Genomic DNA, 60,948 nt, shown 5'->3' on the forward strand with positions numbered 1-60,948 from the left:
CACAAGGCCTGAGTTCGAGGCTGGGGCCGACAGATAAACAAAACAAAGTACCGTGTTAATGAACAGTCCAGCAGGCATCATGTCACGACTTCCCCTGCCTGTTCGGGCAGTGCTCGTCGTCACCGGCCTACTAGCCGCCACCGATCCCTTTTTCGTTGTCTGTTTGTTTTGTTTTTTTAGTTTCACCTTTGTCCTGTTGTATGTGCTTAATGGGCTTCCTTATTTAAAGTACGTGTACCAGCCCTTGTTTTGTGCGGGATTGTATTTGTGTTACGTGTGTGCGTTAGGTAGAGGTGTTCGTGTTCTGGACCTGGCACCCTGTGTTTTGGGTGGTCCACATTACTGTCCGCGCCCTGTGTTTTGGGTGGTCCACATTATTATCCGCGCCCTGTGTTGTAGGCTTGTTGTTTTGTGCCGCATTAAAGTGCACCTTTTCCCTGTGGAACTCTCTGCGCCTGATTCCTTCCTCACCCACCTAGTCCCGCGTGACACATCAGCTGTGTAGCCGAGTGATCAAAGGGTCCAATGAGCAGCAATAGATGAAACAGGGAGATGTTCGGTAGTCGTTACTACGCTAGGCGAGCGGAAGACACGGCGTTCAGGAAGCTAGCTGGCCGGGGCTAGAAGAAGGGTCTTCACCAATATCCACGATGCAGAGGCCGGTTGAGAGCACATCGGCCAAATTAAATCAGCAGACCAGCAGACCAGTCATGATGGATCGGTGGGGCTCCGTGTCCACAAACGGTCCAGGTCAATTGGCAAGAGAGGTATTGTAGTTGGTGTACTTCGTTTGATAGCCAGGAGATGGGCCTAGCTCGAGACTGGCTCGAGGCTAACTGGTGCTTGCTTCTGGACAAGGGTGTTAGCCACAATAGCCACTCGGTAGCAGCTAGCTAGCTGCGATGATCCGGTGTAATGGTCCAGAGCTTGCGGCAGGAATCCAGTGATGTAGTGGAAAAAAGCAGTCCGATATTGGCTCAGTGTTCTGTCACTCATGGGGAAAAACTAACTCTGACTGGGAATATAAGTTTTGAATGGTCATCCAACTCAGAATGAGTCCAAAAATGTTGTGTATGCTGCTGCATAAATTGTGTAAAAGTCTAGGGAGATATGTACACTGTAGCTAAGAAATTAATACTAAGTGTATGGTGTGTGCCATAAAGAGCAGCCTGGTGACCTAGAGGCCGGAGAGGGAGCACATGTGACAGTACCCCCTCTCCGGCACGTTCGGCTCGAGCCGCAGGAAAACAACCATAGGGACGATCCCGGGGATCAGGAGCATACCGGTCGCCTCCGCTGAGATGCAGAAATCTGATGAACCGGCTGAGACCTCCCCAGTTGCCTCGATCGAGGCACGGGAACCTGTTCACCCAGCTGAGGCATGGGAGCTTATCGAGCCAGCTGAGGCATGGGAGCCTATCGATTCCGCTGAGGTATGAAAACCCGTTGAGCCAGCTGAGGCAGGGAAACCCTTCGAACCCACCAAAGCATGGAAATCCGACAAACCGGCTAAGGCTTCCCAGGTAGCTCCGGTTCTGACACCCGGACCCGACATCACCTCCAAAATAAAAGCAAAACAAAAAAAACACTCCCTGATGCTTCCCTTAGGTGAGGCATCATTCTGTAACATGTGCGCCGAGAGTCAGGAAGCAAGTTCAGGGAGTGAGTGTTTTAATAAATCAATGGAACATAATACAAACAAGAAACTCGAACAGCACACAGACATGAAACAGAAACAATATCGCCTGGGGAAGGAACCAAAGGGAGTGACATATTTAGGGAAGGTTATCAAGGAGGTGACGGAGTCCAGGTGAGTGTCATAATGCGCGCATCGATGGTGACAGGTGTGCGCCATAACGAGCAGCCTGGTGACCTAGAGGCCGAGAGGGAGCACACGTGACAGTGCTGAACAAATAGTTGTATTGACTATGTCTGTCCTAGCTCGCTCATTAATGTCTTCATCGAAATTACGGATTGCCTCTTAGGCCGGGAGAGTGGTGGAAAAAAATTCAAATACTGTGAAGAACTATTATTATTTACAAAGGGTGTAAAAAACAAAACAAACAGACTTGTTGACTTACTGTGTGAGGTGAATAAAAAAATGAATGAGAAACTCAGCTTATTAGTGGTGAAATTGGTGAGGTAAGAGAATCCAAAATCAGATATTCCAAATGGAACTTTCCTACATATGCATGCAGCAGGCCAAGTAGGACCTACTACTATGTGTGCTCAGGCTCTCTAGCTCCCTCTGTATGTTCCTAGAGAGAAACCAGACACATGCTCATTGGTCACATGGAGTGCTCTAAACAAAAGACAATGAAAAAATGGTCAAAACTCATAAGTGATGGTTGTGAAATAAAGCAAAACTTGTTTCTCACAAGCGTAGCAGGTTGTGAACTCAAAGTTTCCACTCCGATAATGAAACAGTAGGCTAAATGACTGTAATTAATACATGCATTAACAGAAATTAATGTAACCAATTAATGGATCATTAATGGTACATTTACTGGGCCTGCTGGTGACAAATGTAATGGGGAATTGATAAATAGATATACAATCAAAAGGGCAAACAATTCACAAAATGAATGTGCAAGAATTGGCGGAAAACAGCTGACTGGATTTTATTTTATTTGATTTGATTTTATTTGATTTTTGGATTCTGGGGAGCTGAGTACAGGTATTCTGGAGAGATGAGTACAGGTATTCTGGAGAGCTGAGTACAGGTATTCTGGAGAGCTGAGTACAGGTATTTTGGAGAGCTGAGTACAGGTATTCTGGAGTACAGGTATTCTGGAGAGATGAGTACAGGTATTCTGGAGAGCTGAGTACAGGTATTCTGAGAGATGAGTACAGGTATTCTGGAGAGCTGAGTACAGGTATTCTGGAGAGCTGAGTACAGGTATTCTGGAGAGCTGAGTACAGGTATTCTGGAGAGCTGAGTACAGGTATTCTGGAGAGATGAGTACAGGTATTCTGGAGAGATGAGTACAGGTATTCTGGAGAGCTGAGTACAGTTATTCTGGAGAGCTGAGTACAGGTATTCTGGAGAGATGAGTACAGGTATTCTGGAGAGATGAGTACAGGTATTCTGGAGAGATGAGTACAGGTATTCTGGAGAGATGAGTACAGGTATTCTGGAGAGCTGAGTACAGGTATTCTGGAGAGATGAGTACAGGTATTCTGGAGAGCTGAGTACAGGTATTCTGGAGAGCTGAGTACAGGTATTCTGGAGAGCCACATGCCATGTCTTCTCCACACACCCCTCCCCTTCTTCTTGTTTCAACATTTTTATATTATACTCAAGAAACATTATCTTAACACAAATTTTAGAAGCTTTTCACGGACAGCCACAACTTAATCAGCTAGGACTATTGCCACACGCTCTGCCCAAATTGTGGGCCTCCCAAATAGACATAGGCCTACAAACTTGGGATTTGAAACAATCCACAGCTATTTTTTTTAAAGAAGCTAATTATCCTTTGTCATGCTGTCTTTAGACTGGAGTAATTATATCATTTTGGCAAAACATCAATTCAGTTTAGGGGAAGCCAGCATCCGAACAATGCACTGTGCAATCGCCAACTTTCCTTTCCAATTCACAAGAGGCTGAAACCAGAGATCTGTATATAATGACGAGATGTTCATGTCTCCGCCCTAACAATAGGAGTTGTTGTCCCAAAGTCGGGAAGGCAAGCTACAAGCTTAGGTCTGCATAATATGACCATGAAAACACATTGCACGTATTCTGGACAGATTTTTGGCAAGAGTGAAACCTCTTGCTCGCTCTCTGCTGAATCTATCACTGGAGAAAGCATCCGAGCGAGCCAAACAGCGCCCATCTGTCTTACTATACAGTACCAGTCAAAAGTTTGGACACACCTACTCATTCAAGGGTTTTTCTTTTTCTCAAAACTATGAAATAACACATATAAAATCATGTAGGAACCACAAAAGGGTTAAACAAATCAAAATATATTTTCTATTTGAGATTCTTCAAAGTAGCTACCCTTTGCCTTGATGACAGCTTTGCACACTCTTGGCATTCTCTCAACCAGCCTCACAGGGTACACTTTTGTGGTTCCTACGTGATTCCATATGTGTTATTTCATAGTTTTGATGACTTCACGATTATTCTACAATGTAGAAAATAGTCAAAATAAAGAAAAACCCTTGAATGAGTAGGTGTGTCCAAACTTTTGACCTGTACTCTATGTAGCACATGTATGTATCTGATCCTGTCTGGCCAGAAAGAGTATGTCATGCCATACTCTTTTCATCCAGATACATGATCTACACATACTACCGACCGCTGTCTGGCTCACACGGACGCTTTATCTGAGATTGATGCGTCTTTCTTTAGGCGCTCATCTCGGTCAAATAAATTTGAAATATTTCTATATTTTATTTGGATGGGCAAGGAGGTACGGTAGGACCCCCTTAGGCCCGCCCATAACGTCGGCCCCGACACAGTCACACACACACATCCCTCTGCACCCTGCTCCTCATCTGCGGCTTTTTTGAGTTTATGAATGTGCCAACATCTAGCCTGTTTAGGCATATTAAAACACGTCCGTGTTATCCGATCCAATACGACTATCAACGGTCAGTCTACGGAGTACGATAACGAATTAGAGTAGCCCGTGGCCAGGTCGGCACACCCCTACTGTAGACACAGTGCCAACTGTGGCAACACAAAAGGTGGGAGGTCCTTGCTTACTGGGGTCACACAGAGGCTGTAAACTCACAAGGTCCTGTCATTGTGTTGGGAAATGTACAGGTGTTTTATAAAGCTGATCACAACTAAGTGTGTGTGCGCTTGTGCGGCCCACAGCATCAGACCTCCAGGCTTCCAACAATGCAGATAAGACGATACTCAATATCGACGTTTGACAGGGGCTCTCTGTTTGAACAAGTACTTTCCTTGTGTGTTGATCATCCCATTTCTTCACACGTAGGAATGCTCATGAATAAGTATTGTCTAATTGGTTCCATTTGTGTATTTCCGTCATTTCTGCGGTATTTGCTTTTGCCAAATGTCCATCGTTCATAGAGATTGAAGAGCCATTGAACAGTGAAAGAGGAAGAAAGGATCCTCTGTCCTCCAGCTCACGGTGTGGCTCTGCTTGAGCCTATCCTGGAGCCATGTCTCTTCGCTCCCTGGGTTATGAATTATGGATTCCTTCTAATAGGCAGTTTCTCCCTTGTTTAACTTACTGCAGCCACGGGCTTATTGTGCTGATGTCTGATTTTAATGGCACACTCACTTCACCCAAGCTGAGCACTCTCCACTTACAGATCCACTAGCACATCCCTTGCCTCCCAACGCTGTGTTATTGTCTCACTACTGCATTAAGCAGCATGGGTTCCTGTAGACTGGAGGATCTACAGGACTTCTCAGCTCCTTGCTACTCTTGCTACTGTCCAGGTTGACCTTCCCTGAGGATTTAACCCACACCATGCCAGCTAGCGGCTAGTGCATAATAGATGAAGGACAGACATCGGGAGGGAGGCAAAGTGACCAGGTCCCATTATTACCTGGGAATTCAATTTTAATGAGGTAAACAGGTTTTTCCAGGTCATCTGCACCTTCAGTGGGTGATGTGTCTGCCCCATCAGCTGCCTTATTGCTGCCTGCCTGTCTCCACTACAGTACCTCCCTGCTTGACACACAGAATTGCTGCAGGGGCTCCATCTTATAATTAGGTCTCACTGTCATTGACAGAAAGTGTCTCACTTCCCGCCGAGTCCTTTTCCTCGCCTTCAAGTCGAGTGCCACCAATTATACAGTGGCAAGAAGACCTTATTAAATATGCTCCAGGCAACCCTTGCCTTAGTTTTTCTTCTCACTCTAGCCAGATGATGTTTTCTGTCAGCTAACATTAGACGGAAGGCTAGCTAGCTGCTCCACCACAAATGAGTGACTAGAGCGATGTATTGATTTCATTCTAATTTGCTGCTTAGAAAGAAACAATTCCTTTGGCTGGCTTGTGTACTAGCAAGTTATTCAATGTCGATCTGGAGAGAGATGTACTAGCTGGCCATTTTCATGCTGTGGTCATGGCTAAAAAGGATCCAGCTTTTGTCAAATGAAAACCCAGATTTGACTTTTGTGGCAGGTTAGGAGAATTAACATAGCAGGTTCGGAGAATTAACATTAGCAGGTTAGGAGAATTAACATTAACAGGTTAGGAGAATTAACGTTAGCAGGTTAGGAAAATTAACGTTAGCAGGTTAGGAGAATTAACGTAGCAAGATCGGAGAATTAACGTAGCAGGTTAGGGGAATTAACATTAGCAGGTTAGGAGAATTAACGTAGCAAGTTCGGAGAATTAACATAGCAGGTTAGGAGAATTAATGTTAGCAGGTTAGGAGAATTAACGTAGCAGGTTAGGAGAATTAACGTAGCAGGTTAGGAGAATTAACGTTAGCAGGTTAGGAGAATTAACGTAGCAGGTTAGGAGAATTAACGTAGCAGGTTAAGAGAATTAACGTAGCAGGTTAGGAGAATTAACGTTAGCAGGTTAGGAGAATTAACGTAGCAGGTTAGGAGAGTTAACGTAGCAGGTTAGGAGAGTTAACGTAGCAGGTTAGGAGAATTAACGTTAGCAGGTTAGGAGAATTAACGTAGCAGGTTAGGAGAATTAACATAGCAGGTTCGGAGAATTAACATTAGCAGGTTAGGAGAATTAACGTTAGCAGGTTAGGAGAATTAACGTTAGCAGGTTAGGAGAGTTAACGTAGCAAGATCGGAGAATTAACGTAGCAGGTTAGGAGAATCAACATTAGCAGGTTAGGAGAATTAACGTAGCAAGTTCGGAGAATTAACATAGCAGGTTAGGAGAATTAACGTTAGCAGGTTAGGAGAATTAACGTAGCAGGTTAGGAGAATTAGCGTAGCAGGTTAGGAGAATTAACGTTAGCAGGTTAGGAGAATTAACGTTAGCAGGTTAGGAGAATTAACATAGCAGGTTCGGAGAATTAACGTAGCAGGTTAGGAGAATTAACGTAGCAGGTTAGGAGAGTTAACGTAGCAGGTTAGGAGAATTAACGTAGCAGGTTAGGAGAATTAACGTAGCAGGTTAGGAGAATTAACATAGCAGGTTAGGAGAATTAAAGTAGCAGTGATAAACATCAGACATGTACAGGACAGTACATTTAAATGACAATCTAAATCGGAACATCCTTCTGCACTTAATGAAAAAAAAACGTGTCTCCCTTGAGCGAGTGTCTGGTTCCGGATAGCTACGAGAATGGATGACAGGGAAGGATACGCTCGCACACACACACGTCAGCAGGGAAATCAAACTCTGCTCCATGCATTTTGTGAAAAGTCAGTAGACAGAGGTAGGAGTAGAAGCATGACAAAAAGGAGTAGTCAAGCTCCCACTGCAATTCCCTGCGAATCCTCCCTCTCCTCCCTGACTGCGCTGCGGTGAAAGAGAGAGAGAAGTGGAGAGTGCGACAGGAAGGTGAGAAGAGGAACAGATGGAGAGTCACAGTACGTGTTCCACAGGAACGTAGGGTCTCTCTGCGTGTACAGACATACTCATTTAAAACAGGTGCTATACTTAGACATGGCTCCACAGCTTCTTTTCATCCTATAGTTAATGACGGCGTTGATTATAACCTAAGCACTGATTGTTAACACAACTATACATCTATAGACTAGATCCTCTTTCCCTTTTACCCTCAGGGGAGCCAAAGCAAAATGAATCAGGCCACTTGAGTCATGGAATATGCTTTATTACCCAACGGCCAAGCTACATACAGTATGTGCCATTGTGTTTTGTATGGGATTAGGGGGATATTTTCTATCTGACTGGTCACTGGCTCTCAATAACACGGAGGGGATCATGTCCCCTGCTGAGAAAGCCTCTCTCTCTGTCTCCCCTCACCACACACCGCTACGTCCCTTGTCTCACACACCAGGCATACTTATCACTGTTCATGCATCCCAAACGGCGCCCTATTGCCTATATAGTGCACTTATTTTGAACAGAGACATATGGGCCCTGCTCAAAAGTAGTGCACGCCATACACACAGTGTTATTCAGCCATAGAGAGGAAGGAAGACATGGAAAGTGTTTCCATTTTCAGATTGTTTTATACAGAGAACATCCAGAAACTGGCACCATTAGAATATGCCACATTTTGACAAGGTTTTTTTCTGTCACAGCAGCTCTATTTCATGATATATTGAGGAGAAGGAAGCTAATGGGGGTTGATAAAAATGTTTGTCAAAGGGTTTCTTGAAACGTTCCACAAGGTAAGCCCCCCCCCCCCAACCCCCCCATGCACCACGGCCATTATCAGCACCATAGCCTTTGTAGCTCCCGATTAGTCTGCAGGCCGGGTCACTCCATTCTCCATGCTGGATCCTCTGGCTCTTATGAAATATCTTTGATGCACATCCCCTTTTGAAGTCCCTGGGAATTAGGGGACACTGCCTGGGAGCAGTATGGCTTTGGCTTTGGCTGGGTCCTGCCTCGTCCTCGTTGGTTGTTCCTGTGTTTATTTGAAGTGGGGCTGTCTGTTTACACTAAATGCTCAGTGCAGCACAGCTCACGGCTGGTAATTGCTACCAGCATCCACCGGGTTCTGCTCTACTGGCGTACTTGTAGTGGACCCTAAAGAAGGAAGTGTTACATTCACCCCAGACCTGGGTGTAGACCAGAGGGATGGAGGTCCCTGTGGGTCCTGGTCAAAAGTAGTGCACTATAAAGGGAATAGGGTGGCATTTGGGACGCAAGCTGTATCTAAACACACACTAATCAAGGGCTGTGTGGTTGGTGGAGCACTGTAGGGAGAGCAGGCTCGCTCTGTATGATGTCATGTACGAGGTTTCAGTCTCCTGGTATACTTGGGGAAGGTGGTCGGTGAGAAGGGATAAGAGGACAAAGATCTGATTGGCATCATCATAATCATCATTACCATCACCACCACCATTATTATCATCCTCATAAAGCAGAGGCAGTCACTAGCTGCATTTCTCTTCCATATTCAAGTCTAAAATTGTATATTAATGTGGCCCTGCATTCACTCATTTTTTCCCATTGGCTGCCTTACTTTGTGGCTAATATGCCCCCCTTCGTCTACTTCGTCTACTCCGTCCCTTTCTCTCCCTCCCTCTCTGTACCGTGAGCGAGCAGGAGCCAGCCTTGAGGCATCCCGTTTCAACTCCTCAGCTTCCCGTAAGAGGGGTGGGGGGGGGGTATTTAAGAGCGCTAGGTAGGAGTGGGGTCTGACCGCAGAGTCTACTGTTTAAGAGAAAGGGAATTCTCCCTCCGTCTCTCTTTCACTCAGTCCCTAGATCTCCTGGCTGCTCTCTCTCTCTCTCTCTCTCTCTCTCTCTCTCTCTCTCACTGGCTACAGCATCAGCAGGCTGGCTCTCTAGGTGGCAGGAATAGAGTGACTGAGAGAAAGAGAGGAAAATGACATAACTGTCATTGCTTTAGAAGGCAAAGACAGACCCACAAGAACATTTGTTTTATTTGAGCCCAACTCTACTACATTGATTTAGCTCCAGTGGAGAGATTCTGTGAATTCAGTAGAAGGTAAGCTGCTCCTGTCTTTACCTGGCTGCAACACTTTGATGCTCTGTTCGAAATAGAATGAGTGCTGATGTCTAGGTTTTGTGTAATCAGATCATTTAAGACTATTGTTAGTGTGACTGTGGATTTGTATTTGTATTCATATTAGAGAAGTATCAAATTGGAAAATACAATCAATTTCATGATTTTGGTTTCTAAATCTTCACAGGAAATGATGTATTTATTGCAAAATATGTAGATATCAATGCATATTCTATAGATACATCAGAGAAATTGCTGTTTATTGTCATAGCAACATATTTTGAAATAGTAAACTGTGGATTGTAATTAGATAGATTTCATCAATCGAAGTGGGATCTTTTATTGTTTACCTTCATTATTATTTAACAAGCAGACACTTCTGAGACCAGCTAGGTTTTGTTCCATCATTACCATTACAGTAAATTGACTTTATATGTTCAAAGGTGCCCATTACAGTTTATGAAGGATGTTGTTCACCACATTTTTGACATGCTTCTACTATTTAGCTCTTACCTAATCTCCTCCACCATCCGGCTCTCTCTCTCTAGAGCCTGAGGATGAGGTTAGCTCTTACCTGAACAGAGGAAAATGTGTAAATTGAGGGATCCAAGACATCAGCTAACTACTGAATAATTCTGCAAGGTGTTGTGTTCAGTTGCGGTCGGCTCGGGTTGTGTTAGGAGTACAGATAGGGGTATGGTTGTTTCCGTGGGTGCTGCCTGCTGCAGCCTGCCAGATCTGAGTCTGTCCAGCCCTCTGTAAATCTAGTAAATGTGTGCCAGCAGACAGCGGGCTTCTGTAGCCCGGAAGACAGACAGATGCTGTGCATTTGAGTTGCTCTCTCTACTCTCTCTACTCTCGCCCTGTTCTCTCTACTCTCTCTGCTCTCTCTGCTCTCTTTGCTTTCTCTGCTCTCTCCCTGTTCTCTCTGCTATCTTTACTCTTTCTGCTCTCTCTACTCTATCTACTCTTTCTCCTCTCTCCAGGTTCTCTCACTGTACGGTCGGTATGCAGTACTAGCTGGCAGCTCCGCCGACTCCCTCCCTACCTCTAGCCTATAGCAATGTACTGTTCACGCTGTTCAGCATGTGTGTGTGTGTGTGTGTGCACGTGGTCCTCACTCCTCACAGATGTCAAATATATCAGCACGCTCAGAGAGAAAAATTAGGGATGTAAGGAGCTTATTGGGGGGGTTGTCGATAACGTCCCACAAAGAGATTACACCCCTGTGACTGTGATGACTGAGAGTGGAGGAGAGGATGGGTATGGAGTTGTGTGTGTGCGTGTGTGCGTGTGTGTGTGTGTCTGTGTGTGTGGAGATATTTGTGTGGTGTGCTCTGTGTATTTTGAGGCGCTGTGTGTGTGTATATATATGGAGATGTGGGGTGCAGTGAAGGAGGAGACTCCCAGGATACCAGGGTTGTGTCTGTTGGATGGTAATTGCGAAATTAGGGGGAGATACAATGTAATACTTACACCTCATCTAATCTTTTAAACATTGTTGGGTAAATAACGGTTGAAACAGGCTCAACCCATGCAACACAATGATATTCAGTACCTAATTGGCCGATATTGAACTTTTTCCACACACGATTCCAATGCTTGTGGGATTATTTTTGACATGAGTTATCTTGGTTTATTTGTGTGGGTTTTATTCTATCGCCGTGAGCTAAGACATATGACGCTTCAATGTAGGTTTTCCTCTGTCAACCACTTTCTCATATACTTGACGTGTGTACAGCCAGTGTCAGATTGGTGGCGTTTGAGTGCCGACTGCTTGCCTGCGGTGGTTGCTCAGGCTTGGGGTAGGAATGTTTTATGACCCTATTGCCATGTGCAGAGGGAGGATCCATTGACAGTGACACCTAGTGCCAGAGATGAGTGGGGAAATGTCCTTTGTTTGGACAGCTGTATCCTCTAACACCCCACGCTTGATAATCAACGCACTTGGAGAAATGAACTGTTTTTACACGTGTATTCATAATGACCTGAAGAGGTCTGTCTGTACACGCCCACGAGGAGAGGGAAGGATAGCAAATGAGTTGAATTTGGATGATTCTCAGGACCAAATGGTGATTTTTTTTTTTTGCTGGACCAAACAACTGCAACCCCCCACCCCCACCCCCTTCCCTTCCGTCTCTCTCTCTCTCTCTCTCTCTCTCCCTCTCTCACTCTGTGTCTCTTTGCACAGTCATTGCTCTCACTGACCGTATGACATAATTACATTTCTGCATATGTCTCATTGATTGAATTGAATGATGTTAAGTAATTGACTAGATAATGACCTGCTGCGGTTCATTTAGACTATTCCAAGCTGGTAAATGTGTGTTGGTATTTCTGATAAGGAAGTCGTGCATATCACCTTGTATATCCCAGCCGCTGGCAGTAGGGCATGTCTGTCTGCCAGATGTTAGCTACAACACAGAGATTTAATCAGATCCTAGTACCTGGGAACACATAGCCCACAATGTGGAGCTTGACTGCAAGACCAAAACCTTTCTGGAGTGAAGAAGTAATTGTTTGTGCTTGTAGTAGTTTGAGTTCCTGTGACTCATGAAATCCCACCATTGACAATGAATGAATACCATCAATCTACCTCTTTGAGAGGACCTATTTGCTTCATGTACACACAGACTAAGCCTTCGATCCAGTAAATTGACCTCTGTAGTATCATGCTTTGTATTTGTGCTTTGTTTTCATGTTATATTTGCTGAACACATTTGAGAGTGACACATACGCATGTATTAAGCCTTATAAAAGGCCTCTTTCCTATGTCACTCCCAGAATTGGCCCCTGATGGTGACGGCCCCTCTGAGACAAAAAGCTCCTGACAGATGAGTCATCACCACGGGAACAAAGACACAAAGATTCTCTCAAAAGAATCCAATGTCTTAAAGTGCAGAAATCGCAGATGGTTTTTAATGCTCCTCTGATGCTAATGTGTGAGCTGAGTAGAGGGGAAGCACTGGCAGCCGGTTTGTGCGTCCCACATGACACCCTATTCCCTAAATAGTGCACTACTGTTGACCAGAGCCCTGGGACACAGCCTGCCTGTGTTCCGGGGCCTCTGTGTTACCAACATAGTCACTGCATTGGAGGCGTCCAAGAGATGAACACATGTGGCTAATAACACGGCTGTGACTCTTTGCCTTCACCAGTGACCCCACATATTGGAATGCACCCACCATAGCATAATGGTCCCGGGGTGGGGTTATATAGCTCATACAAGTGTGTGGATGGAAGGTAGTGCTTCCCATTAGGACACGCGACACACTTTCAGCCCTTATCGACATGCCGACAAGGACAACCAGATGTCCTCATATCACAGCCAACATTCCTGCCTCGATTTCCGAGTGGGAAAACCTCTCCTTCCTGTTAGAGAATAGGGTGGGAGAAAGTCATAAAGCCTGTCAATGCTGTGAAGAATCTCCCTCTTTTCAGTCCTGAAAAGATAAGTCTACAGTACTTTGGATGTCCTTGAATAACCTGAACATCCCTTTGATTAATTTGCAAGTGAATGAAGAGAGCATCATTTTGATTACTCTAGACCTTTTCATCAAGTTGTCTGCTGTACATTGTTAACACATTTGCCATATTGGAAATACTGGACTGCTGCCAGTGCAGCTTGCGAGGGAGGAACTAGGACCAAGGACAGAGGAAGTTGTCCTTTCCTCTGTCTGAATGTACTACTAACAGTGCAACGTCAGGGAGCAGCACCACGAGACGCACCCCAGACGACATGGTGCTCCCTCTCCAGGAAAAGGGAATTCTCTGTCCACAGTTGATAGATAGTTTCCTCTCCCATGTAAACATGAACACCCAGATTGTTCTTGCCTTGTGTCTACCACAGTCCAGGAAGTAGAAGGTTATTGGTCTATAAAGCCACTAAAGAGCCTAGCTGAGGTATCTTCTGTCTTCATGTCTGTGAAGGAATTGGATCATGCTGTCCGATTTTTTTTCCCTTCACTCGTGTGTGATCCTAGTGTCACTTTTGTATGTGTAGGCATTAAGTAATAAATCACTCTCTAGAGGTAACTATTATGAAGCCCACACAGCTCCTAGCTCTCTTGTTATAGTACTGCAATCAGATCTCGGTCGAGTTCGTCTTGCAGCTAGATTTGGTGACCTGAGACGGAAGGTGTCGGTTACTTGGAAAGTTTATCACCTAGCCTCAATAAGATACCTTTTCACCACATTACGACATAGTTGGAATACAGTTCAACACAAGCAGATTTGATTGGAATTGCTCAAACTAAGGGAAAGGAAGTGGGATAAATGAATGGAGGGTTAGGTTGTTAAGACCGTCTAGAAAAATGAGTGATTAGATGTTCTGTAAAGGCAGCAGATGAGGTTAGACTAATAAACAGGAGGTCAACAGTCCTCAACATGTAAAAAAGAGCTCATGAACAATGACTAGTATCTATCCTCTCCAGCTGGACTGGGCTATAATAGCAGCGTGAGACGGACCTACTGTACTTTGGGCCATGAAGCAGTGAAGAATATTGATGGGCTCACTGTCCAGAGATGAGCGAAATCTTGACATCATAAAATGGAATTGAGTCTTCAGATATCTGCCAAGGCATTCCCCTCCCATGTGCATTCACAGTATCACACTTTGTCTTTGTATCTCAATGTCAGATTTGGAAATGGCTTTTCTGTTAAATGAATGTGTGTTTATTTTTGTAACAGTCAGATAAGGTAGGAGGGCTCCAGGGCAACCTTGTGGTTCCGTCAGGGTGATACTGTTCACCCTTGGCAAAGTGATCTCACTGCAGTGTATTGGCTTCGTCCCAAATGGCACCCTATTCCCTATATAGTGCAGTGCTTTTGACCGGGCCCCATAGGGCTCTAGTCAAAGTAGTGGACTATATAGGGAATAGGGTGCCATTTAGGACGTAGAACAGTGCTGCGAGATAAGTGTTTGTGCTGGTATCACAGTCCTCCACCCCCGGCCTGTCTTATCAGACGTGAACACTCCAACCCCCCACTCCCGCGCTATGTGTGCCATCAGATACACCAGGGTCATGGAGGACCAATAACATGGGCCTTAATTTATATGAAACCAAACCAATTCATCCCAAGAAAAAAAAACAGACCATATTTCGATTTAATATTCATTTTGTGTAATTTTATGCTTTTCCCATAAGAGGGAAATTGATAAGCTATATGCCAAGAGGGGAAGTAATCAAAACATTGCAACACATAATTGATTTCATATTCTCGCTTCTTGGAGTGTTTTCCCCTTAGTTTTGAAAGCCAGCATATTAAAAGAGAGTCGCCTACAATTTAAAGTTTCTTAAAGTTAATCTTTTGGGATTTAATTGCATTTCTGCAATTATTCAACTAAAGTTGTCACCATGTAAATTTACACAATACGGAAATACTGTGACTTGTCCAACAGCCAGACATGATAACCAGCCAGGGTCCGTTTCTGTGTTGTGACCCACCAGGCCTTTCATCTGTACAAATGGAAGTGTATTGTGTGTTTATTATGACTGCTCAAAACAATCCAATCAGCGAACCCAAACCTGACCTGCCACGACCGACTTCCCTTTTATTAAGGGTGTCCAGGCCAGACAAAATAAACGGCTAAGGGGCGTCGGCGTCCAGTCATCCACTAGCAGACTAGACTAAGAGGGCTTGTTTGGAGGCAGTGGACTGTGTTACAGGGTGCGTTCCAAATGGCACCCTATTCCCTATGTAGTACACTACTTTTGACCAACTCCAATCGGGCTCTGTTTAAAACTAGAGCACTACATAGGGAATTGGGTGCCATTTGAGGCTCCTATAGGGTTGTAGGTCATGAGCACAGTCAGTCCCGTCAGTTAGCCTCATCCCTCTAAGGCAAGTGGGGGCAAAGTACGGCACTTTAATCCAGCACGCAAGACATTTACAAAAAAAGAAAGAAAAACAAATGTTATACCTTTTTTCTCCCAATTTCATGGTAACCAATTGGTAGTTATAGTCTTGTCCCACCGCTGCAACTCCCGTACGGACTCGGGAGAGGCGGTCGAGAGCTTTTTGACACAATGCCCACTCAACCCGGAAGCCAACTGCACCAATGTGTCGGAAGAAACACCGTACACCTGGCAACCGTGTCAGCGTGCATGTGCCTGGCCCGCCACAGGAGTCTCTAGAGCGCGATGGGACAAGGACATCTCGGCCTGCCAAACCCTCTCCTAACCCGGACGATGCTGGGCCAATTGTGCGTCGCATGGGTCTCCCAGTCACTGTCAGCTATGACACCGCCTGGGATCGAACCCAGGTCTGCGATGCAGTGCCTTAGACCACTACACCCCTTGGGAAGCCCTGGTCCCCCAAAAAATGCGTCCCTCCGTTGAATTTCAAAATCTCGAGTGAAAAAGTTTGCCCAGCCCTGCTCTACAGTATGTGGTGCCTTCCTCCCCTCCCTTTGGACAGATAAGATGAGATTGATTGACTGCTTCATCCTCTGTGTTATCAAATATTAATTCCTGGGGCATCCTGAACCCTGTGCAATATCAGCACAGGTCGTGCACTGTATGATAGGTTGAGACAGAGAGGACAGAGTCTTCCATTGTTGCAAGGTGATAACTTTAAAAACCCATTTTGAGGAGCAGCAACATCGCAACAGAGGACTGAATTTTACAATCGATCCCATGTCTCTCTCTTTGCAGTCAATCCATGTTATGAGTTGTCCTGGAAATACATTTTTGTGTTTGATGATTATAACTCGCAGCCATAGTGCTGTCCTCAGCTACTCTCTCGCTCTCTCTTGCTCTCTCGCTCTCTCTCTCGCTCTCTCTCTCTCTCTTGCTCTCTCTCTCTCTCTCTCGCTCTCTCTCTCTCTGATTGTGACCTTGGTGGTGATTGAAACAAATCAATACTTTAACTGCTCCAGAAGAGGACATAAGTAGAACCCCTTTCAACTTGCAGGCGTTTCATTATGATTTATGTACATATAAATCATTTCAATATCAGCCAGTAGGACTGCCTTATTGAGGAGCTTCTCTTCAGAGATGAATCTTGACATGTGATGAGAGAGTTACTTATTAGCCGATTTATTCTTGCCTTTGCAATGAATGGATGCTCTTAGTGTGGCAGTGTGGCATGTTTCATTTTTGTTTGACGGAGCAACATTTCCTGGTCATTGAGCCTGGTCCATCCACCCAGACATTTTGTATGGCGTCTCTCAAGGTGAAAAGATCCTCCAGACAATAACTTTTCATTCATCTCCTCACGAGCGACCCAGATTAAGGAATAGTGTGTGTGGCAAAGAAGGAAAGCTCGTTGTTGTCATGGGTGACCTACAAAACTAGGCAAGCTTGATGATTTCTACAGAAATGAGAAGAAAAGCATGCTTTTCCACATTCCCCTGTTTAACATACTGGTGATGTGTAGTCTGGGGGAGTTGGTCGGTTGAAGAAGTCATTGAATATTTACAGTTTTTACACATCAAGTGGGCCAATCTGCTTCAATATTCAGTTTGTTTGTTGTGGAGTTTATCTTACTGATACTAGATAGTAGTACGCTCCAGCCATGTGAATGCTTCCCATATACTCCATCCCACAGGCGTATCTTCTATTTATCATTAGCAAACTATCATGATCTGTATTAGCTTGCATTTAAGTCATAAAACACATGCCTGCTGTGCAGAAGGATGGTTGCCTTCCTTCCTGCTCTATCGATAGCCAGCATCTTTCACCAAACGGGCTACACAGTGACAGCCTGCACTGTGCATGGTGAACAGTGGTGTTTTCTGGTGATTTATCTTGGCTGCACCATATGGCACAGTGGGTATTAGTAAAGGTAGACTACAGTGATGATTAAGTTTGCCAGCATGGGGGCCAGGCTGGGCTGAGTTTGAAAGAAATCCTGGCTTCTGCATAGGACGTCTGAAATCCTTGACGGGATTGAATTCAAAATTCAAAACTTCCAGTGTCTGCAAGGCCGGCCCTGGGCATATTTTGTTTTGGAACTCAGTCAGGGTCTCAACTTACTTTCTCTCTGTCCCATGGCAAAACGAGAGTAGAATTGCATGAAATTAGTTATAAAATTTCTAAATGTTCTGTCCTTCCCATAGCAAAATGGGGGGAGGGGGCTCCCAACCAAATCTCACCTAGGGCCCCCAACCAAATCTCACCTAGGGCCCCCAAAAGGATAGGGCCGGCCCTGAGTGTCTGAAAGACGGGAGAAGGAAAGAAAAAAAGACATGGTACCACTGGAAAAACAATCATTGACAAAATATTTCTGTGTTTATTTCCCCTGAAACTAGAGGTGAACGTGAGAAATGGTAGCAGCGATGCTAAGCGATTGAACATTTACAGTGCAAATCTTAACACAAGTCAAAACTTGGGCCTATTCCCTATATAGTGCACTTCTTTTGACCTGAGGCCCTGGTCAAAAGTAGCACACTATAAAGGGAATAGAGTGCCATTTGGAATGAAATCTAATATTGGTATACACCACTGTAGCTTATATGGATTTAAATGGGCTGTAGAAGTGTCCGGGTTTTCCCTCTTGCTAACTCCCTATATTCCACCCTGATCCTCTTCCTTCTGCTTTGTGTTAAATAAGTGCATTCACTTGATTTACTGAAGGATTAAGATCCTCCAAGACTCCAAATGCAACACACAGCGGAGAGACGAAAGGAGTATTTATCAGAGAAAGAAAGAACGTTTGGTACTGTAATGGTAAGGGGGGGGGGGGGGGGATCTTCGCTTACATTGTTTGGAGATGGATAACACAGCGCCGTGGTTTTTACATGACACTAATGAGAAAGTCAGGAAGGTACCGTATGGGAAGGAGATGTACCGAACCTGCCCGTTTCCATCACAGCTGTCGCGTTGTATTTTTTATACGGTGTGATTCTACTCGCATGACAACTGTGGATGGAAACGTGGTTTATACAGAGGAAATAACACCACGTTACAAACAGAGTAGGCTTTAATCTCCGCAGGGTCTCAATTCTGTCTCGTACAGTCTCTTCTTTTCCATGCAACAGGAAGAAGCATGCCTATTGTATTCACACCCACATGGCAAAACCGTTCGTCAGTTTGATATGGATTTCTAGATTCTCGTCATGTAGATTTGTGCAGGATCATCCTGATTTGATCAGTCAAAATCATGTCAATTTAGTTAGCACTGTCACACTTGACACTATTTCTTATTACTGTGATCCCCATCACCGATACTGTATGATCAGAGACCAATGCTGACTTCATTGTTTTGCGATTTACTGTGTCTCATTCATTTATCTAACCAATCCAAACGTTTGCATACGTATGTTGGGGGAAACCTTGTTCTATAATCTATGACAGGGCCTCTGTTGCCTCAGAGGAACGGTACATACAGCAAAGTTTTAAATTAGAATTGGTTTTGAATTAGAAGCTTAGGAAGAAAGGACTTTGTTTGAAACCATTCCCAGCTATCCTCTGTGTGTGGTGGATATAAAACTGAAGTGTTGCCGGCTCAGCAGCACTCTTACAATACTGGGCTAATTTAGATCACTTGCACTAAATATGTGTGCCAGCCAACAGGTTCTTGTTCCCCTGGTAAAATCCCCCACACATTGGCCACATGGAAGCCAACTGGCTTTGTTGCCGTCTGAGAAGCTAACAATAGAGTAAAATAAAAGTGAGAGAATTAGAAAGTAGCAGCAGTCAAATTGTGTCAAGTCCGAGTGAGTGTGCCAGCAACCAACTGCATTAGCATAGTGCCATGGCCACAGGGGTCGGCTGACGGAAGTCCAGGAGGGGAGGTTGTTTTCTCTGTTCCCATGGTGGGAAAAAGGCTAGAACTGTCTGGTGTATTTCAATGATCATCTAATAATAACCGTTGCAGCATATCAAATTATGGTTGCAAGTAGTTGATATATTAGACTACTGTCTATGGATATTTGAGAAATACACGTTTGGTTCCTTTCCACTTGTTTCGCCAAAGCCACAGATTTGCTAAATAATGCCTCGCACAAAGACTAGTTTGCTCTCTCAGAGAGGGTTGGTTCCCTAAGTGTTCCATGTGGAGAGAAGCCAGCCAGCCTCCAAAGTGAGAAAGCCAACCATCCGCCCAGAACTAAAACCCTAGCAGCAACTCAAAGCAATTTTCTGGCTATTTTGTTGATTTAATCCCTGGTTTGCGATGCTCAGGCACAGCGGAGCAAGTGTGTGTGGTGTGTGTGTGTGTGTGTGTGTGTGTGCCTGCATGTATGCCTGTGAGGTGGGGAGTAGCTTTTTCATGCCCCCGAGGGCCCAGATCTCAGCGCTCCCATCAGCAGGCTACATTAGTGCTCTTACTGTGCGTCCATCACGGAGGCACTCATCCCTGTCTGTCTAATCAGGGGCTGGCTGCTGAAGCTGAGATCAGCCGTGGGATCCCGTTCGCTCTATCCCTGGGACTGGAGCTCATCTGTCAGACAGCCTAATCACACGTCAGCGCAGGTTCAGGAGACTGAGCAGAGAGCAGCAGAGCAGTGGCTCCTCACATCACAGGAGCTACTGCTCATGACCTCCCTGTGCCAGTGGCTGTCTTGGCTGTCAGGCTCCCGCTCTCTGTGTGTAGAGAAGATTTATGATTCGCTGCACACCGTTAGTATATTCTGTGTCACTCTGACCCTGTCTGCGGCAAGGCGGTAACCCCCTTTTCATCACCCCACGATAATGGAACTCCCTCCATTATATATCCATTGCTGAGTCCGAAAGGGCACCCTATTCCCTATACAGTGCACTACTTTTGACCAGGTCAGAAGAAGTGCACTATACAGGGAATAGGGTGCCCTTTGGGACGTACCCGTATGGAACATGTCTAGGGGCTCATGTCTAGTTAATGTTGAATTGGTGTTGAGTCGCAACAATTGTCTCTTTTTGGAACATATGGAGAACATTTTATTTTGACTGCTGAAAGCAATCCTACTTTTAGAGCAACCTGTGTATCTGTTCTTACTGAAGGTGAGAAACACCAAAAAGATGGTGGCAGCGTAGCCTAGTGGTTAGAGCGTTGGACTAATAACCGAAAGGTTGCAAGTTCCAATCCATGAGCTGACACAGTACAAATCTGTCGTTCTGCCCCTGAACAAGGCAGTTAACCCACTGTTCCTAGGCCGTCATTGAATATAAGAATTTGTTCTTAACTGACTTGCCTAGTTAAATAAAATAAAAATAAAAAGTTACTGTGTAATTAGCTAGGGGGAAACACCTCTTTTTTGAAGGCAGGAAATCCATTGTTAAATGTGTATTTACCCTCCCCCTTATACTGACCAATAATGAGAAGGTAAAAAAACATGTTGAATTGTATGTCACTCTTAACTTACACAAAGTTACTTAATAGTTACTTAATTCCTGATTGTTCAGCATTGTCTTTACAAACCCCTTCCATATGTCCAGATTTGTTCCGTTGTTGATAAAGAACATGTAATGTACGCTCCACGTTCAAGCTCTGTTGCCCACAGAGGGGCATATTTTCACTAACATGTATTTTTTATGTAACAACAAGATCAAAGGACAGACCACAAGGTTTTACTGCCAGCCTCCAAACCATAACTCAATCTCAGCACATTTTCCAGCAGACCGTTACTCTTAAAAGAAGCAACATGTCTCGGGAGCCTAGAGAAACAGCCCAGTAACTTTTGGTGTGGAAAGAATCATGTTACCAAATTGAACTGAATGTTCGTCTGGAGAGCATCCCAAATGGCACCCTATTCCCTTTACAGCCCAGGGCTCTGGTCAAAAGTAATGCACTATAAAGGGAATAGGGTGCCATTTGGGATGCAAGCCCTGAACACTCGGCCAACCCTGCGCGGTGTGCTGCAAGGCTAGCCGGAACCCTGCAGATGGTCTCCCCCTCACCGGTTTTAATCTGTCAGCTTGGGTTGTGGTCTGGGGCGTCGGGAAGGGGAGGGAGAAGGTTAGTTCCATTTTCCCCACATGCAGGTGTTGCCTGCTGTTCATGGCAGCCTGTCATGAGAAACCCGGACAGAGAATAAAATCCCGCAGCACTCAAGGTCACAACTCGCCACCCCTGCAGTAATTGCCCCTGCAGTGTTGGTCCTCAGAGAAAATGTCTGTCTCCTCCACTGTGAGCAGGGGGGTTGAGATGGGGTGCAGGCAGGCAAGGAGATAACTAGGCAGAAAGGCAGGGCAGACAGACAGGCAGACAGACAGGCAGCAACAGGATCATGTATTGGAGGAGGTATTCTGTTAAATGAGACTGTGGAATGTTAATTGCTTTTAGTAGGATACTTTGACATTTCACTGTAGCCACATGATCTGAAGTGAATCAGGCTGTTGTGTGTTGGTCCCTGCCAGATCCATACTGGCTAGTAAGGGCAAACTAGAAATGTCAAGATGAACAATGAGTTTCATAACTTGAGAATTGAGAGTGGGTTGAGATTGTGCATTCAATATTTTATAAATAAATAAAGTAGCTACTGTTCTCCAATCTTTCTCCGATTATTTTCCCTACTCTCTCTTACATACTGTACAGTTTATCTGAACCTTCGGCTTCGATTCACACTAGGCTTTCTTTTTTTCTTTGATTCTAGGATACAAGGGCATCTTCGCCATCTCACAGATAGAACGACTCCATTCTCCTGACAGATCACAAGCTCTCCCAGCTGGACTTGACAGGACCTGGTCATCATGGTGATGAAAGGCCTACTCCTAGGCTGTGTGACCGTGACCGTGTTGCTCCAGCTCTCCAGCGCTGGCCTGGTCAAGAAGATCATCCGCCACCGCAGAGAGACCCTGAGAGACCCCTCTGAGAACATGACCCTGCCCCACCCTGACCAGCCAGTGGTCTTCAACCACATCTACAACATCAACGTCCCCTCCAGCTCCCTGTGTTCCGTAGACGTGGAGAGCCCCGGAGGAACCGAGATCAAGCCCAAAGGAAGTCCAGTCCAGTCGGACATGCAGACCACAGAGCACCTGGAGCACACGGTGGACGGGGAGAACCAGATCGTGTTCACCCACCGCATCAACATTCCCAAGCAGGCGTGCGGCTGTGACAACCCCATGCACGACATGAAGGACATCCTGAGCAGGTTGGAGATGCTGGAGTCTGAGCTGTCCAGCCTCAGAGAACAGTGTGGCAGTGGAGCCAGCTGCTGTGGAGCTCAGATTACAGGTACAGTATAGCACAGTTGGTCTACAGACACTCTAGGCCAGTGTTTCCCAATCTTGGTCCTGACACACCTGATTCAATGAAAGGTTTGATAATGAGTTGATTAATTGAATAACATATGTTAGTGCTATGACAAAAACAAAAGGACCAGGATGTGGAAACACTGCTCTCGGGGCAGTTAGTTGTAGTTTCGATTTAGATAACATTTTTAGATTGGTCTTAATTCTTCTAAAGATCAATAACCCCTATTCAGACTTGCCTTTGTCTTTTTGCATAATATTTGTGGTAGGACTTTTACTATTATAATCACCTAAATTGAATTTTGTGTTAATCCCTCCATGTTTCCTCAGGTGAGGTGGCCACCAAGCCTTACTGCAACGGCCGTGGTAACTTCAGCACTGAGACCTGCAGCTGTGTGTGTGAGCCCGGCTGGAAGGGACCCAACTGCACCGAGTCTGAGTGCCCCAACTTCTGCCAGGACCAGGGGCGCTGCATCGACGGCAAGTGTGTCTGCTTCGAGGGCTTCTATGGAGATGACTGCAGTATGGAGCTGTGTCAGGTGGACTGTGGGGACAACGGGGAGTGCATCGACGCCATGTGTATCTGTGAGGAAGGCTTCACAGGGAACGACTGCTCCCAGACCAACTGCCTGAACAACTGCCTGGGGCGTGGCCGCTGCGTGGACGATGAGTGTGTGTGTGACGAGCCGTGGACGGGCTATGACTGCTCCGAGCTCATCTGTCCCAACGACTGCTACGACCGCGGCCGCTGCGTCAACGGAACCTGCTTCTGCGAAGAGGGCTTTACAGGAGTGGACTGTGGGGAGCCTATCTGCCCCAGCAACTGTAACAACCGAGGGGTGTGCGTCAACGGCCAGTGTGTGTGTCACTCCGGCTATAGCGGGGAAGACTGCTCCAAGCTCACCTGCCCCAACGATTGTACTGAGAGAGGCCACTGTTTCAACGGGAGGTGCATCTGCGACCCAGGCTTCGAGGGAGTGGACTGTTCCATTTTGTCCTGCCCAGACAACTGCAGCAACAGAGGCCAGTGTGTCAATGGAGAGTGTGTCTGCAATGCAGGATTTGAGGGCGAGGACTGTTCTGAAATCTCCTGCCCTATGAAGTGTCTGAACCAAGGGAGCTGTGTGAACGGAGAGTGTGTGTGCAATAAAGGCTTTGCGGGGGATGACTGCAGCATCAAGACCTGCCCCAAAGACTGCCTGGGACACGGCGAGTGTGTTGATGGCAAGTGTGTGTGCTTTGTGGGCTTCACAGGCATAGAATGCAGCGAGCTGACTTGTCCCAACAACTGTCTGAACCGTGGCCACTGTGTCAATGGCCAGTGTGTGTGCAACCAGGGCTTTGCTGGGGAGGACTGCAATGAGAAGACGTGTCCCAATAACTGCCTGGAGAGGGGTTACTGCGTGGACGGGAAGTGTGTGTGCTTCGAGGGATTCCAGGGCCTGGACTGTTCTCTGCTGACCTGTCCAGGAGACTGCGAGGACCAGGGGAAATGTATGAACGGAGTGTGTCTGTGTAACGAAGGCTTCATCGGAGAAGACTGCTCTGAGGGTAAGAGACACAGGTTGCGTCCCAAATGGCACCCTATTCCCTTTATAGTGCACTATGTTCAGGGATATAAAAAACTTAAGCAAAAATACTTGAAAGTACTACTTAAGTCATTTTTGGGGTATCTGTACTTTACTATTTATATTTTTGAAAACTTTTTCTTTTACTCCACTACATTACTCCATACATTTTCCCTGACACCCAAAAGTACCTGTTACATTTTGAATGCTTAACAGGACAGGAAAATTGTCAAATTCACACACTTATCAAGAGAACATCCATGGTCATCACTACTGCCTCTGATTTGGCGGACTCATTAAACACAAATGCTTAATTTGTAAATGAGTGTTGGAGTGTGCCCAACTATCTGTAAATAAAATTTTAAAAAGAAAATCGTGCCGTCTGGTTTGCATTCATAAGGAATATTCCTTATGAGCTTCCATGATATAAACAACAAAAAACAATTATCACTTCTAAAAAGATGAATATGTCCCCCAACATGTTGTTGTTTTGTGTCTCTCCAGTGTCTCCACCCAAGGACCTGACAGTGCTAGAGGTCACCCCGGAGACAGTGGACCTCTCCTGGGTTAACGAGATGCAGGTGTCAGAGTACCTGGTCACCTATGTGCCAACCGGCCTTGGGGGCCTGGAGCTGGACATGCGTGTGCCTGGGGACAAGAAGACTGCCACCATCAGTGAGCTGGAGCCTGGTGTGGAGTACCTGATCAGTGTCTTCGCTGTTCTCAACAACAAGAGGAGTGTCCCTGTCAGTGCCAGGGTGGCAACACGTAAGTCAGGAGTAGCGTAACTTTGACCCAGGATGCTGACCTTGGGTCAGTTTAGCATTTTTCCCACTAATGGTTAAGGTTAGGATTTGGGTAGGGGAAGCCGTTCCTAGATCTGTACCGAGGATAAAAATTCACCCCGGAGCCACCAGGCACCTCTGCGGTGCCCACTTTCGGACATTCTCTATCTCAGCAGGCACTCATGATAAGGCTGACTAGAGACTGTCCTAATATGGACACTGTACAACCTTAACCATTGATGCCTGACTCCTATGGGTAATGCAAAAAAATGCCATTCATTAAGGGCAGTCAATAAAAATCCAATGTAACTTTTAATATCAACAAATTGATTACAGGGCTAATGTGAAAATCTGTTGCCAATGTAATTTCATTCAATCACTCATTTGTACCTGGGATGGTGCAGTTTTTCAATGTTGCCCTTGATCTACCCGTCATTGGAACCAGCTGCCCGTGAGTCCATGTCTGGGTCTCAATGGCGCCCTATTCCTTATAGTGGACTACCTTGACCAGAGCCCATAGGGCTGGCTCTGGTCTAATCAGTGTACTGTATAGGGAATAGGGTGCCATTTGAGATGTAGCCATGTACTGGGTGTCCTGAGGGTTAAGTAAACAGAACATCAAATATGGTCTTATTTGTCCGTCTCATCCCCTTAGATCTTCCTGCGCCTGAGGGTCTCAAGTTCACATCAGTGAGGGAGACTGCAGTGGAGGTTCAGTGGGACCCTTTGGACATCCCCTTTGATGGCTGGAACCTCATCTTCAGAAACACTGTGAGTTAGCAACAGTAGACCCCTCATCTTCAGAAACACTGTGAGTTAGCAACAGTAGACCCCTCATCTTCAGAAACACTGTGAGTTAGCAACAGTAGATCCCTCATCTTCAGAAACACTGTGAGTTAGCAACAGTAGACCCCTCATCTTCAGAAACACTGTGAGTTAGCAACAGTAGATCCCTCATCTTCAGAAACACTGTGAGTTAGCAACAGTAGATCCCTCATCTTCAGAAACACTGTGAGTTAGCAACAGTAGACCCCTCATCTTCAGAAACACTGTGAGTTAGCAACAGTAGATCCCTCATCTTCAGAAACACTGTGAGTTAGCAACAGTAGATCCCTCATCTTCAGAAACACTGTGAATTAGCAACAGTAGATCCCTCATCTTCAGAAACACTGTGAGTTAGCAACAGTAGATCCCTCATCTTCAGAAACACTGTGAGTTAGCAACAGTAGACCCCTCATCTTCAGAAACACTGTGAGTTAGCAACAGTAGATCCCTCATCTTCAGAAACACTGTGAGTTAGCAACAGTAGACCCCTCATCTTCAGAAACACTGTGAGTTAGCAACAGTAGATCCCTCATCTTCAGAAACACTGTGAGTTAGCAACAGTAGATCCCTCATCTTCAGAAACACTGTGAATTAGCAACAGTGGATCCCTCATCTTCAGAAACACTGTGAATTAGCAACAGTGGATCCCTCATCTTCAGGAACACTGTGAGCTAGCAACAGTAGACCATTCATCTTCAGAAACAGTGTGAGTGGGCAGCACGCCCCTCTCCTGTCTCCCATGGTGCATTGCATGTTGTTAATGGAGCTCTCTCTACCTATTCCACAAGGAGGAGGTTGAGATCTTCAGAAGCCCACAGCCTATCATTATCCCTGTTTCCCTGTTGAAGAAACCATATACGCCCCATAACAGGAAAGACACCCACTTCAAGCTTCAGTAATTGCCCTAGCTATGTGTCTGCGTCCCAAATGGCACATCATTCTCTATATAGTGCACTACTTTTGACCAGAGCCCTATAGGTCTATGGGTCCTGGTCAGAAGTAGTGCACTATATTGGGAATAGGGTGTAGGGTGCCATTTGAGAGGGAGATTATGCGAAACAGGGTTAGTATTTCATGGAAAATAGTTTAGCCGAGACAGTATCCAAAGACTGTTTTCTTTAAGTCTCTAAGTTTAAATGTGACTGAATGTTCTGCGAGGCTTCTATTGACAGCTCTAATGGCCATGTACTGCAGCCACGAGGCACAGAATGATTATTGTTTCTAAAAGCTTTTTTTCTTTTCAAGAGCCTATGAGAAATAGTCCTAGGACATGAAAGCCACAGTTAATTACATTCAGTTCCCCCCACACACCCTACTATAGTTCCACCATCACAGACTGGACCCCTGAGTATGATGTGACTGACCTATTCCCACACCAAGGGATTGTCCCAAATGGCTCCCTAATCTCTATATAGTGCACTACTTTTGACCTGAGCCCAGTTGGCAGTGGTCAAAAGTAGTGCACTGTAAAGTGAATAGGGTTTGGGAAGCTGCTCAAGCCTAAGCTTGCCTTTGAGGTGGGTAATGATAGATACACTCGATAGATAGGTACTTAATTAATCCCCAAGGGGAACTGTGCCATTATGAAACATGCCATATCATTTTAATGATTGGCGTTGTTTGGTGTCGGCAGAAAGAGGAGAACGGAGAGATTCTGAACTCCCTGGGCAGCCCTGACACCATGTTCGAGCAGTCTGGGCTGGGACCTGGTCAGGAGTACGAGGTCAAACTGGAGGTGGTGAAGAACAACACCAGCGGACCCCCGGCACGCAAAAACGTTTTCACAAGTGAGTGTATATCCATTTGTTTACAGGACAACAATTTACTCCTCCAGGCAAATAACTTGTACCTGAAAATAACTTGTACCTGAAAAATGTACCTGAATGTTGTGCCTGAGTAGATGGTAGCTTATAGGACGACCCCCCTCCAAGTACATCCACCTGGTCGCACTGTGATACCCAAGGTTTACAGAATCATATATACAGTAGGCCTTTGATTTAATGCCTCAAGGCTTGAATGTCTTATCTCTGAAGAAGCTTTGAATTAAATGTTCAGAATTCATTCAGAATTAGATTTTTTTTCATGCCTGCCAATGCTGGCTACACACAATTACAGGTAAATAACTAATTCAAAATATGGAGAGCTTCACACAGAGACCTGCCAGCATCAAGTCTACTGTAATCCTTGTATTCATGACATATTTGCATGGGAATAAGCCATAAACCCCCCTTACGCCATTCTGACCTCCTGCATACATTTTTAAATATGATTTCCATCAATACAGACAGACTCAGAAGCAGCTTTCAGCTGTCAAAGTTACACACAGAAACACATTGTCACATTGATCCAATAGATTTCTTGAATATCCCCTCTCCTGCAGCTCTGAGATTCTGTTCTAAATGCCACCTTATTTCCTATGTAGTGCGCTACTTTTGACCAGGGTCCTATGGGACTAGTAGTGTACTATGTAGGCAACAGGGTACAATTTAAGAGGATGCAGTCGGACAGTCGGTCCAAGGCATCCTGAAGTTCCAACGTTGAGTGATTAGCTCATTACTTTTCATATCATCGTCTTGATTTACTAGAGGCAGTAAAAAGCCATCACTACCCCTTGGAAGGTTTAACAGTTATGAGGAAATAATATCTCCATCAGGGTGCTGCTATCAAGGCTAATGGCTTGTATCAGTGAGAAGTACTTTGGGTTTTGGATCAATAGAACTACAGGTTTTGGGGTTGAAACTATACTCCAACTGCCAGCTTGGTTCCCACCAACCCTCTCACCAGCCAAGCTATTTTTAGGTGGCTCACCACCAACACATTCAATACTAGTAGTCTTCTGGAATGGTGTTTTATTATATATATATATATATATATATATATTATTATTATTTTAAAGATTTGTGGAACATTTCAGCACTGAAATGGGATCTGAACAGAGTGTGAGCTTTTGACGCTGCCCCAGAGAGTTCTGTAACAACCAATCAGAATAAGGCAATTTCAATATGCTCAAGAAAATGTTTCACAAGGTTCTCCACTAACCTTTATGGCCTCACCTCCATCCCAAAGCAAGGTCAGGCTCTCTCTGCTTATTTATGGTTTGAAAACAGCCCCCAATTTGCCAGAGTAAACGGAGCAAGGCAAGGAGAAGCCATTAGCTGACGTTCTCCTCTTATAGACCTCCTCTTTAAGATCGGATGGGTAGTTTATAAGTTAACACATTGACTGTCACTACTATAGGACTAGTTTTTACAACGTGTGTGAAGTCTATGGAGCTGTTGAACAATGGAACCTGAGCACCACACACACACACACACACACACACACACACACACACACACACACACACACACACACACACACACACACACACACACACACACACAGCAGCACAGGGATGGGGTTTCCTATATCTCCATGTCACTCAGGGCTTCTTTATGTCTGCCATTAACACACATTGACATACTGTAGTGGGATTTGCATTCTGGGGGTCTAATTGCATGGAGTGATCCCGTCCCCCCCTCACTCTCCCCCTCCCCTCCCCCCATGGTGTGTATGTGTGTGGGATGGAGGCACCACTTAGGAGACAATCACAACCCTGGAACCGCACACATGCACGCACACACACGCGCACAAGCACACAGCCAGTCTCATTGGGGGTTAAATCTGTGTTAAGCTCCAATGCAGGTTCCATGTCTTATCTCCCTTTTGCAGAAGGTTTGACTTTCCTGAAGTTGCTGAATGTGACAAATCAATTCCATCACACTGTAGGGAAAGTGCCTTTCATGCTCCAGGTTTTGATGTGTACTTACATGAACAACCGCATGCATGGATGCATACTAGAAATTGCAGTGTTTTCAAACTATTATTGGTAGTACATGCTCTCACTATTCATATTCAACCCTACAGCAAAGGTTCTGATGAGAGCTCACACTCTCTAACCTGGATTCCAAGTCTCTCTGCCCGATCCTTGGCGTCTTACCTGGGCACCTGCACCCAGTACCACTTCCTCCCTTGCCCAGTTCATTCCTAAATAGGCAACCTGCCTTAATTTAACAACCAAACCCCCTTCTCTGGCCTACGGACCTTATGAATGCTTACTAAATGCTTATTAAATGGGATTCGACCCAAATAGCACCCTATTCCCTATATAGTGGACTACTTTTGACCCGGTACCATAGTGCTCTAGTCAAAAGTACTGCTCTATATAGGGAATAGCACCCTGTATTCACCCCACCCCCTTTTCTGGCCTCCTCTCTCTACAGAGATCGATTCGCCCAGAGAGGTGGATGTGCGTGACGTAACGGACACCACAGCGCTGGTGACCTGGTTTCTGCCGGTGGCTGTGGTGGACGGGGTGAGCGTGACCTACGGGCCCAACGACAACCCCTCAGACAGGAACACAGTGGAGCTGTCCTCCAGCGACACACAGTACCACCTGGGCAGCCTGAACCCTGACACAGAGTATGAGGTGTCTCTCATGGCCAAGAGGGGAGAGATGACTAGTGTGCCTGTGTCTGAGAACTTCCTAACAGGTAAGACATGAGCAATGTCCCAATTGGCACCCTATTCCCTTTACAGTGCACTACTTTTTCATCAAGGCCCATTATTGCTCTGGTCAAAAGTATTGCACTATATAGCAGGGTTGGGGTCAATTCCAATTTAATTTGAAATTCCATTTACATATTTGATTTCACTCATGAAGTGGAGAATGTACATTGAATTCAATTTGAATTTCAACAATCGTCAATTTACACAATTGGAATTGAATTGTAATTAGACTGTTTGAATTAGAATTGTAAAAACATTTAATCTTTGTAATTTCATTTAATTGATATTTGTATATGTCCCAGTTAATATAATTAATGCAGTATCAAAAGTTGACTACATGATTTGTTTAAGTCATTTCAACTTGTATTTCTATATTTCCAGTACAGCTAGGCTGTCTGAACAGATCAGCCTGAAAGCCTGAGGGAATTCATTTGAATTTGTAGAAGTTCTGGGGATAACATTGAATCGGGGATTGAATTATTGGAATTACCTAACATTGGAATTGAAAGGAAATTAATTATCTCAGAATTCAAATAATTTAATTAAATGGAATTTACAGGGATAGAATAGAATTACAATTTAATTTGTGGAATTGACCCCAATCCTGCTATATAGGGAATATTTGGTTCCAGGTTCCATTTGGGATGCAGCCAAGGAACCTGGAACAAGCCTTTCATATAGCACTAGGGTTGCAAAATTCTGTTACATGGTACTGTATTTACATAAGGATCATACCATTCCCACTCCGACTGATCTGTGACTGGATGTGTTCCAGACCTGGATGCCCCGCAGGATCTGCAGGCGGTAGAGCTGACTGACGAGAGCATCACTCTGGAGTGGAAGAACAGCCTGGCTAAAGTAGACAACTACCGCATCAAATACGGCCCCCTCTCTGGAGGAGACCACGGGGAGCTGCTGTTCCCTACAGGACCCATGGACACCACCCAGGCCAAGATCAGTGGTAAGTGATCTCATTTGAATATCTGTAAAACCCTGGCGAAGGCAGAGGGCTCAAATGCGTTAGTTATATCAAATAAAGATGTTATTTTGATCTACTTCAACTGCCCTCCAAGAGTTTCTCTTCCAGACAACTTCCTCTTCACTTCAGTTAGCTCCTCAGTTCAATCGGCTTTGTTGGAGAGCGAAGTTGTGGCGGTGTTCCTTTCCCTTTGGTAAGACAGAACCCCTCCCACTAGTCCAGAGTTACAGGATGCTGTGGTGGTGCTAGTCTCGTTCCCCACTCTACAGGAATTGAGGAAGTGAACTGTGCTTCTGGTACAGTTTCAGTTTTTTAGATACTTTTGTTTTCTTTGAGTTTACATTAACTCATTAACTCTTTAAAAAAAGGATTGAAAAGGATTTCTTTCAATGTGATAACAGCTTTAAAACAACCATGCTATCTTTGTGTAAATTAATAGATATTGTTTTTCAATGTAAACGGCGGCGGCGCTCTGCCAACTATTCAGCCTCCAAGCATTTGTGGTCCTCTTTCAAAAATGTTCTGCATTATATTCAATGCACTTACAGTATTTCCAAATGGCCTGCTTTGTTTTTGTCTCGTGAAACGTTTGCCCGGTCACAAAAGCCCCCCAATTTATTGGAAAACAGCTAAAAGGAGAGTGCATTCAGGCTTTAAATTGAAACAAGCAACAGTGTTATTCCATGTGAGCTCCATCCTGGTCAAACAAGAAAAGCAGGGAGGGCCTTTTTTCATCCACATGCAAAGGCTCCCAGAATGCACCATGCTTTGAGGTGGGCGGACGGACGTGTTTTTCTAAACCATGTGCCACTGCATTGAAGGATTAGGCTCCTTACCTGAGAAAAAAAGAAAAAAGATTCCAAACCAGTAATTGTGTCTTTGTCTGAGGCCCATTCTTTGTCCTTGGGAGGCCCATCCCCTGTATATAAGGCAGTGCGTGCATTCCAAATGGCATTCCATTATCTACATAGTGTTTTACTCCCTACATAGTGCACTACTCAAAATAAAAGTGCACTCTGTAGGGAATAGGTTGCCATTTGGGACACAGCCAGTGTTTCTATTTAGCTGACTGACGTCCCCCTCCGCTCCTCTCTGATCCTCACACACCTCAGCACTTTTTTTCACACAGTTATTATCTGTAATTGCCTTCACGCTTGTGATTTTATTGATAATGAGTTTCCTCTGCATTAGGTGTAATTTCATGCTGCAAGACTCCTGGTGCTTGGCTGCCTAGTGACCTCTGTGGGAGTTAATAAAGGAAATAAGGGCAGTTGGACTGAGGGCTGTTAATTGCACCGCACACAGCGATCTCAAAAGCCTCTTATATCACAGCAAATGTTGTTTCTGGCCCATAGAGAGCCTCATCTAGAGCCATCAGTGCAAATAGAGGTTCCAAATACAGGTTCCAGGATGAAGAGGCTGAAACCCAATTATGCTTGAATCTCTTTTAGGCAATTAAGACCTTGAAGTGCTTGAGTCTTTTTCATTGTTGTCGAAGCTATTAGCTGCAAACAGCTGAGTGTTTTTCTATTACACTATTTTCAGAGATCAAAACCTGATTATTGGTCAATACAACAAAAAGATGTTCCTCATACTCTGTTTGCACACATCCGGTACAATAGGTGTTGTTTGTCTGTGTGTTGTGTAGGCCTGAGACCTGGGACAGAGTATGGGATGGGAGTGACTGCCGTGAAGAGCGAGCGCGAGAGCCTTCCTTCCACCACCAATGCCGTTACAGGTGAGATCTATTCACTTTTACTGTATTGTAAATAAATACATTGTGTTGTTTACTGTCATGGATAGTAGTAGGAATCTACTAATTATAATTCCCATTCAACTATTTACCTCCTACAATCCACAAATAGTTTTCTCCACTTGTCTTGCACTACAGTCAGACATCCTAGTCTTGTTAGCCTGAAATACTCCTTCTATATTTCCTATTCTATATTCTATATTCTCCTTCTATATTATGTATTCTATATTCTTTGTCTATTTCATAGTCTTTGTTCTATATTATCATTCTATGTTCTATATTCTTTTTCTGTATTTCATATTATTTGTTCTATATTATCCTTCTATGTTCTATATTCTCTTTCTATATTTCATATTATTTGTTCTATATTCTCCTTCTTTATTCTAATCTTCAGCATTGGATGCGCCTAAAAACCTTGAGGTGGAGTCTTCCACTGAGAGTGAGTTGGTGCTGGTGTGGCAGAAGCCGGTGGCTAAGATCGACAAGTACAAGTTGCTATATGTGTCGGCCGACGGGTACAGGGCTGAGTTGACCCCCTTCTCCAATGACATCAAGTACACCCTGAGGAACCTGACGCCTGGCATGCTGTACACTATAACCCTGACCGCTGAGAGGGGACACAAGCAGAGTGGCACCGCAACCATCTCAGCAGCGACAGGTCAGTGAAGTCTCTAGCCTTGGTCCCATACATAGAGTTAGAATGAATAAAGCAGGTATCCCCATTCGGGTCAGTTATGCCATAATGGGAGGACTGGCGGCCATATTGAGTGTCCCCATATTCTATTTACAGTATATGGTTCCATACTGCAGTAGCCACAGGTCAGTAATTGTAATTGTCAACTGTAATTGACAACTGTAATTGTCAAGCCAAAACTTCAATTTAATTGACAATAACTGTCTTGACAATGACGAGTTGGCAAGAGCACAAGCTAATCTGGAACCAGGCTAACAGTACACCTCTCCTAGCCTGGTTCCAGACTGTATGTACAGTGTCTGACCTAACTCTATCTTCATTGGCTAAAGCACAAACAGACTGGACGACTAGGCTACATCTCTTCACATGATGAGTTTTAGAAAATAATTATGTTAGGCTATACCTTAGCACTACCCCTATTCATCTTCCAGGTATATTAACTATCAACAATCTCTTACTGTATCTTAAAAAGCTATAGGAGGGATTTACACTGTCCATCATTCATGTTGATGCTACCCGTAGGGGTATGGAAGAAAGTTATTTTTTTTATTCTGTGAGAATGAGTTTGGGCTGTGTTTTGTGAGGTTTGGTGCTGTAGGGTTTTTTATTATATGGTTTTGTACTGCAGGCTTTCGTACTGTAGGACCCCAGCCCTTTTCTCATTAACCAAAGATTCCGTTTTGCTCTCGAGGCCTGCAGCCAAACCTAGGCAATGAATTGAATTCATTGTTACCACTTTTCTGTCTGTCTCTGTTTCCCCCCTCAAGCCTTTAATTTAACTGAATGTGGGTTTATTTAACTTATTTTACTGAAACTAAGGAAAGAAAAAGAAAAGATGATTGTGATTTTTTTGTTGTTGCTAGCCCCAGTGGTCAGGGTGCTTCCAAACCAAACATTTGAGAAGAAAGTCCTCCAGTTATGTAGCAGGGTAGCCAGTAATGTGTATGGCTATGGGCAAAATTGAAAACGCTGGGATGGAAAACGCTGGGATGGTTCAGAATAACTTTATTTTGTTGAATCTGTGTCCCATGCTGCCAAGGTGCAGAATGGAGGCAGTGTGTGTGTGTGCTCCATACAAAGCTCATTCATGTGATAATTGTTAGAGTGAGCCCATTCCCCTGTGTTTTTTGTGTGTGATTTGACTACGATGAACTGTGGGTCTGTCAGATAAAAGGACACATGCGGGAGCCCCTGCAAAAACATTGTGTCTCCAAAATTAACACTCCTCTAATCCGCATACAGCATTCGTTCCTCCGACTGTTTTATCGTCTCCAGACGGGTAATGCAAACACTAAGCATGCTGCATGTTAGCAGGGATATAAAGGGAACCCCCCCAGGTCTGGGCCTTACTTGTACTTGTGTTTGACAATCATCAGGCATTGAAAGGATTACAAGAATCTGAGTTCAAGTGTTTGGAGACCCACTGGAGTGAGCAAATAAGAGACACATACCTCTGGCGGGAAAAAACGCTCAGGAACAGCGGTTCTGAATTTTGAGGCTATTTCAAATGCTGAGCCAGTATTATAATAAATGTCCCGGTAAATTGAAAGTACCAGATCAGAAAGCAGTCAGAAATGTACAGGAAGATCAGGAGACAATAAACCTGCAGTTTAACCATCATTTAGGCTAATCTGCAAATTCAGGGACTCACCGAGTTGTGGGGAGCCTTTGTGTAAATGGAAGACTCAGGCACAATGAGAGAGAACTGTTTGATTGATCATATCTTGAGCAATAGTCAAAGGAGCCAATAACCATATTGGAATAATAGAATAAACACATCAGCATGTATTGGCTTTAGTGCCCTGCACACACCATACAGACTATGACGTATAACCCTAGAGTGTAAACTCTGCTGTACAGAACCCTCTCTATTCCGTTCACCCAGCTCAATGTAACATTGACAGGTTTAGGCCAGGGTTTCTTAAACTATGGTTTGGGACCCAAGGTGGGACCTGAGCATGTGAGCCAGTGGAGGCTCCTCAGAGGAGGAAGGGGAGGATCATCCTCCTCAGTGAATACATATTTTTTTTAAAATTGTAAACAGATAAAACTATACAAAATATACAAAAACACATATAAATATATATTTAAACTCAGCAAAAAAAGAAAGGACCTTCAGGACCTTCAGGACCTTGTCTTTCAAAGATAATTTGTAAAAATCCAAATAACTTCACAGATCTTCACTGTAAAGGGTTAAACACTGTTTCCCATGCTTGTTCAATGAACCATAAACAATTAATGAACATGCACCTGTGGAACGGTCGTTAAGACACTAACAGCTTACAGACGGTAGGCAATTAAGGTCAAAGTTATGAAAACTTAGGACACTAAAGAGGCCTTTCTACGGACTCTGAAAAACACAAAAAGAACGATGCCCAGGGTCCCTGCTCATCTGTGTGAACATGCCTTAGGCATGTTGCAAGGAGGCATGAGGACTGCAGATGTGGCCAGGGCAATAAATTGCAATGTCCGTACTGTAGGACGCCTAAGACAGCATTACAGGGAGACAGGACGAACAGCTGATCGACCTCACAGTGGCAGACCACGTGTAACAACACCTGCACAGGATCGGTACATCCGAACATCACACCTGCGGGACAGGTACAGGATGGCAACAACAACTGCCCGAGTTACACCAGGAACACACAATCCCTCCATCAGTGCTCAGACTGTCCGTCTCAGTTGTTGCTATGCTACAACGCTGTGTACTACTCCATTCACAGAACAGGGCAAACTGTTTCTAACCAGATTAGAAAGAGGAGTGGGAGGCCCCGGTGCACAACTGAGCAAGAGGACAAGTACATTAGTGTCTAGTTTGAGAAACAGACGCCTCACAAGTCCTCTACTGGAATCTTCATTAAATAGTACCCGCAAAACACTCATCTCAATGTCAACAGTGAAGAGGCGACTCCGGGATGCTTTGACGTCCTCTAACCTATCAGAGCTCTTGCAGCATGAACTCACATTTTGTCCACCCAATCAAAGGATCAGAGAATTAATCTAGTACTGAAAGCATAAAATACAGCTAGATAGCACTGCAGTGTATAAAATGTGGTGAGTTGTTGATTCAAAGAGAGATAGAAGCAATAGTCGAATAGTTTTGAACAAATTAATTTCTTCCAAAATGAAGGAGAGACAAGAGAAAAATAGAGAGAGAGAGTTCTTCATTTTTATTTTATTTGTATTTTTATTACTTTCTATTTCACTTATTTAGCTAGCAAATGCAGCTAGCCTACTGAAACACCCTGCGCAAACAGAGGAATTATATGTTAGCTAGCAGGCTATGACTTTCCAACACAACACTGGAACTCTTCCAATTAAAGGTAAGCTTTTGGTTTACTAATATATTGCCTCCGGGGCCCGCCGGTGTAACTGCTTAATGACTGTACACTGTAACGTTACTGCATGATTGTAGCGGGTTTACTAATGCGTTAGTTCTATCAGCTATGCTGACTATGATGCTACCGCAGATAGAACAGTGAGTTTAGTTATACATATCTTTGTTGTTACTTTAGCAAATATGGTGACAACGATGTAGGCTGTGTGTAGCGGTTTGGCTTGGAAAGGTTTTTTCGCCTGGTCACATACAGCTAACGTGTTGTGCATGGAAGTCCACAAGTGAAGGGAAGAGGTGAGAGGAGGAGAGCGCATGAGAAGAAATACAACATGGCTGCTATGAAAGTGAACTGTATTTACACGTGATCAGGGGTGTATTCATTCCACCGATTCTGTTGAAAAACTATTTCTATGTCAGCTAGATGCAGGCAAGAGTGAGCAAGGCGGTATTCAATGTCACTGTCAGTCCAAGTGTCACTGTCTGTCACCTCAAATTTGTCTCTCGACCTGTGTGCACCTATAAACTTTATAAACTTAGAAACTTTCATTCATAGGCTAGGTTGTAGCAACCTCATGATGGGTACAGGGAAAAGTTGTGTATCATATAGTAGCCTAAACCTATCGCTGTTACATTCAACTGGGTGAATGGAATATGAATGAGAGTCATCCAATATGCTGTAACAGAAATAAGGCCATGCTCATGAAAAAAACAACATCCTCCCTCATCTTAAATGGCCCTGACCGCCACTGATGTGAGCGGTGGGTCGTGAGTTACGAGTAAACATTTATAATGACACACTAATTCTCTTAATTTCGGTCGTTCAAGGACAGAACATTTCTCATTTTGGGTCTCGAGCTGAAAAAGCTTAAGAATCTCTGTTTTAGGCTACTACATGATTCTAAAATTGTCCCTGTTCCCATCATGATGTTGCTTCAAATTAAATCAAAGTTTATTTGTCACGTGCACAGAATACAACAGGTACTGGTGTAACCCTTACAGTGAAATGCTTACTTACAAGCCCTAACCAACAGCGAAATGTAAGTAAAAAAATAGGTATTAGGTAAACAATAGATAAGTAAAGAAATAAAAAAAAACAGTAAAATGACAGTGAAAATAACAGTAGCGAGGCTATATACAGGTGGTACCGGTACAGAGTCAATGTGCGAAACCTAGCCTATGAATGAAAGTTTATAGCGTAGGTGCACACAGGCCGAGAGAATTTTGAGTAATCAATTGAGGAGACAGACAGTGACGCATTCAATACCGCCTTGCACAGTCTTGCCGGCATCTAGCTGATCTAGGGTGTAATCATTAGTCCAACAGTTGCAAATTAGAGTTTATTTTGGACAAATTAGGGAAAGGGGGATACCTAGTCAGTTGTACAACTGAATGCATTCAACATAAATGTGCCTTCCACATTTAACCCAACCCCTCCGAATCAGAGAGGTGCGGGGGGCTGCCTTAAGCGACATCCAAATTCCGCTATGTGTTTATCCCCTTTTCGACTCAGTTTGCTTCTGTTTAAGAAACAGACACAGTTCACTTTCATAACAGCCACATAAAAACAACATGCTCTTTGTTTATATGATTACTTCTCTCAACTATCTATGCGCTCTCCTCCTCTCATCTTTTACCTTCACTTGTGGACTTCAGTGCACAACACATCAGCTGTCTGTGACCAGGTGAAAAAACCTTTCCAAGCCAAACCTTCATATCATGACTGCTAACCACTACACACAGACTACACCTTTATCATGTCATAGTCAACATATTAGAACTAACTAGAACTAATATGTTAGTAAACCTGCTACAATCATGCAGTACAGTGTACAGTCAGAAAGAAGTTTAGCAGTTACAATAATTTAATGAACCCAAAAGCTTACCTTGAATTGGAAGAGTTCCAGTGTTGGATAGTAGTAGCCAGCTAGCTAACATAGCAACCCTCTCTTTTTGAGCCTTGTATTTGAGTAGTCTAAACTAGGTAGCTGCATTCTCTAGCTAAGTGAAAGTTTTAAAAAAATACTATCAAATCTCTTTCTCTCTCTCTTGCTTCTACTTCATTTTGTAAAAAAATGATTTGTTCAAAACTGTTCAACTATTGTCTTTCTCTCAATTTAAATCAACTACTCACCACATTTTATGCACTGCAGTGCTAGCTAGCTGTAGCTTATGCTTTCAGGACTAGATTCATTCTCTGATCCTGGACAACATGCCAGTTAATGTTGCAAGAGCTCTGATAGGTTTGAGAATGTCCTCCGGAATTTGTCATAATTACTATGTAAGTCTATGGAAGGGGGTGAGAACCATGTGCCTCCTAGGATTTGTATTGAATTCAATGTACCCAGAGCAGGAAAGAAGCTAGCTGTCCTCCGGCTAAACCATGGTGCTACCCTGCAGAGTGTTGCTGAGGCTACTGTAGACCTTCATTGTCAAGCAGTGTGTTTTAATCAATTATTTGGTGACGCAAATATTTTTAGTATAGTTTTACCTAAAATAATTTGTAGTTTTTAAAGTTTCACTATTTTTATTTTGATGAAATTCACTGAGGAGTATGGTCTTCCCCTTCCTCTTCTGAAACCAAAGTTCCAGGAACAAGACCGGAAATGTTGTTGAATTTTAAATAAGTTTTGATGTTTGATACAATTTTTTTTCTTTTACCCCGTTTTCTCCTCAATTTCGTGGTATCCAATTGGTAGTTACAGTCCTGTCTCATCGCTGCAACTCCCATAAGGACTCGGGAGAGGCGAAGGTTGAGAGCCGTGCGTCCTCCCCAACCAAGCCGTGGTGTTTCTTCACACAATGCCCACGTAACACAGAAGCCAGCCGCACCAATGTGTTGGAGGAAACACTGTGCACCTGGCGACCGTGTCAGCGTGCACTGCACCCGGCCTGCCACAGGAGTCGCTAGGGCATGAAGGGAAAAGAACGTCCCTGCCGGCCAAACCCTCCCTTAACCCGGACGACGCTGGGCCAATTTTGCGCCGGCCCATGGGTCTCCCGGTCGCAGCCGGCTGCAACAGAGCCTGGACTTGAACCCAATATCTCTAGTGGCACAGCTAGCACTGCGATACAGTGCCTTAGACCACTGCGCCACTCGGGAGGCCCTGTTGATACTATTTTGATATAAAAATGTTGCATGACAATTTCTCCTCCAAATGGAGCACAAAGTGCCTGTCCTGCATGTTTTTGAAATGATATTGTCTTGACAATAAGTTATTTTATTCATCCCATCACATATCCATCTGCATGTGCTAAAGGCCAAACCTGAGACCCTGCCACAGTTGCTTCTGATGCCAGACAATAATCCCAAATGGCACAGTAAAAGCAGTTTACATACACCTTAGCCAAATACATTTAAACTCCGTTTTTCACAATTCCTGACATTTAATCCAAGTCAAAATTCCCTGTTTTATGTCAGTTAGGATCACCACTTTATTTTAAGAATTGTGAAATGTAAGAATAATAGTAGAGAGAATGATTTATTTCAGCTTTTATTTCTTTCAACACATTCCCAGTGGGTCAGAAGTTTACATACACTCAATTAGTATTTGGTAGCATTGCCTTTAAATTGTTTAACTTGGATCAAACGTTTCAGGTAGCCTTCTACAAGCTTCCCACAATAAATTGGGTGAATTTTGGCCCATTCCTCCTGACAGAGCTGGTGTAACTGAGTCAGTTTTGTAGGCCTCCTTGCTCGCACACGCTTTTGCAGTTCTGCCCACAAATGTTCTATAGGATTGAGGTCGGGGCTTTGTGATGGCCACTCCAATACCTTGACTTTGTTGTCCTTAAGCCATTTTGCCACAACTTTGGAAGTATGCTAAGGTCATTGTCTATTTGGAAGACCCATTTTCGACCAAGCTTTAACTTCCTGACTGATGTCTTGAGATGTTGCTTCGATATATCCACATAATTTTCCTCCTCATGATGCCATCTATTTTGTGAAGTGCACCAGTCCCTACTGCAGCAAAGCACCCCCATAACATGATGCTGCCACCCCCGTGCTTCACAGTTGGGATGGTGTTCTTCGGCCTGCAAGCCTCCCCCTTTTTCCTCCAAACATAACGATGGTCATTTTGACCAAACAGTTCTATTTTTGTTTCATCAGACCAGAGGACATTTCTCCAAAAAGTACAATCTTTGTCCCCATGTGCAGTTGCAAACTGTAGGCTGGCTTTTTTATGGTGGTTTTGGAGCAGTGGCTTCTTCCTTGCTGAGAAGCCTTTCAGGGTATGTCGATATAGGACTCGTTTTACTGTGGATATAAATACTTTAGTACCTGTTTCCTCCAGCATCTTCACTAGGTCCTTTGCTGTCGTTCTGGGATTGATTTGTACCTCCAGGCATTCGGAAATTGCTCCCAAGAATGAACCAGACTTGTGGAGGTCTATCATTTTCTTTCTGAGGTCTTGGCTAATTACTTTTGATTTTTCCCATGATGTCAAGCAATGAGGCACTGAGTTTGAAGGTAGGCCTTGAAATACATCCAAATGTACACCTCCAATTGACTCACATGATGTCATTTAGCCTATCAGAAGCTTCTAAAGCCATGACATAATTTTCTGGAATTTTCCAAGCTGTTTGAAGGCACAGTCAACTTAGTGTACGTAAACAAAGTAAATGTCCTAACCAACTTGCCAAAACTATAGTTTGTTAACAAGAAATTTGTGGAGTGGTTGAAAAACTAGTTTTAATGACTCCAACCTAAGTGTATGTAAACTTACGACTTCAACTGTATATAGTGCACTACCTTTGACCAGGGCCGATAGGGTTCTGGAATAGGGTGACATTTGGGACACAGAAAATATACTACATGACCAAAAGTATTTGGAAACCCCTTCAAATTAGAGGCCTCTGCTGTTTCAGCTACACCCGTTGATGACAGATGTATAAAACCGAGCTCACATCCATGCAATCTCCATAGACAGACATTGGCAGTAGAATGGCCCGTACTGAAGAGCTCAGTGACTTTCAACGTGGAACCGTCATAGGATGCCACCTTTCCAACAAGTCAGTTCGTCAAATTTGAAGAACTTGACTGGTCTACACAGAGCCCTGACCTCAACCCCATCGAAAAAACTTTGGAATGAATTGAAAAGCCACCTGAGAGCCAGGCCTAATCACCCATCATCAGTGCCCAACCTCTCTAATGCCTGACCTCACAATACAAAAAAAACACAAGTTTTAACCTCTTACCACTCAAATCATGCCTCTCCCATAACCCATTATCACCTAACAATACCTCTTCCCACATTGTGTGTTTCCCTCACTTTGATGCACTGACTGTAAAAGATGTTTGGAAACCAATCGTCCATGGTATAGAACCACCCCTCCCAGACAAATATGATTCAGTTCACATGAGGCCTGGCATGGCCTACAGCGAATCAATCTTTGATCCACCCTTAGCACACTATCTGCCTGTCAGGACGTGCCATGAGATAAAAAGCACCTGAAGCATTTCTAAACTGTCAGTGGGCTAAGAAGCTAAGCAGTAGTTACAATAAGTAATAATAAGTATTTGTATGCAGTGGCAAAACTAGTAGAGTTGCATGAAATGAGTTCTAAATTTGCAACATTTTCTCTCCGCCCCATGGCTAAATGTATACCCATGGCAAAATGTGTAGAATTGCAAGAAATTAACTTTTCAACTTCAAAATGTTCTAGACGGGTGCCACTAAAATGTTTTGCCAGCAAGGTAGGGGGGACGCCCAACCAAATCTTTCTTAGGGCCCTCAGGGCCGGCCCAAGCCTTTTGAGTGTTGTTCAATGTAGTAATCTATTTTCAGTTGGGATTTAAGTTGGGTTTCAGTTTGGTTACAGCCATCTGTTTTACAGCATAGAGTACATGGATGAACCTGGCCTCTGCATACTTCTGCTGTTATGGAGAGAATAATAATAATGTCATGGAAAGAATAATACCTGTCATTTCAGATCAGTTAGCCTCCTGGTACCACCCACTCCACAACAACACTCACATAGAGACCCCTGGTACCACCCACTCCACAACAACACTCACATAGAGACCCCTGGTACCATCCACTCCACAACAACACTCAGATAGAGACCCCTGGTACCACCCACTCCACAACAACACTCAGATAGAGACCCCTGGTACCACCCACTCCACAACAACACTCACATAGAGACCCCTGGTACCACCCACTCCACAACAACACTCAGATAGAGACCCCTGGTACCACCCACTCCACAACAACACTCACATAGAGACCCCTGGTACCACCCACTCCACAATAACACTCACATAGAGACCCCTGGTACCACCCACTCCATAACAACACTCACATAGAGACCCCTGGTACCACCCACTCCACAACAACACTCAGATAGAGACCCCTGGTACCACCCACTCCACAACAACACTCAGATAGAGACCCCTGGTACCACCCACTCCACAACAACACTCACATAGAGACCCCTGGTACCACCCACTCCACAACAACACTCACATAGAGACCCCTGGTACCACCCACTCCACAACAACACTCAGATAGAGACCCCTGGTACCACCCACTCCACAACAACACTCAGATAGAGACCCCTGGTACCACCCACTCCACAACAACACTCACATAGAGACCCCTGGTACCACCCACTCCACAACAACACTCAGATAGAGACCCCTGGTACCACCCACTCCACAACAACACTCACATAGAGACCCCTGGTACCACCCACTCTACAACAACACTCACATAGAGACCCCTGGTACCACCCACTCTACAACAACACTCAGATAGAGACCCCTGGTACCACCCACTCCACAACAACACTCACATAGAGACCCCTGGTACCACCCACTCCACAACAACACTCAGATAAAGACCCCTGGTACCACCCACTCTACAACAACACTCACATAGAGACCCCTGGTACCACCCACTCTACAAAAACACTCACATAGAGCCCCCTGGTACCACCCACTCTACAACAACACTCAGATAGAGAGCCCCTGGTACCACCCACTCTACAACAACACTCACATAGAGACCCCTGGTACCACCCACTCTACAACAACACTCACATAGAGCCCCCTGGTACCACCCACTCCACAACAACACTCAGATAGAGACCCCTGGTACCACCCACTCCACAACAACACTCAGATAAAGACCCCTGGTACCACCCACTCTACAAAAACACTCACATAGAGCCCCCTGGTACCACCCACTCTACAAAAACACTCACATAGAGCCCCTGGTACCACCCACTCTACAAAAACACTCACATAGAGCCCCCTGGTACCACCCACTCTACAAAAACACTCACATAGAGCCCCTGGTACCACCCACTCTACAAAAACACTCACATAGAGCCCCCTGGTACCACCCACTCTACAAAAACACTCACATAGAGACCCCTGGTACCACCCACTCTACAAAACACTCACATAGAGACCCCTGGTACCACCCACTCTACAAAAACACTCGCATAGAGACCCCTGGTACCACCCACTCTACGAAAACACTCACATAGAGACCCCTGGTACCACCCACTCTACAAAAACACTCGCATAGAGACCCCTGGTACCACCCACTCTCCAGAAACACTCACATAGAGACCCCTGGTACCACCCACTCCACAAAAACACTCACATAGAGACCCCTGGTACCACCCACCCTCCAGAAACACTCACATAGAGACCAGGCTGCACACACACATAGCTTTGTTCTATTGAGGTCTCGCTTTCTGTCTTGCCTCTCACCTGCTAAAAAAAACGACGTCAAATTAGTTGTCCCTCATCTACTTATTTGGTCACTTTAAAAGGGATATATTTGAAATGATCCGTTCAAAGCTAATTTTAAATGATTCTTTATTTTGACAAAGTGAAGTTTTTCCATTGCATACTCGCAGTATAAACAATACGGGTATTGTATCATTGTTAGTAAACATCAAAAGCACATGATAGTTCAGCTGTTCCCAGATAATGATGATTCAGCAAATGGATAGATGGAGAGTCAGTGGTTTCTTCAAGTCCCTGAGGAGCTTTTGTTTCATTCTGTGAAGGCTCTGTTCTGTATGCACCCCCAGTTCTCCCTCCATCCCTCGACTCAGACCGCTCTGCTCCGCTCCCAGACCCTCTGCTCCTCATTCTCAGGCTCACATTGACACTGTGGCCAGGAGCCTGGCGCCTGGTGTTGGGGTGCCAGGGACTGTTGCGGCTTGCTGGGACCATGGCTCAATGTGGCACATATTCAAGTCTGCTCTGAAGCCCATTGTCTGCATGCTAATGATCTGAAGAGAAACCAGTCCCAACCCCAACGTTTTGTAATGGTATGTTAGTTAAAGGGAAAATATGGCTGTTTTTTTCCCCCCATTTACTGAAAAGTTTCTGTTTTGGAGCTACCATGTTTTCTTCAGACAGCGCTGATTGACATTAGCCTAAACATAATCCATTTACAACACTATGAAGTATCCATACAAACACTGTCAGTCTGTCTCCATTGATTGATTCGTTTGTGTAATGTATGTTCAACACACTTCTGAAAGAAGTCGAGAAACAAATGTTTGCACTCCTAGGTTGTGTCCCAAATGGCTATTCCCACTATTCCCTATATTTGATTTATCCTTTATTTAACCAGGCAAGTCAGTTTAGAACAAATTCTTATTTTCAATGACGGTCTAGGAACAGTGGGTTAACTGCCTTGTTCAGGGGCAGAAAGACAGATCTTTAGCTTGTCAGCTCGGGGGATTCGATCTTGCAACCTTTCGGTTACTAGTCCAACGCTCTCACCACTACGCTACCTGCCACCCCATATACAGTGGGGCAAAAAAAGTATTTAGTCAGCCACCAATTGTGCAAGTTCTCCCACTTAAAAAGATGAGAGAGGCCTGTAATTGTCATCATAGGTACACTTCAACTATGACAGACAAAATGAAGAAAAGAAATCCAGAAAATCACATTGTAGCATTTTTTTATGAATTTATTTGCAAATTATGGTGGAAAATAAGTATTTGGTCACCTACAAACAAGCAAGATTTCTGGCTCTCACAGACCTGTAACTTATTCTTTATGAGGCTTTAAGAGGCTCCTCTGTCCTCCACTCGTTACCTGTATTAATGGCACCTGTTTGAACTTGTTATCAGTATAAAAGACACCTGTCCACAACCTCCTACAGTCATACTCCAAACTCCACTATGGCCAAGACCAAAAAGCTGTCAAAGGACACCAGAAAGAAAATTGTAGACCTGCACCAAGCTGGGAAGACTGAATCTGCAATAGGTAAGCAGCTTGGTTTGAAGAAATCAACTGTGTGAGCAATTATTAGGAAATGGAAGAGATACAAGACCACTGATAATCTCCCTCGATCTGGGGCTCCAGACAAGATCTCACCCCGTGGGGTCAAAATGATCACAAGAACGGTGAGCAAAAATCCCAGAACCACACGGGAGGACCTAGTGAATGACCTGCAGAGAGCTGGGACCAAAGTAACAAAGCCTACCATCAGTAACACACTACGCCACCAGGGACTCAAATCCTGCAGTACCAGACGTGTCCCCCTGCTTAAGCCAGTACATGTCTAGGCCCGTCTGAAGTTTGCTAGAGAACATTTGGATGATCCAGAAGAAGATTGGGAGAATGTCATATGGTCAGATGAAACCAAAATATAACTTTTTGGTAAAAACTCAACTCGTCGTGTTTGGAGGACAAAGAATGCTGAGTTGCATCCAAAGAACACCATACCTACTGTGAAGCATGGGGGTGGAAACATGCTTTGGGGCTGTTTTTCTGCAAAGGGACCAGAACGACTGATCCGTGTAATGGAAAGAATGAATGGGGCCATGTATCGTGAGATTTTGAGTGAAAACCTCCTTCCATCAGCAAGGGCATTGAAGATGAAACGTGGCTGGGTCTTTCAGCATGACAATGATCCCAAACACACTGCCCGGGCAACGAAGGAGTGGCTTCGTAAGAAGCAAGGTCCTGGAGTGCCTAGCCAGTCTCCAGATCTCAACCCCATAGAAAATCTTTGGAGGGAGTTGAAAGTCTGTGTTGCCCAGCAACAGCCCCAAAACATCACTGCTCTAGAGGAGATCTGCATGGAGGAATGGACCAAAATACCAGCAACAGTGTGTGAAAACCTTGTGAAGACTTACAGAAAACGTTTGACCTCTGTCATTGCCAACAAAGGGTATATAACAAAGTATTGAGATAAACTTTTGTTATTGACCAAATACTTATTTTCCACCATAATTTGCAAATAAATTCATTAAAAGTCCTACAATGTGATTTTCTGGATTTTTTTCTCTCATTTTGTCTGTCATAGTTGAAGTGTACCTATGATGAAAATTACACTTTTTTTGCCCCACTGTATAGTACACTTCTTTTGACCAGGGCCTCCGTGTCCCTCTCTACCACCCTCCCTGCTTCCCTGACTGACTGGCTGACTACTGTATCTAAAGCAGGCCTGCTCCGCTCCTAACGAAGAGTGACAGCACCTGGGATTTGTCTACTCTGGTTTTCATTTTCCACCACTTCTTCTCACAACAAGTTCCCTCGTTTCACGTCAGCCGAATCCTCTGGGTTCACACTGGCTCAAGCCCTTGCGACCCTAACGTTTGGTGTAGTGTTCTAATGAGTTATGTCCCTGTATCTAGCCAAGTGGCACTCAGGCGGCACTGAGTCCACTTCGAGGTCTACGGCAGTCCGTCTCTCACATACAGCAGAGATACTTTAAAACCACCGTGGGCCACCTTCTATCCATCTGTAACTCTGTTTCTCCAGGAAGCAGCTTTAGTTTAATGAGCTGCTGTCTGTATGCTGCATTGCAGGCAGTCGGTCTAACCTCTCTCTCTCTCTCTGACTTCTGCCGAGCACTTCCTCTAACAGCGGTAGACTCCTGCTGGCTCAGCTCCTCTACTCTTCCTTGGCCATTATTAGCTACTGCTAATGACTAGTTAACACCGTTGGCTTTTACAACACTGCATCTGACAAACCCTTCTGCCCTGACGTCACCCAAGCTCTTAAAACTCTAGTAAAACTCTGGCTGAGTCTGTCTAATGTTCCTTTTCTTCTGAATGTAGATTACTTTTCGTATCAGTGTATTTATGGAACTGATGCACAAATCCCATGTATGTTCTTTTGCAGTCACAGCATCGACAAACTGAGGGTTGAATTTGATCAAACTAGCTGGTTAATAACAATGTACCTATCTACACCGATAAAATGCATGTTGTTACTTTCATACTTACCTAGGGTTGCACAATTCCTGGAACTTCCAATAAATTCCTTGGTTTTCCAGAAATCCTGGTTGGAGGGCTTTGGATTTCTTGCTTATTCATTCCTGATTCCGGGATACCTCCAACCGGGATTTTGGGAAAACCATGGAATTTATTGAAAATTCCAGGAATTTTGTAACATTACACACTCACCACAGTGGATGTGATAGGCACATACACTAAGCACAAGGTTTTCTACCCGTGTATAGTTGTGTCAAAACCTATTAAGATGCCTAAGTGGTATAAACACTTCAGTTATGCCTGACACAATGAGTATGAGTGAACACAAAGTCAACATGAAAATCATTATAATTCTTGGAAATAACCTCTTAATTTCCCCCAGGATGGGGTATGTAACAACTCTTAATTTCCCCCAGGATGGGGTATGTAACAACTCTTAATTTCCCCCAGGATGGGGTATGTAACAACTCTTAATTTCCCCCAGGATGGGGTATGTAACAACTCTTAATTTCCCCCAGGATGGGGTATGTAACAACTCTTAATTTCCCCCAGGATGGGGTATGTAACAACTCTTAATTTCCCCCAGGATGGGGTATGTAACAACTCTTAATTATTGCATCTTGTGAACCTGCTCTTCTTGTTTGACTCATATGGATCCATAGATTGATATGGATCCATAACTAATTGTGATGTCTATTGTACACACAGATTTTAATAACTTTTCCTTCCTGATCTTCTGTAATCTTCATGAGAACTTATTTAAGTACTCTTGAGGTCTAGGGGACAAAAACAACATGTCTTCCCTTATCACCCAGAAGCTGAACCCATCGTGGAGTATCTCTTGGTCTCCGACATCACACCAGACAGCTGTAAACTGGCCTGGTCAGCGCAAGAGGACCTCTTTGATAGTTTTGTCATTATGATCAATGATACAAGCGACGACCTCGCTTCTCCGCAAGAGGTGGTCGTGCCCGGGGAGGAGAGAACAACAGTGCTTACTGAGCTAATTGAGGACACAGAGTACAACATTGAGCTCTATGGAGTCATTTCGGGACAGCTCTCCAATTCTATTTCCGTGGTGGCAAAAACAGGTACGCGGTATGACATCACACCAGCAATGGCCTAGGGCTACTGGATAGATTATGTTAGGAATGTATTCATTACAACGTGTCAGCTTCTTCTAATACTGTAAATGGTATATTCTCAACATCTCAATGTGTACCCCTAAAACAACAGCATGGAAATGGGGTCAACGTTGGGTCAGTGTTGAATATTTTCCATCCCTGCAGCCATTTTTGTTTACTAACCTGATAACATTGTGTGATAATATTTGTTCAAGGCAGCAATCTGGTAGAATTATAAACAGATAGCTTTGCAAATTAATTATTAAAACCTGCTTGGGCTGCCTTGTGTGTCATGTGTCAGCAGCTGTGTGTGATGTGCCTCATCGTGGTTTGTCAACCCAGTTGGGCATGTCTGTTCTGTGTTCACTGTCCTGTCATTGTCTTGTCTGTCAGCACTCTTGAGTGATTCCATAGGAATCATCCAGCAGTCCTCTCATCTTAAACCAGTCCCAGCGTCTGTGAACCAACACACTGTCTGTCTGTCTGTCTGTCTGCTTGCTTCTGTCTGTCTGATTCTGTCTGTCTGTCTGTCTGTCTGTCTGTCTGTCTGTCTGTCTGTCTGTCTGTCTGTCTGTCTGTCTGTCTGTCTGTCTGTCTGTCTGTCTGTCTGTCTGTCTGTCTGTCTGTCTGTCTGTCTGTCTGTCTGTCTGTCTGTCTGTCTGTCTGTCTGTCTGTCTGTCTGATTCTGTCTGATTCTGTCTGATTCTGTCTGCCTGTCTGTGTAAATACCACACTCAGCTTCCGATGGCCTCTCATTCACGGGGGTCCAGAGAACTGCTCAGGAGATTTACTCATCTATTAATTTGCTCCGTTTTTTTTGTCTCTATCTGTCAAGTTGTCTCCAATGTTGTCTTTGGCTGGCTTGCCCCTAAATGGGTTTGTCTAATTGTCTTTAAACTGTAAAGGGAAAGTTGTCTGTTGAGTGTCTGAATGGCTCTCTCTTGCTGTCCCCTGCCTTCTCTGGGGGTATGGCTTCACTCTCGGGTCCAATGGCCCTGCCGCATGTTTCACTTTAGTGTGTCTGCAATGTGGGCAAGTTAATCTCCCCCTGTCATGTCTGTCACGCAGATAGGCGCTGACGTCTTTGTTTCAGTCTCCTTTTATCTACTTTAACTAGTGGTTCTCAATGCTGGAGTATCTGCTCACACTAAAAAAAAATAGAATAATGCGTATTATCTGGGTTATTAATGGGATTTAATATGATCTTTACGGATGTATTGAGGGATGGGATCTTTAGGAATGCTTTAGGGATGTGTTTTCCTGTTAAACTTCTTTGTTTTAAATTTGTAACCAGTATTATTTTATAAACCAATGTGATGAGGCATTATTTGATATCTTAGGATCTGGTATACATTTCTCTTCACTTAAAAGCCTGCCCACGGAGTCTTTAGCTAACTAGCTACCTGTCTTCTGTGTGTTTGTTGGACTCTATCATTTATCCTATGCCAGGGCTGGGCACCCCCACGGGCATCCGTTTCTCTGAAGTCACTGATACCTCTGCCACCGTACACTGGGCAATCCCCAGAGCTCGAGTGGACAGCTACCGTGTCACGTATGTCGCTGCTCAGGGAGGTGAGTACATACAGATATACCTATACTAAACATACCAGTGGAGGCTGCTAAGGGGAGGACGGCGTCAAACACATAGAAACCATTCCGCTCCAGCCATGACCACGAGCCCGTCCTCCCCAAGGAAGGTGCCACAAACCTCCTGTGATTACATACCTATACTGTACATACAGTGGCTGCAAAACCAGGGGTAAGTCATTGACACATATGGTGTGGTCATATGGCATTCGTTTTCATTTAATCAATGAAAAATAAATAAGGTGTTTTTTTGAGTCTCTGTAAAAAGAACTGATCTATCCTGTGGAATCCTATGTTAGTCTCATTCTGCCCTCTAGTGGCTGTTCTGTCTATGTGAGAGGATGTGGCAGTTTGAAAGCAGGGTGTCAACACAACTTCGATGTCAACTGCTTCGCTACTGGTTCACTATTTCACCTCACTACTTGATGATAATGAAAACACTTTTTGGGAGCTCATTCTATGAAGTTCATATGCAAAATGCTTTAGAATGCCTTGCATTATAACACACTTATAATGTGTTATGACACTAACTTTGTATACAGAATCAGATGTCTGACTGACCTTTTGACCGTGTGTGTGTGTGTGTGTGTGTGTGTGTGTGTGTGTGTCTGTGTGTGTGTGTGTGTGTGTGTCTGTGTGTCTGTGTGTCTGTGTGTGTGTGTGTCTGTGTGTGTGTGTGTGTGTCTGTGTGTCTGTGTGTCTGTGTGTGTGTGTAGGCGCTCCCAAGACTGTGACAGTGGGTGGAACTGAGACTCAGACCGTGCTGCCAAACCTGACCCCTGGAGTTACCTACCAGGTGTCCATCATTTCTGTGAAGGGACAGAAGGAGAGTGAGCCAGGCTCCAGCAGCGTCACCACAGGTGAGATTCACACTTGTCCACAACACAAGGGCTGTGTCCATTTGTGTTACAAATGGGAATTCTGTTGAGCGTGGAAAAACCCAGCAGTATTGCAGTTCTTTACACACTCAAACCAGTGCGCCTGGCACCTACTACCATACACCGTTTAAAGGCAGTTAAATATTTGCCCGTTCACCCTCTGAATTGTCTCAAGGCTTAAAAATCCTTCTTTAAGCTGTATCCTCCCCTTCATCTACACTGACTGAAGTGGATTTAACAGGTGACATCAGTAAGGGATCACAGCTCCACCTGGATTCACCTGGTCAGTGTGTCATGGAGAGTGCAGGCGTTCCTAATGTTTTGTACACTCAGAGTACATCCTCACAGCAGTTATAGGCATGTCTTTGTATGCTCTGCAGAAACGGTTGGATTCATTCAATATTTCTAAACAAAGCATCAAACACTAATGGTGGTAACCCGTCTCTAAAGGCTGAGCGCGTAGACCATTGTGAAAGCTGTTAGTGTGCACAGATGGAGCATGGCTGGGGGTGGATAGGCTTTGTGTTTCCGTTTAACAACAGAACATGTCTCTATCCTTGGGGAGGTATTTGATGTGGTTCTGCTCAGAGTAACCATATTGTTTGACTGTGTGCGTGCGTCCGTGCGTGTTCTATGTGACAGCTCTGGACAAGCCCCGTGGTCTGACCGCAGTCAACATCACTGACACTCAGGCTCTGCTCCACTGGCAGCCTGCCATCGCCACTGTAGACGGATATGTCATCACCTACAGCGCAGACACTGGTACAGTATCACAAGCACACACACACACACACACACACACACACACACACACACACACACACACACACACACCATCTGGATGTACTGTACAGTATATTACAAGGGATTGTGGGAGAAAAGGCATTAGGCCTCCCATTGCGTGTGTTGTATGTTCCTTCATTGTTTGGATTTAAGAAGAGATCTAAATTGACAGATTGCTTTAATCTCCTTGCCAGAATATTTTAGACAGATGCTGACCGGGCCCTTACTGTATCTGTATGGATACTCTCCTTTACTGTCTCTGTCTGTCTCTGTCTGTCTACAGTATGTCTGTCTCTGTCTGTCTCTGACTGTCACTGTCTGTCTGTCTGTCTGTCTCTGACTGTCACTGTCTGTCTGTCTGTCTGTCTCTGACTGTCTCTGACTGTCTCTGACTGTCTCTGTCTATCTCTGTATTCTTACTGTATCTGTGTGTTCTGTGTGTGTAGTTTCCCCAGTGATGGAGAGAGTGTCTGGGAACATTGTCGAGTTTGAGATGAGCTCCTTGACCCCTGCCACCCACTACACTGTCAAGGTCTATGCCATGAGAGCATCTGCTAAGAGCGCCGTCACCACAACTGAGTTCACCACTGGTGAGTGGCCTAAAGGGCCAAGACCTAGAACATTCCCTCCCACACACAAACTCTCACTTCCAAGTCTGCCAGTTGTTTTTTTTGTTTTTTTTACCCCCTACCACTTCAAACAGACAACCTGAACCTGCAAAACGAAGGTCAAAATAAGAGGTATGCAGTCTGAACTATGCTCTCTCTCCCCTAGATGTGGATGCCCCTCAGGGCCTGGCAGCCAGTAACATCCAGACAGAGAACGCCATGTTGACCTGGAAGGCCCCACGCGCTGGCATCACCGGCTACATCCTCAGCTTCGAGTCAGCTGACGGCACAATCCGGGTAAGTAGTGGAGCTATAGAAATGGAACCGTAGAAATATAATCTATTCTATTCCAGTAGAATCTATTCTAATCTGAAACCTATTTCTATGGGTGGAACAACCTTGCATTCTTTCAATTCTAGAATAGATGATTGTTTTGTCCAAGAGGTCTATTGACCTATTGATGAATACATATTTGGGATCTAGAAAATCACTATATTACAGAGTCTATGTTAGGACAGACACAGTCTCACAGTTTCAGGTAATATGGACACTGTCCTATCTAAATCCAATGTATTATTAATTCTGGCGTATATTCTGACTACTGTGGTGTTGTGGTGTTCCTCCAGGAGGTTGTTCTGAGCCCCACAGCCACCTCCTACAACATGGCCCAGCTGAGTGCCTCCACTGAGTACTCTGTCAGACTGCAGGCCATCGCAGGGCCCAAGAGGAGCAGAGTCATCACCACCGTCTTCACCACCAGTGAGTGTGTTACCATAGTGATGCTGGAGTCTAGTGGTAGCTCTGCCGACTCCGGACCAAACATACCTTCTGGCAATAGGGTTATGGATCCTGCCTCGGCCCCTACTCTCTGTTTTCCTCTGGATCTGTCTCCCCGACTGTCCCTGTCCATAAACGCTAAAATATGAAAATATACACTACTGTTCAGAAGTTTGGGCTCACTTAGAAATGCCCTTAAAATAACATCAAATTTATCAAAAATACAGTGTAGACATTGTTAATGTTGTAAATTACTATTGTAGCTGGAAACGGCAGATTTGTAATGGAATATCTACATAGGCATACAGAGGCCATTTTGAGCCTGTAATCAAACCCACAAATGCTGATGCTCCACATGCTCAACTAGTCTAAAGAAGGCTAGTTTTATTGCTTCTTTAATCGGGACAAAAGTTTTCAGCTGTGCTAACATAATTGCAAAAGAGTTTTCTAATTATCAATTAGCCTTTTAAAATGATAAACTTGGATTAGCTAACACAACGTGCCATTGGAACACAGGAGTGATGGATGCTGATAATGGGCCTCTGTACACCTATGTAGATATTCCATTAAAAATCAGCCATTTCCAGCTACAATAGTCAGTTACAACATTAACAATGTCTACACTGTATTTCTGATCAATTTGATGTTATTTTAATGGCCCCAAAAAACGGGCTTTTCGTTCTAAAACAAGGACATTTCTAAGTGGCCGTAAAACGTTTGAACGGTACTGTATGTTTAACAAAACATGTCATGAATAATGAATAGAGATGGCCTCAGTGGATTGTCACTGTACCCTCTGTTCTGTTCACCATCCACTGAGACCATCTCTATTCAATATTCATCTCAAGCGTAGAGTTTGTTGGGCAGATGGATCTGTTTAGTAACTAATCCTCTGTGTGTGTGCGCGTGTGTGCGTGTGTGTGTGTGTGTGTGTGCATGTGTGTGTGTGCGTGTGCGCATGTGTGCGTGTGTGTGTGTGTGTGTGCGTGCGTGCGTGCGTGTGCGCGTGTGTGTGTGTGTGTGTGCGTAGTTGGCGTGCTGTACAAACACCCTAGGGACTGCTCCCAGGCCTTGCTGAATGGAGACACAGCGTCTGGTGTTCACACCATCTACCTGGGTGGAGATGAGGGTCAGCCCATACAGGTCTACTGTGACATGGACACGGATGGAGGTGGATGGATTGTAAGTCACCGGCCAGTAAACTGTGCATCCCAACTTGGCAAGACTTCCTATGAAGTGCATACGTATAATGCTTTATATCACATCCTTTATCATGCTTTATAATGAGTTATAACACTGACTATATGAACAAAAGCATAAGCGGTTCTAAACCGTGTTGATTCCGATGTATCTAATGTGGTGCAATGGATCTTAGTCCATATGATGTTAGAATGAGTGAGCTGATGTAGTTTGGCCCGATCCCATGCAGGTGTTTGTCCGACGCCAGAGCGGTAAACTGGAGTTCTTCCGCAACTGGAGGAACTACACTGCTGGCTTTGGTGACATGAACGACGAGTTCTGGCTCGGTATGGTCATATTATGGAAAACATTTCAACTGTGTGATCAGGAGTATTTTGTCAAATGTTTGAAATCTTTCAGATGAGATATGTTTTATTGTCCTCCACAGAGGAAATTCATGTCCACAGTTCCTACATTTACATAAAAAGTCAAGCACATCACCTTGACTTGATATCTTTTTCTCCAAAGGCCTGTCAAACCTCCATAAGATCACAGTAGCAGGACAGTATGAACTTCGTGTGGACCTCAGAGACAAGGGGGATGTAGCCTACGCCCAGTATGACAAGTTCTCTGTCTCTGATCCCCGCAGTCGCTACAAGGTCCACGTTGGAGGCTACAGTGGTACCGCGGGTCAGTCTTCCTTCTCTACAACCATTAGTTACATGCCTGCATCCCTAATAGCACCCTATTCCCTCCATGGTGCGCCATTTTTGACCAGAGCCCAAACGTAGTGCACTCTATAGGGCATAGGGTGCCGTTTGGGATGCACAATCAAATAGACAGGATAAACTGAAGTTATAAAGGACTTGACATGGTGTTAGGTGTGAGTATGACGTCAGCATGGATTCAAAACCTCCTTCCTCAAGTCCGATCACTTTCTCTCTGCTGCCCTGTGTAGGTGATTCTATGACCTACCACCATGGTCGCCCATTCTCAACCTACGACCATGACAATGACATCGCCGTCACAAACTGTGCCCTGTCCTACAAGGGTGCCTTCTGGTATAAGAATTGCCATCGTGTCAACCTTATGGGACGATATGGAGATGACAGTCATAGCAAGGTGAGCGCACATATATTTGAAAGTACAAAAACTAACAGCAATTTCTACATCCATATTTCAAAAATACTATAGACAGAAATGTTTGGATGCAAATTGACTATGCAAAGGAGGAAATGCAAGGCATTTGTGTTAATAAAATAAAATGTTCTTCAGGGAGTCAACTGGTTCCATTGGAAAGGCCACGAGCACTCCATTGAGTTTGCTGAGATGAAGATCAGGCCATCCAACTTCAGGAACTTTGAGGGAAGAAGGAAGCGATCGTAAACCAACCGACCAATCCACGCTCCGACCCCTCTCCTTGTCGCTCCGCTTCGTGACCCCTGAACCCGTCCTCCATCCTCTGCCCCTGCTGATTCCAGGGTAGCGTTCCAAATGGCACCCTATTCCCTGTGCAGTGCACTACTTTACGGGCCCTCGTCAAAAGTAGTGCACTACATAGGGAATAGGGTGCCATTTGGGACACAACCCACACCTCCCCGCAGCTACCAAAGCCACTGCCAAGAGCCCAGCCACCTCAAATTACACCCCTCCTCCTGCTCACTCACAGAAATAAGCACAGATTCAGTCAAATTCACTACAAATTCCACTATCCAACCCCACCTGATACAAAATGGTTGTGTGCAGTATAAATACTGTCAAAGCCAAATTGATGTGAAAAAAAATGAACTCCACCAACCCAGCCCACGCCGATTAAACATGCACCAAAGAGAGCTTAATCTATGAAACCCGAGTATAAAGCATTTCTTTCTTTCTTCTCACTCTCACAATGTTACAGCACTAAGCGGAGGGGTGCATTTGAGTCTGGTATGGCATGGCACATTAACATGTAGAATACTGATGTTTTCTGCCTCTACAGTGTGTCCATCTCCTCCAGCCACAGTAGCTTGTTCATTAGGGTGTTCGCAGAGAGGGCATGGCTGTCTACATACATGTGGTCTTGTTTTAGTGTCAGGGCCTCTTCAATAATACTGATAACCTCTAAACTGGATTATAGAAATTCTATTCTTTGAATAACACAACACCCAATAAAAGCACATACTGTGCCGTATGTACATTCAATTCCATCTTCCGGATTGAAGTGATGTTATTGATCTCCTGGATTGAAGTGAGATTATTGATCAAAAAACGGATGTTCTTCATAAACCGCACGACTCGTTAAGATGTTAAATGTCTGCGTAAAATGGAGAGAGATCCCAGAGAAAGTCCTATCTTGTCGTTCATCAGTCTATGTGTGACTCATCCTTTGTCCCTTTATATCTTTCCCGACATCCCTTCTTCACCTCAACCTGCAAACTGTCATCTGAAATGACACGGGCGAAAAGAAATGACATTCTGAACATAGATCATCTGCTGCATCCCACACAGACATACGTGGATGACATGATGTGTTTCCATTGATTGTGTGGGCCATGCAAGTGCTTGTGCAATTGTTTCTTACACATTTACCTGAGCTTGTACTATTTGTTCCTCCAGCTATCATGCAGTAGCTGCAATTAGTAGCTACAGGATCCAGAGGGAAAAGTCAATGTGTTTGATTTGTTTTTATTTCCTTTATAAAATCCAAGGCGGGACCTATTATTCAATATATAATGAAATGGTGGGTGATTGTTACATTTTTTGCTAAATGTGAAATACATATATGGATACATATATGTGTGCAACAAGTCAGAGGGGAATATTGTGTTACAAAATACAAAATATATTGATGCTGAAAAGAGGTTCATGGCCAATTCCAATTGACATTGTAAGGTCACTGTTCACTTTGCTGAGAAACATATATTTGGGCACACCAAAATTAACTACAGAAGTTTAGTTAAGAGGGGAATATTGTGTTGAAATAGAAAATATATTGATGCTGAAAAGAGGTTAATGGCAAATTCCAATTGACATTGTAAGGTCACAGTGTTCACTTTGCTGATAAACATATATTTGGGCACACCAAAATTAACTAAAGAGAAGTTGTTCTCATTGTTTTGTCCCCCCTCCCCCTCCCCATTCCTGGAGACGAAACCACTGACCCACGTCCCTTGAATACCTGTGTAATGAAACGTTTCTGTGCTTCTGTGGTTTAACATTTTTGGGGGATTATAACTGGGTGAACAACAGGTGTTTCTCTGTAACACGTATTACAATAAAACAAAGTTTGTTTAAAAATGACGAGTCTTCAATCTTGTCTAAAGCAAAACATTTTTTAAATAATTTAAGACGCCGATCAGTTGCCGCCATAAATGTGTTTTTACCTTTGATATTTGGAGTTGGCTCGTCAATAGCTCTTCGACGCACCCCTGGGAAGGAGACATAGTCTCTATAAAGCCTATTTTGGGGGCTATTTATAGTACTAAGAATGCACGCCTCATATTTATAATGAGATTGTATTTTTATGGGAGGTGGCCTACACATGAAAGGTCTATCGATCACATGTATTGATCAATGCCACGTGAAGGGGGCACTAGCGCAACAAAGCACCGCTGTTATGATACTGATGGTTTGCGGAGACTGATAGTTTGTACCGTTGTGGCTACCCGTATAGCGCCATCTAGTTGTCACTTCGGTGATAACAGTTGTTGACAGCTGTAGCGTTGTAACTAACCCGTTTCCTAACCGTAAACTTATGAACCTAATCTGCTACATTAGTTATCGTAACCCACTATGTAAACAAACCACCAGTGCTGAAAACCGGTAGTATCACCACCACCGGCCATTCCAGTATGACCCGTATGCTGTTTATTAGTCAGAGCTTTTAAGGAGCTCTGAGTCAGACGGAAACTATTTTCCTGGTTGCTCTTTGGCCTGGGAGTGGCAACATGAAATCGTAGCAAGGAAATGATGCAAGCTTGATGTTGTCGCCACCGTGAATGCGTTTCTTTTGGTGCTTCGCGAATACAGAAACAGTAACCTAGGAATTAATATGTTTAGGAATTAAAATCAGATACACTCGAGATACCGATTGTATATGATTACTTTGCAATGCTTAAAACGTCTTACTGGAGGTTAGTGAAGTGTTTTATCATTGCAGGTGTACTCACAGTTGTTGTTAATATCTTACTGAACAAAAAAGCTCAGCCAAAGACGGATTTATCAACACCAAGTCCTCTGTCTCAGGAACTTTACAAGGTGATTTCCCCAGAGACCTACAAATACGTTCTCAACCATGTGTCTGTGTGTAAGGAAAGAAGCCCATTTCTGGTGCTAATGGTTCCAGTGGCACCCTCTGATGGGTTATCCAGGGATGCTATCAGAAAGACATGGGGCAGACCAGGCCTCATCTCTAATGTGGATATCCTCACAATGTTCTATGTGGGCTTGCCCGCAGAGGGACAAAGCTCCCACATTCAACAGGACCTGGAGAAGGAGAGCAAAGAACACGCTGACATCATCCAAATGGACTTCCTGGACAGCTACCACAACCTGACCATCAAGTCCATGATGATCATGAACTGGCTCGCCACCCACTGTCAGGGTGCCTCTTATGCGATGAAGGTGGACACAGACATTTTCGTCAACGTGTTCTACCTGGTCAATAAGCTGTTAGTTGGAGGTGGCCCTCTCAGGCATAAGTACATCACAGGCTCAGTCATCAGTGACGGCAGGCCTCGTAGGGATAGGAAGAGCAAGTGGCATCTGTCTGAGGACATTTACCCCGAAGACACGTTCCCCCCATATGTCTCTGGAGCAGGGTATGTCTTCTCTATTGACCTGGCCAACAGGATCTCATGGGCATCCAGGTTTGTGAGACCCATCCCCCTGGAGGATGTCTATGTGGGGTTGTGTCTCCGGGTTCTAGGGGTCCGGCCTGTGTACTCTCAAACACTGCTTCCTCCCAGGAACTTGTTTGAGATCAATCGGTTGGATTATGAGACGTGTACGTATGCCACGCGGGTCATTGTCACTGGATTTAAACCACATGAGCTGCTGGACATTTGGGGTGACTTTCAGAAAAGCCATCTCACCTGCTGATGTCTCAATCCAGTCTTTCTGAGGCACTAAAATGAATAACATGCCCTCAAATTAATGTGTATGTTTCTTTGTTTTCTCCAGTGGTGGAAAAAATAACCAATTGTGCTCCTTGAGTAAAAGTCTAAAAGTATTTGGTTCTAAATACACTTAAGTATTCAAAGTAAAAGTATAAATAATTTCAAATTCCTTATATTAAGCAAAGCAGACGGCTCCATTTTTCTTGTTTTTCAAATGTACAGATCGCCAGGGGCACACTCCAACACTCAGATATAGTTTACAAATTTAGCATTTCTGTTTAGTGAGTCAGCCAGATGAGAGGCAGTAGGGATGACCGCTTGTTCTCTTGATAAGTGCGGGAATTTAACCGTGTTCCTGTCCTGCTAAGCATTCAAAATGTAACGAGTACTTTTGGGTATCAGGGAAAATTCATGGAGTAAAAAGTACATTATTTTCTTTAGGAATGTAGTGAAGTAAAAGTTGTAAAAAAATATAAATAGTAATGATACCCCAAAAAAGTAGTACTTAGAAGTATTTTTACTTAAGTACTTTCCACCA

The 60,948-nt window shown here is 44.4% G+C and overlaps 2 protein-coding genes across 3 annotated transcripts; both read left to right on the forward strand.

Moving 5' to 3' along the window:
• Positions 1-9,256: 9,256 nt before the first annotated feature.
• Positions 9,257-58,593, forward strand: LOC112249514 (tenascin-like). 2 transcript variants are annotated; one of them, XM_042320711.1, is made up of 22 exons: positions 9,257-9,554; positions 22,090-22,673; positions 23,021-24,241; positions 24,763-25,026; positions 25,699-25,814; positions 27,502-27,655; positions 30,131-30,400; positions 31,192-31,377; positions 33,044-33,133; positions 33,543-33,806; positions 49,194-49,469; positions 50,952-51,074; positions 51,806-51,949; positions 52,610-52,729; positions 53,197-53,340; positions 53,525-53,655; positions 53,985-54,117; positions 55,166-55,317; positions 55,565-55,661; positions 55,843-56,004; positions 56,273-56,436; positions 56,590-58,593. In XM_042320711.1, exons 2-22 carry the CDS (start codon positions 22,187-22,189, stop codon positions 56,698-56,700), a joined length of 4,809 nt encoding a protein of 1,602 aa, XP_042176645.1. In that variant the 5' UTR covers positions 9,257-9,554; positions 22,090-22,186; the 3' UTR covers positions 56,701-58,593. The 2 variants fall into 2 exon arrangements, with proteins under 2 accessions (XP_042176645.1, XP_042176646.1); XM_042320712.1 differs by having other exon boundaries at positions 49,197-49,469.
• A 597-nt stretch (positions 58,594-59,190) lies between these two features.
• Positions 59,191-60,594, forward strand: b3galt8 (beta-1,3-galactosyltransferase 8). The gene has a single exon (XM_024417934.2). It carries the CDS (start codon positions 59,404-59,406, stop codon positions 60,391-60,393), a length of 990 nt encoding a protein of 329 aa, XP_024273702.1. The 5' UTR covers positions 59,191-59,403; the 3' UTR covers positions 60,394-60,594.
• Positions 60,595-60,948: the final 354 nt, after the last annotated feature.

This window comes from Oncorhynchus tshawytscha, linkage group LG04 (assembly GCF_018296145.1).
Source record: "Oncorhynchus tshawytscha isolate Ot180627B linkage group LG04, Otsh_v2.0, whole genome shotgun sequence".
Lineage (NCBI taxonomy): Eukaryota > Metazoa > Chordata > Actinopteri > Salmoniformes > Salmonidae > Oncorhynchus > Oncorhynchus tshawytscha.

What these genes read in the sequence shown, in the direction of transcription:
- LOC112249514 (XM_042320711.1), top strand. Translation starts at nt 22,187, where the DNA reads ATGGTGATGAAAGGCCTACTCCTAGGCTGTGTGACCGTGACCGTGTTG. An exon ending in CACCACCAATGCCGTTACAG is followed by an intron (nt 33,134 to 33,542) that starts GTGAGATCTATT and finishes TCTAATCTTCAG; the next exon opens with CATTGGATGCGCCTAAAAAC. An exon ending in CACCACCGTCTTCACCACCA is followed by an intron (nt 54,118 to 55,165) that starts GTGAGTGTGTTA and finishes GTGTGTGCGTAG; the next exon opens with TTGGCGTGCTGTACAAACAC.
- b3galt8 (XM_024417934.2), top strand. Translation starts at nt 59,404, where the DNA reads ATGCTTAAAACGTCTTACTGGAGGTTAGTGAAGTGTTTTATCATTGCA.